Below are 72,089 nucleotides of genomic sequence, written 5' to 3' on the forward strand. Positions count from 1 at the left end.
ATTACTGCTCTCTGTTGTGTTAAATAGGTATTTTCTAGTGCACCGTTGTAATTCCCTTGTCATTTTTTTACTGTTTGTTTTTGAGTTATTTTCTTAGTGATTGTCTTGGGAATTACAACTAACATCTTCACATACAACAATCTAGTTTGGATTAGTACCAACTTAATTTTAATAGCATACAAAAACTTTGTTCTTATGTAGCTCCATTTCCTTCCATCCTTTGTGCTGTTATTTTCATACAAATTACATCATTATACATTGTTTACACATCAACACATATTTATAATTATTGTTTTAAGCAGTTGTCTTTTAAATAAGATAGGAGGAAAGTCATAGACAAAAAATACACTCATGCTATATTTTATACTTACTGATTGCAGTTACCTTTACCAGTGCTCTTTATTTCTTTGTGTGGATCTGAGTTATTGTCTACTGTCCTTTCATTTCAACCTGAAAGCATTTTAATAGGGAAGGTTTGCTAGCAGCTAATTCTCTCACTTTTTGTTTATCTGAAAATGTCTTAATTTTTCCTTCATTTTTGAAGAATAGTCTTGCCAGGTATAGAATTCTTGGGTGACAGTTTTGTTTTCCAAAACTTGGAATATGGCATCCCACTGCCTTCTAGCCTCCATGGCTTCTGATGAAAAATCAGCTGTTCATTTTGTTGAGGCTCCTTTGTGTGTCATTAGTCACTTTTCTTTCGCTGCTGTCAAGAGTCTCTCTTAGTCTTTGAATTTCAACAGTTTGATTATAATGTGTGCAGATGTGGGTCTCTTTGAGTTTATCCTACTTAGAGTCCATTGAGATTCTTAGATCTGTAGATTAACATTTTTCATCTAATTTGTGGAGTTTTTAGTTATCATTTCTTTGAATATTATTTCTGCCACTTTCTCTCCTTTCTTCTGAGACTCCCATTATATGTATGTTAGTGCACTTGATGGTCCCACAAGTCTCTGAGACTCTGCTAATTTTTTCTTTATTCTTTTTTGTTGTTGTTGTTCCTCAAACTAGATAATCCAAATTGACCTATCCTCAAGTTTGCAAATTCTTTCTTTTTCCCATTCAAACGTGCTGCTTAGCCCCTCTAGTGAATTTTTCATCTCAGCTATTTTATTTTTTAACTCCAAAATTTCTACTTGGTTCTCGTTGCGATTTCTAAGTATTCTATTTGGTGAGACATCATCCTCATATTTTCTTTTAGTTCTTTAAACATGGCTTCCTTTAGTTCTTTGAACATATTTAGAATGATGACTTAACATCTTTGTCTAATAAGTTTAATTTCTGTGCTTCTTAAATGACATTTTTTCATTTTTTTTTTTTCCTGTGAATGGGCCATGCTTTCTTACTTCTTTGCATGTCTTGTAAATTCTGTTGAAAACTGGACACTTAAAATATTATGTGCCAACACTGGAAATCAGATTCTCCCCCCTCCACAGGGTTGTTGCAGTTGCTATTTGTTGTTGTAGTTTGTTCAGAGGCTTTTCTGAAGCAAGAAAAGAACCTTTTCTAACTCCTTTCTCATGGACTACTTCTTTCTTTCTTATTAGTTCTCCCTTCCATGCACCTGCTAATCACTGACCCAGACTTTTTTTTTTAATTAATACTAAAATACTAAAAGGATTGCAGACACAGACCTTGGAGTAGAACACTTGGAACACTTGATTTTACCTCTAAATTCCTGTGTCTAAGGGAAAAGACAAATTGAATGCAGAAGGGCCATAAAAGGACAAATAAAATAATTAGGATCTTGGAGGCAGGACATAAAAAGATTACAAGGCTGTGAGCAAAAATGAAAGCTAACAGGTGTTAAGGAAGATCTATAATGAAAGCATTTTTAAATTATGAAAGATGTGGAGGGTCAAATTTATTCTCCAAATGTACTAGCTCTGAACCAATAAGGGAAAGATCTTCTTGAAAACTTCAGGAAGGTGAGTTTAGGGCAAGTAAAGGAAAACTACTTCATTTCCATATAGCCTCTTGTTACCCAAGGAAATACACGCATAAATAGATGGCACAAAGTTTAGATAAAAATAAGGGTAGCAGAGGCATGGAAGGTTCAAAGGGCAACCAGAGTAGTTTGTGCTTGCTTATAGCCTATATACAAAGTTAATTTTAGCAAGGACACCTCAGCCCTGCCCGCGGTGCCACTGCAGTTGTTCTCATCTCAATTATTCCTAGACTTCCAGCAAGAAGAACACAGTCACCCAGCTCTAAAATATTGAAGACTTTATTGGTCTCAGGGAATTCTCAAGAAGAGGTCAGGGAGGGGTTTTTCAAAGGGGATGGAAAGCCCAGCAAGGAAATTATCTCTACACTAGTGCTGCAAAAATGTCAATGTTTATTAATTACCATCTATGTGTCAGGAACTTTGCTGGGGCTGGCAGCTTTAAGGTCATAAAAGAGGACAGGACTTAAGGGTTCAGCAAGTAAGTCAGTCATTGGGGTGGAGAGCACAACAAGTGAGAAAGGAAGCTGAGATTGGAGTTTGTAGGGCACTGGAATTCAGATGTCTCTTAGGTCCTCTTCTTTTACATAAATATTGTCACCTGTATCAAGACAAACACCGTTACTGTCATCCGTGGGTTCAGAACTACAAATTCAGGCCTAATTTCATCAATCTTTTTATATCTGCTCCCTCTCTTGTCCCTGACTTGTCCCGGCCCCAGGCATTAGGCGGTCATTCCTGCACTTGCCATTGTCTTCCAGGTGAGCAGCAGTGAGAAGTCAAGGAGAACCTTAAAGTGATAGAATTTTGCCTCAATCTCAAGCTGACTTTGGGGGCACCCTAAATGCTTCAAGTCTCCAAAATATCCTGAGAAGGAAAGTGGCCACATTACTGAGGCCACAGGATAAGCCCAACGCTGAGATGATAGCAATGAAGGATAATTGGTCACACTGTGTGAAACTGCTCTTTGAACGGATTCCTAAGACAGTGTGTATTTTCTCAGGTGATCTCTGTTGACTATCTGATATGACTGAGTACTTTGTCGTTCCTGAAATTCTTTACTCCCTTGTCTTATATAATAACGTGTTCCCAATTCTTCAGCCTCTCTGCTTTCTCTCAGTTTTCTTTGAGTACTTCTCTTATTGTATTTTGTTAATAATGGATTCTTGAATTAATTTTGATTTTTAAGAATATTGTGTTAAAATATCATTTATCTTGATTACTGAGGTTTTGGTGCTTCCTTAAGTTTTGTATGCAAAGGCAAGTGGCTTACCAGTCACAGCCCTACTTTCTATAATTCCCCTTAAAGACCAGCATTCTCCAGGGCTCTCCTCATTCTCTTCTTCTCATTCTGAACAATCTCCCTGGGCAATCTCATACCTTCAACAGTGACCTAAATACATGTAGATCACTGACAAAGTTATTTATCTCCAGCTTTGGCCTCTCCATTTAACTTCATACACCCATTTTCAACTGTTTATAGGACTCCCTACTTAGTTGTCTAACAGGCATCCAACCCAACATGTCTAAACTAAGCTCTTCATTTTTTTCCCCTAAACTCACCTCTGGTCTTATGCTTACTATCTCAGTAAACGTCACTATGACTCAGTTTATCACCCAGGACAGAGTCAGTGTCCAGTCAGTGAACAAGCCTGTTGATCCCATCTCTGACATATCTCCTCAAATCTGTCTTCTCCTTTACATACATTCTGTTATTACTATAATTAATGTCTCATTATTTTTTACTTGAACTAGTCTTTATATTACCACCAGAGTCATCGTTTTATGTGTAAATTTGATCATATCTGATCAAAATATCCACAGTTGTACTGTTGATTGCCTGCTAAGCAGTCCCAACTTCACCAATTACTAGATCTGTGATTTTGTAGAAGTTTTTAAGTTTTAAAATCAATATCCTATTTGTGAACAAGGAATAACATTAGTGCCTATCTAAAAGGATTACCAAGAGAATCAAATGGCACTGTGTATATAAAATACTTGCAACTATTCCAGGTACATAGTAAGTGTTCCAAAAACTGTTACTAATTATTGTGTCATTGTCCTACTTAAAATCCTTCAGTGGTTCTACAGTCACTTACAGCATAATATTCAAAGCAGAGCACACATGGTACATAAGGTCTTATGAAAGGTTCCCTGCCTACCTTTTCAGCCTTTGGTGATGTCCCAGCATGCTTTCTATTTACAGCCATGATGAACTCCTTAAATGGATCTTGTTGTTTTACACCACTGTTTCTATCTTTTTCCTTCTGCCTGGAATGCCTTTCCTTTCTTTTCCTAGCTGTACTATACTTATTCTACGAGATGTATGCATTTACCCTTACTAGAGGACTTTTTCAACCTTGCCCAATGCCTGTTGATTGCACCTTCTCTGTGCTGCCAGGCTCCAGTTAACACTTTTATTACAACATTTGCCATACCGTATTCTAATACCCGTTTTCTTTTCTTGTACTCCCTGACCACAGGAAATGTTTATCAGTACATTATCTGCACTCAGAAAGAGCCTGGGACAAAGTAATTATTCAACAAATATATATTAGATGAATTAATAATATACTAAATAACTCAACAGACATCTGTTGAGGAACTACTATATAACAAAGGGCATGTGCTAAGCTGAACAGGCACAAAGATGATAAACAGGGTGTTTCTGATTCATGACAAGATGACCAACTAGCAAGAATTCCTGGTTTTCTCCTCCCTCATCACAATTCTCTCTGAGAAAATTATAAAAGAAATACTGGATCTAAGGAACCAACATGAAAACTATGAGGAACACCTGGAGAGGTCAAAGGTTATTGGGAACTAGTGTGCATGGGGCAAGAGGGTGGAACATGGGAGCAGGAAGCTGGTTTGGCTTCTGGCTAGATGCAGCAGTGGTAAAACTTATTAGTAGAGTTTTTAAGTTTTTCCTCTTTCCTCTCTCCAACATTGCCTTGGGAGAATCACTGTCTGCCTTAGTGTCTTTGTAAGACAGAAATCAGTAGCCAACCAAGCTCCATGGTGTTAGCAGGATAACATCAGGCTAACTATAAACCTGTGGTGGAATGAAAAGCTGATGAGAATGATTAGTGGGGTGGTCAAGGGTGGTTTTCTGATACCTAGGGCTCCTCCACTCTTGAGCTCATTATCTCACATCTCCTTAAATTCACTAACATTATGAATCTTATATCCTTAATAGTAACAAACACTATAAAAGCTTAGGAATTATCTGAATGAAGAATACACAAGACTCATATGGAAGATACTTTTAAATTCATTAAAAGACATAAGAAAATATCTGAATAACTTTAGATTACATGCTTAATATTTAATATTACAAATATGTGAAACTTTCCCCAAATTAATCTATAATTTCAATGCTATTGCAATAAAAATTCCAAACAGAATTCTTGAGAAACTTGATTAACAATTTAAAATTTGTACGAAATAATAAGTTAGACTGAAAAGCTAAATCAACAACAAAAAAGAAAAGAGAAGAAACTTGTCCTACTAGATACTAAGACATACTACAAAGTCACAGTACTCAAAACACTAGGATAGTGGCACATGAAGAGACAAATAGATCAATGGAATGAAGCAGAGACAGACCCATTATAATGGGAACTTTATATATATATAATGAAAGGGTCACCAGAAACCTATAGAGAAAGGATGAACCATTTAGTAGTTGTTGGGAAAAATGGTCCACTATACAGAGAAAAATAAAACTTGATCTCCACTTAACATCAAATACAAAGGTGTATCACAAAGGAATTGAAGAATGAAATGTGAAATTTAAAACTGCAAAAGATATTGTAAGAGAATATCTCTGAGACTTCATCGTGGAAAGAACAAAAGCATGAAATAAAAATATCGATGGATTTTATTACAAAATATTAAGGATTTCTGTTCCATAAAGGAGACCAAGAAGGAGCGTGCCAGAATTCAGATGAGGAGAAAGCATTTGCAATGCTTCAAATTGACAAGGGCCTCCTAGCAAGACTATACAGGAAACTCCTGAAAACCAGTAACAAAAAGATAAGATCTCACAGTAGAAAAATGGGCAAAAGATATGAACCAGCAATTTATAGAACAAGAATCCCAAGTAGCTAACAACACATAGTCCAACTATAAGTAATTAAAGTAACGCAAATTAAAGCAGTAATATATTCCTTTATGCATTCAAAATTGGCAAAAATTAGAAAACAGGATAATGTCCAACGTCAATGTGGACTTAGGAGTTGCAGAAAATTTCAGGTACTGCTGGAGGAAATACACATTAGTGTAGTCACTCTGGTGACCAGCTGGACAGTACTTAGTCAAATTAAGGAGTTGCATCCTCAGGGACCCTGCAACCCCTTTCTAGGGTATATACACTCCAGAGATTCAGGTCCATGTGGAAACGTGGCATTGTTTGCAATAGGGAAAAACTAGAGGTAATACAGATATCCCAGGGGGAATATAGATAAATGGAAGTCATGCACACTAGGATACTATGGGCTAGTTGGAAGCAACAGATCAAAATACAGAATTAGATCTGTAATATAATATGACTTTGGTTAATTAAAAACACGTGTACACTAAACAATTCTATATGCTATACAAGGAGATATGCAAGTAAAAGGACACTCATCAAATCCATTAAAATGTTTACCTACAGGGTTGGAGCAAGAGGTTCAATATGGCAGTAGGGACTGAGGATAAGGCAGTAGGACTGAGGATAGAAGGGGGCAAATAAATTAAGAAAGAGAACCTGCAGGTACCGATGATGATAGTGTGAGGAATATGACTGACTTAACCCTCTTCACCTGAGGTGCAGCATAAAAATTACTAACAACAATAATGAATAAAATGTGGTCATCATTACAGAAAGATCAAAAGATCACTAATGGGCAGAGAACTATAAAAACAGATAAATACATAAAATGCATTCTATACCATGATAAATAGGAAATATGGAACCCCAGAAAGAGCACTGTGTATTAGCTTTGCCATTCAGGGAGTGCAAGTGGTATTCAGTGGCAATAGCAAACAAACTCTCTACTAAGCACCTATCACACCGTGTGGCAATTATGTGTTGAAAGATGTATGTGGCTCCACTACCAGACTCTGGGCTCCTTGAGAGTTTGGACTTGCTCTTTTTCTTCATAAAATAGGAAGCATAGGTTAGTGCTTGGCTTCCTGGGTTTGAAAGCTAGCTCCACTATTTCCTGGCTGTGTGACCTTGGTCAAGTTGCTTAATATCTCTGTGCCTTATACCTCTCACATGTAAAATGGTGACAATAATAGCACCTACCTCATAGAGTATTTGTGAAGATAAAATTAGTTACTAAATGTAAAGCACTCAGAATAGTCCCTGACTCATATTAAATACTCAATAATTTATTACTATTGTTGTTGTTATGCAGCTCAATGCTTTTAACTCATTAAGAGATCAATGTACATCTATCAAATTGAATTCTTCCTCCCTTCCTTATACACTACAGATCCCAGGTTCCCTCTTTTCTTCTGACTGTATCCTCAGAACCCTACCCCAGAATAACTCACAGAGGCCCCCGGTCCCGAGGGTCACTACTGGAACGCAGAGCCTTTATGATGAGCACAGTGCCAGCAATGATGCTCACCAGGCCCACCACCAGGCCTAGAGCACAGACCACATTCTCCGTCGTCTCAGGCACCTGGATTGGCTCCTGGGCCTCTGGGGGAAGAATGAAGAGATAGGGTCAGAAGGTGCAACGAGGTGTCGAACTGGCCTAGGATGTGTATGGGCTTTGGAGGTTATAGACGACCTGATGGCATGTTAGGATAAAGAGAAGACTGAGACCTGGTGAGTGGTGAAACCAGGAGCAGAGGGGACCAAGTCCTGGGACTAAAGAGGGCACAAGGGAGATTATTGAGAGGGAAAGAGGCTCCATACCCCAGTGCTTGAGAAGAGGCTCCTCCAGGCCCCAGTGCTCCACCTTGCAGTCATAGACGTCCTCTGCCGAGGGCACGAAGGTCAGGTAGTGGAACTTGTGGAACTTGTAGAATTTATAATCTGTTCTGGGCAGGAAGAGGCTCTCACCAACACCCTCAGTGATTGTCTGCCCATTGCGTAGCCACGTGACATTAAGCACTGGAGGGAAGAACCTGTCGACATGGCAGATGAGGGTGTTGGGCTGGCCCAGCTCCACAGGCTCCTTAGGAAACACGGTCACCTCAGGGGCCTCTGAGGGGAGACAGGACATGGTGAGTGCCCTGTTCTGGGATGAATGAAAAAGCTCCACCTTTGGGGTATCATCTATCTCAGGATCGTGATTCAGAGCCAAGAGTCTCATTCCACTGATCAACCTCACTCAGCTCAACCTTTCTCTTGACAAGAAGGATGATCCAAGCCCTTGGCTATACTGGACTAAGCCCACTGTCACCCAGGGAAAGATGACCACTCAGTAGTGGGCATCTGGGTCTCCCATTCTGTGTGTGGCAGAGGAACACTCTCCTCCCTTCCCAGTAGAGCTAATGAGGAAGAAGCAGAGATAGACAGTACCACTGGTGGCTTGGGTGTGGTTGGAACGTTTAATCAGGATCTTCAAGTTGCTCTTCATTATAGCAATGTTGGCCAACCCGCCTTGAGCATCAAAGGAAAAAGCTCGGCCAAACTCTGGCAGATGCCAGACAGTCTCCTTCTTGTCCAGGTCCACGTAGAACTGCTCATCCTCATCAAACTCAAACATATACTCCCCCGATGGACTATGTGTCTGTACAAACTCTGCATAAGTTGACACGTGATCCGCTGCATAAAGAAAGAGAAAAAAAGATGACAAAATGTAAATATGAATATGTAAGTGGTGGAAATCAGAGAATGGATAAAGATTTATTAATATAAAAAAGGCAGGAGGGAAGTGGGCAAAGGAAGAACATAAAGGGGAAGGTGTGACACCAAAAAGGCGATAATGTAGAATAGACAGTAGCTGCTACAAAAAGAAATGAGAGAGGAACAAAATGAGAAAAGCGTATTATTGAGGAGTCAGGAGGCTTCCTTGGTCTTTGAAAAGTCTAGGCATCACGACCCTTCAGAAATATCAATAATAATAATGACAAGTAACATTTATTGAATACATACTATGTGCCAGGCACCATACTAAATGCTTTACATATATTTTTTCACTGAATGGTGACAGTAACCCTATGAAGCAAATACATTAATACCATTTAGCAGATTATAAAATGCAGTGAGTTTAAGTAACTTGCTCAAGCTCTCATAACTATTGGTGGAACTAGTAGAAAGATTTTTCTCTACCCATAAGATCTCAGAATTCTAGAGATTTACATCATAAGGTTTCAGACGTAAAAGTATTTTTAAAGTCATGGGGAGAGGGAATTTTACTTTTTCTATTTAATGAGAATAATAGATGGGAAAAATAGAAAACTGAGGGGGAGAAGAAAACATCCTTCAAATTTGAGTGCTTTTTATAATTTTTAAGTTTCTGTTTTGGTTTATGAACCTGAAACCGCAGGATGCATCCTTTGTTCAGAAAAGTTTTCATTTTAGGCATATCAAATTCAAACATGTAGTACCACTATTTTGGCAATAGTTCTAAGCTTTCTCTTTGGATTTATATTTTTCATATTTATTCTAAATGGAACTACAAGTTGTTGCTCAATTTGAAATACTTGTGGGGTTTAAGTTATTTTGCTTCTTAATCTTATCAGTTTTTAAGAAGTAGAAGACAGAAGAGAATAAAAAAGAAACTGACATCATTAAATAAAGCAATCAAAACAGAACAATTTTGGGGTTTAGAATAACAGATGTCTAAGACTGAAAAGGGAGCCTGGGGGTGCAGCAGTTAAGAGCTCAGCTGCTAAACCAAAGGTCACTAGCTCAAATCCATCAGCTGCTCATTAGAAGCCCTGTAGAGCAGTTCTACTAGGTCCTATAGGGTTGCTGAATCAGAACTGACTCAATGGCATGTCCTATTGCAAAGAGTGAAAAGAGACTTTAGGGATTATCTGGTTAAACCTCCTAACTCTTGGATTTTCCCTGTAGCAGCCTCAATATTTGGGTCCCCTCCTGTGTTTGTACACCTCCAGGGTGAGAAAGATCATTCCTTGACAAGGACATCTAGGTTCCTCCTCAGTTTTAAAAGTTTAGAGGAATTACCTTCTGAAAAGAGGGTAAAATAAAAATAGACAAAATCCTCTAAAAGCTGAGAACAAAGTTGTCTACATGTAGTTTGTAGATCTTTTGATGCTATATTTTTTAACATCTTCACAAATTCTGGGGTCTAAAGATCAGCCAGATTGAGACAAATAATTTTTTTCAACTTTTTTTTAATTCAGACAAAAAAAAATATTATAAGCCTACTGTATGTCAAGAATTGTTAGACACTAAATTTTAAAATGAAAATAAGATAAAGTTCTTGTCCTCAAGATGCTTGCAATCCAGAGACAGACAAATAAAAAGACAACTACAGGCACAGTTTGGTAAACACAGAAATATTGGTATGTACACGGTGCTATGAGGAATGAAGAGGATGTACACTGAAATCAAACAAGGCACTAGGGAAGCAACCTTAGGAAGAGGGTCTGATTGGGAGAAGACATTGAGTTCAGTTCAGGCATACTAACAACATCTAAAAGGCACCTAAGTAGAAATGATCATTTGGTGGTTGTATAAGACGTTCGGATCTTAGGAGAAAGGTCTGGGCTAGTGACAGGGAACTGGGAGTCATCAGTCGTAACTAAACTTCAGATGAGATTGTCCAGGAAGAGCCCATTGCCGAGATCTGAGGATATAACCTGGGGAACATGAAAACTAAGATGTAATTTCAAAAGAGAATAAGCTGAATAGTGCCTGTCTACCGTTACTGAACATTTTGATCAAGGACACAATACACGGATCCTGATCAAAAGAAGGAAAAATGTGGAACAGAGTTTAAAATGCTCACGAAAACCAGACCTACTGGATCCACTGAGACTGGGGAACCCCGAATCTATTGCCCTGAGATAAACATTAAACTTTGAACCAAAACTATCCCCTGAGGTCATCTCTAAACAACAATTTAGCCAAATTAGTAAAGAACCTTTGCATTAAAGATTGAGACCTTTTGAAGAATTATCTAATGAAATCAAATTGACAACAGTAACTCTAGAAAACATAGATGAAAAGTTTAGAGGGCAGTGAGTCTAAGTTAATGGTGGTGAAATAATACAGGTAGAGATGGAGAGAATGGTGACACAATATAAAGAATGTAACCAATGTCATGGAGCTGTACATGTGGAAATTGTTGATGGAGGTATGTTTTGTTGTACATATTTTTCACCAAGATTAAATAAAAATAAAACAATGAGAATGAGGAGGATCCAGAGAAACAAGGGAAAAATAAGGACAGAGTAGGTTCAAGGAGGATTAAAAAAAGTTCCAAAAAGAAATAAGAAAGAACTGATTACAGTGCCAATGCTTTTAAGGACACAAGTCAGATAGACACTGAAACATACCAACAATGTTTAGGCTTATACAGAGGTCAGTTAGGGCAGACTGAGAGTATGTACAGTGGTGTATATGAAACAAATGTCAGAATGCAATGGGTTCAGGACTGACTGAAATAAGAGCAAGTCAAAAGACATTATAAACTCTTCAAGAAGCTTAGCTATGAAGGTAAGGAAACATAGGGAAAATTTCTAGGGTAGGATGTAGAGGTAAGGCTAAGTTGGGTTTTATTTGTTGGCTCATATTTGTGTTTTTAAGGTAGAGAACATGCTTATATGTTGATAAAGAAGGAACCAGTAGGGAGGAAGGCACTAAACACAGAACTCAGTTAACTGGTAATATCTATCAATAGCCCTAAAAAACATTCACATCTATACAAAGTTATGTTCATTATGGTGTTTATTATAACACAACATTGGAAATAACCTAAGTGACCATCAACAGGACAATAGGTACTTCCGTTTCTCCCCAGTCTCATCTCTCTTTCACTTCTACCCACAACCAGCCCCCATGTCTTATGTAAAACTATAGAGGGGTCACACAGTGCATCTTCTGAGAATCTGCTTTTATATTAAGAACCTGAATCCTTCACAGCACTAGATTTTTGGGTGGCAATATGACTCACAGACTTGATGCTCCCTGATGTCAGGGCTGTGTAGACAAAGAGTATTCACCATGATTTATAGTCCCTGGATAAACCTTGGTGGTTGTCCGAAGTCTAGGCCTCTCAATGCAGCAATAATCCCCTGGTTCACTCAGGACACAAATCACAAGGTTAACAAAAACACAGCCACAGCTGTCATGGGAGAAGAAAGCCTTTGAACCACCCTCAGAGATCATGGGGAGGTTCTAGAATCCTGGGAGAGAGGGAGGAACACAGGATTACTCTTAGAGTTTTCCCATTAGGTCCCAACACACAGAGCACTTGGATGAGCGTCCCTCACAGACCACAAGAGGCAGAGGCTAGGGATTCAGGAGAGTTATAAGGGGCACGGTACCCCCGAAGGGTTCAGTAAGAAAGTCACTGGGTGCAGAAGTCTGGGGAATGCAAAGGGTATGATCATATGAATTGGGTCCGGGTTTAAACCCTAGCTCCTTGACTTGGTTTGTAACCTTGGAAAATGTATTTATCTTTTTGAGATTTAGTTTTTCATCTTTAAAATGGAGGTAATAATGTCTTCTTTGAAGGTTCTCGTGAGCAGTACATGAGGAAAGATACTAAATAGGTATCTAATAAATAGCGGCTGCTATTATTGTTATTTTATTATCATTAGAGCAAAAGGGAACAAAAGGAGAACACACTCAAGGGAATAAAGAAGAGAGAGAAGGGACAGGAAGGAAAACAGATCAATGGTTTCCTGAAATCTCTAATTTCTAAAGCAAAACGTGGTAACCTGTTCCCACCCTTGCTCCCCTGTTCTCTCATTCTCTGAGCACTCACCCTTGATAGCTCCAGCTCTTTGGAGACTCAGCAGGGAAGCCAGAGCAAGGGCTCTCAGGATCACATCTTTCATCTGGAACATTCTCTCTTCAGGATGCAGGTTGTGAGGTCTACAATGACCACTCTAAGCACAGGAATAGTAATGAGGAACTGGGGTTGAGTGGCAAGAGCTCTGAAATTCTAGACTTGTATTACTCTAAAATGGCCCAAAGCGGTGGAGAGGAAACAGCTTGGCTAGGCTCAACCAGTGAGAAAAATTATAGAGCTGACATTCTCTGTTGCTGGGTAAAGAGAACACTGAAAGGGGCTGACAGGAAATGGAATTTTTAAGGACCAACATGTTCCAGGCATCTCCAATTCAGTTTATTTTCAGGATTAGAGAAAGAGACTTGAAAAGTCATACATTCTTCTGACAGCAGTTGTTTTATATTATGTTCTGTTATATGATAGAATTAATCTTCCTTCATTCCACATTTCTATTGTTGATATTCAGATTATTTTTGAAGATTTTATCCATTATTTGTTATAAATTATTTTTTTAATTATGTCATCATATTTACAAAAATATTCTGTTGGCATTCAGGTACAAATACATTATCTAGCAAGGAATATAATCAATCTTTCTGTCTGCTGCCTGAAATATTTGTTTTTATTGAATTCTTTATGTAAAACTTTCATTTAGAGGTATTAATTTGAATGAAGTTAATCTTTGAGTATCTTCCTATTCCTGGTTATTTTTGTTAATGGAATTTCCAGATAATCCTTATTACTATTTACTCATAGTTATTACTTAAGTTTTTTCAAGTATGTAAACTGTCTGAAAATGTTAATTTTTCTCTTAAAATTACTATTTTATTTCATTGTCAGTAAGAATGCTCAATTCAGCATTAAATATGGTAACGATGGGCACTCTTATTTTGATCTTGTTTTTAAGTGGAATTTCTCTTCCTATTACATGTAATTTTCTTTCTTTGTTTTATATTCTCCTTACCACAATAAAAGAATTACTTTTATATTCTTATTTTAAAGATTTTTTACTTTGAAGTACTTCTTTGGTATTCATAGAGAAGGTCACAGAAAATGTAATGTTATAATGAAATATATTCTATCAATTTTTCTTGTTTTATGGCAGCCTTACTTTAATAATAAATAATAAGTATTAGCAAATTAGCGTGCGCCTGATGCTGTTTTTAGTACTTCACAAGTATTGTCTCATTTACTGCTCACATCAAACTTAAGAGGTAAGCATTATTAATGTCCATTTGAAAAAACACATTACTTGAGACACTGAGGGGCTAAGGACTTTGTCAGGTTATCTGGAGCAAGTCAGTGACATACAGAGGAGTCAAACTCAGCCAGTTTTCCTGCAGAACCTGAGCTCTTTCCCTGTTCAATGCTGTGCTGATTCCTCATCTTAACAGACACCCCGTGCTATGCAATCCTTTTTGTATATGCCACCATTTTATTTCCATCTTTATATCTCTATTAATAAACGATGCTGCTTTGACATTTTATGAGATTTTGTGGTCTCGTAGGATCACATTTCTAACTTTATAAAACAGAGAGTAATGCTCTTTGAAAGTTTGCAAAGTATTCACTGTAAACACATCAGAATCAGACGGTTTGGAGGAGGTAGGAGTCCCTGGGTGGTGCAAACAGTTAAGCGTTGGACTACTAACAGAAAGGCTGCTGGTTCAAACCAGCCGGAAGTGCCTCAGAACTGACTCAGTGACAACAAACAACAACAACAGGGTCTCTGATGATTTTTTTAATTCATTTTCTTCCTCATTTACTGGTATAGTGATATTATCTATGAACTTTACTTTTCCAAAGCATTTTCAGATCTGTTTAACTTATTTGACTTTCTGAACATTGCTGTAAGGCAGATTTTATCGTCCTTTTATGGAAGAAGAAATCAATGTCCAGAGAGGTAAGTAATTTCCTTGAAGTTGCATGCTTACTTGGTAGTACAGCTGGCGTGTCCTTCCTCCCATATGCAAGGTCGCTGGACTGGGCCACACAGATCCTGATGACAGTCCTATATAAGGACCCCGAATCCCGTGCACCTTTCAGCACTAAGAGACCTCTGGGAGAAAAAGAATATGCATGGGAGCTAATCCTAGAGAACCCCTTGAGCAGGGGAAGGTAGACAGGCTCCAGGACTCACGTTGAGTTCTGGGGTGGGCAGTCTAATCTCCATAAATTATGCCACAGAACGATCTTTTACAAACTGAGATTGTACTTGCTCCACCCCAGGCCACTTTCTGTGGGAAAGAGGGGTGACAGGGCTAGGGGGAATGATAATCTCCATAGATGGGCCACCAGAATATTTGAGATCTGCTTCAAAGCAAAGCAAACACATAATCTCCCAAACCCTCAGGACCTGTCCAATTGCTCAAGATGAGTATCACTGCCCTCTATCTATCATCTTAAGTGCATCATACACTTTAAGTTGTCAGACCTTTCATACTAAGCTTCTGCCCAGTGAGTGATGAGTCATAGCAAGCTTAGTGCTCACTGGCTTCTTTCTCAAAATCTGTCCAATCCCAGGGGACATAGGAAACTATTTTGATTCAAGGTCTCTGATATTTCACAAAGGGGCTCCATTTAGTGAGTCTTTCCCTGGCGGCAACACTCTCCACATCCCCACCCTTTTCCAGCTCCATGATGGTCCTGCTGCCTCCTGAAGCCCCCTGGATAGCGGCTCTGGCAGTGTTACTTATGGTGCTGAGCAATCCCGTGGTCCAGGGCAGAGTCACTCCAGGTAAGTGCAGAGCTGCAATTCCTGAAGAGCCTGACTCAACTCCCAGGGGCCTTTCCCTGTAAGGGCACAGACTCTGAGACAGGCTACGGGGGCGCCTGCCATAGCGCAGGGTCTTTGGTTCCTAGCAAGGGAATCAGGCTCACCCCTTGATACTCTCCCATGGGCCTATGAGAGGTCTCCCAGGAACACAGGCACAGTGAGCAGGGATGAGGAGATGCTGCCAAAGGGTCAGTATGGCTGTCTGTTGTGGGAAATAGAGACTAAAGTTCTGGGATTTGGAGGGACATGATTTCCAGAAGGAGGTCAGCCTCTCAGGCATCCTCTCTTCTGCATCACAACCTTGAGGGGACTCATACAGAGAGCCACTGGCTGAGATGCCCAGGCTGTCAGGCCGACCATGCCAATTCAGTGCTCAGGGAGCGGGCCTTCATTCTCTAGGGCAGAGCAGGAACCTGCACCCCTTGGACAGTGATGGTAAGAGGGGGAGGAAGGTGGAGAGACAGGCTGTGGTTCCAGCCCCTGGCCACATTCTAGTTGAAGATCATTCTCTCAAAGTTCCCAGGACTTGATCAGCATATTCTCAGGGCTGGTTGAGATTTGTAGGAAGAATGAAATGAGATTCTGTAGATATATGAAAGGGATTGAGGGTAGGCCACCAGAAGGCCAAGGAAGGAGTAGCAAGGGAGAGGCTTCTTCCTCCTGCTACCTCACTGTGGCTAGTTGAATATTACAACTGCCAGGACTCTGTATCTCTCAGGGTGCTTCTTAACTTTCTAAGTCCTCATTTACACCCAAGACTATGCGAAGTAGGGTTAGCAAGTGGATCATCTTGGTTTCTCACTAACTCCTACTTTTTCTTTCATGGATCCTCCTTTAGAACCCTCTGCACCCCTCCCTAAAACACGCTGTCTTCATTTGACTCTCCTGAATACAGCCTTCAAGCTCCAAGGCCGCTCTCTTTTGGGTTGGATGTATTTGCTGAAATGGGAGGGAACCTAGCAGATGTTAGTCACAGAGGGGTGCTGGGAACTAACCAACAGAACAGCTCAGCTGTGCAGCCTGTGCCTTCAGAATCCTGGAAATTAGAGAGGGATGAGGCTGGGAAAGGAGGAGCCTGAAGATGTGGTTACATGATAGAGAATAATGTTCAACAGGAGATGAAGGGATGCAGCGCCTGGATCTCATAGGAAGGGCTGGTCTGCAGAATAATGAGCAGTGGTGGGAGTCATGGTCATCCCATAGGTGGAATGAACAGAGAGCAGAGTGGTGCCTGTGATGGTGCGAGAGGGAAGTAGTGGAGAGGCAAAGGGTGGACTAAGATCTGTAGGAAGAATGAGACAAGAATGTGTAGGTATGTGAAAGGGACTGAGGGTAGGTATCAGAACAAATGCTCAGTAAAAACCTACAGGAGAAGCTGGAGTCACAGGGGAATGTAGATAGAGTAGGCAGGGAAGTTTCTACAATTCCCTTCACACTGTTCCAACTCCCAGCCTCAAACAGGCAGAAGAAGAAAGGCATGAGAGGACAGCCTTTAGCTTAAAGGGACCAGGAGAGAAAAGCTTGGTTGAGAGGACCCCTATTGAGTATGAAGTGATGATGTAGCAGATGGGGGCTCAAAAACCAAACTTAGGGAGGCAACATCTTTTTAGCTCTGGCAGACTTTAAAAATGAGCTGTTATGACTGAGGTCCCCTCATCACCAAACTCACTATCCCAGGGTCTTAGGGCCACAGTCCCAAGTCCTCCCTGTCACACCAGCTGGTCAGTTGAAGAAGCTCATCGTAGATTTGAATCTTTATATTCTTACTCTTTTTGTCATTTTTATCCCCCAAGTAAAATCACTGGGAAAAGGAGAGGTGGGAAGATCTAGTCAGCAGATAGTCAACAAAAGCTTTTCAACCACTAAGATCTGGTCCAAATGGCAACTCCGGGGGGCGATTTTCTAGCAGCCTGTGGGCTGAACTGGTCCCTTCATCCTAAGTGTGTCTTTAGAATTTTGCACGTATTAAAACAGATCATACATTGAAAAGGGGAAGGGATTAATGTATATGGAGCAGTGTCAGATACAATGCTACATGCTTTACGTGAGTTAACTTATCTAATTCGCAGAGCAGTAAACAGTAGTATTGCTATTTTACATTTCAGAAACGGAGACTTAGAGAGGTTGTCACTTGCTGTCTCTGATCACACAGTAGTAAGTGGTAGAGCTGGGACTTGAAACCATACCTGTGATGTGTTCTCTTTCTCACATCATACTGCCTCCATTATATTCTCCTATGATTATTTTTAAAAATATATCCTGTGAATGAGAGATGATTTTGCTTAGATCAGTCCTTTCAAACTCTGCTCTGGGCAACTCAAGAGTTGCTTCAAGGGTTCCACAAACAGTGTAAGTTTCTTACACCCCTCCAAAAAGAACCCACTGCAGTAGGATCGATTCCAACCCATTGCGACCCTATTGGACAGAGCAAAACTGCCCCATAGCGTTCCCAAGGCTGTAATCTTCGTGGAAGCAGACTGGCCACATCTTTCTCCTGTGGAGTGGCTGGTGGGTTCCAGCCACTGACCTTTTGGTTAGCAGCTCAGCATTTAACCACTGTGCCACCAGAGCTCTTTATACAAATGTAAAAAATGAAAACTTGAAATTGCCCAAAGAACGCACTCATCATTTATGTCTACTTTGCAGGTAAAATTGCATCTGAAAACAAAAATGAATGTTTCTTTTATAAAAAAAAGTTTCAAAGTTACTTTTCTAGACTGACAGTAATGTTTCCTGATTGATAAATGAGGAAGGAAAATAAGGAATAACCTATTAAAATTACAGGAAACACAGAGCTGGGACAGTTGGGTGGGAAGGAGCAGATTGGCAGGGACAGAAAGGCTCTTAGTCTGAGGGGGTTGGGGACCCAAGGGGCTAAGGTACAGGGCGCCAGGAGAGGAGGCAGGGCGGGCTGTCTGAGCCAAGAATTGGAATCTTGCCTTAGCACTGACCCTATAGACTACAGGCTTTTATGGTGGTCCCTGAGGCTAGTCACACCAGTTGTGCAGCTTCGGGTTGGGGCACATTTATTCCAGCCATCACTATGATGACAGTGGTAGCAGCCAGGTTACTCCACAACCACCTCTTCTTTCCCCTGGAAACTCCACGCCTAATAATATCCTCAGGAAGGCTCCCCAATACTTCAGGCTAAAGTTGGCTGCAGAGCTTCATCTGGGGGTTTGGGCTCCTCATGTTTGGCTTCAATCTTTCCCACTTTCCCTAATTTAGTACTCCCCTGATATGGTAAAAGCAGGTGAACATCCTGTTTAAAAACACATTTGCAGCCCCACCAGACATTAAATGTGGTCTCAGAAGTTGTATGATAAATTGGATCTGGTATTTAAATGTGTGATATTATTTAATGAAGTAACAGAGCTTTCTATTTAAAAACACATTTTAGAGTTTCCTCTCCTGTTCCAGGCACATAGTTCATTTTGTTTGTTCATTTATTCACTGATACACAAATACTTACTGAACACTGTAATAAATCCTAGATATAGAAAAATCGACAGTAGGTATTTGCCTTAAGAAGTTAACTTGAAGAAAATGAAACAGACAAGACTCACAGCACATTAATTTTCCTAATGTGTCCAAGAACAGACCAGGTCCAAAGAGACTAAGACAAAAGCAAACACAAATGCTGTTGATCATTGTTACTTCTGTGCAGACTTGCAGCTGCTGAAGCAATGCTGGCAAGACTCCTTAAGATGACCAGCATGTGGTAAAGGCTGCACATTTCTTTTTATTAAAAATGACATCGTCGATACCTCTAGGAACGATGATGTTACCCTCAAGGTCTCTGGGCATTGTGATGATTTTCACTGGTTAATGTGCATTCCACATTCTCCCTACAGCCACATTTGAAAAGTGAAAAGATACATTAACATTCAGGCTAGGAAGCCTTACGCCAAACTTCAAAAAATTTATTTCTGTATTTACAACACAAGGGGAAATTGAGGTGTATACGAGATGTAACAGCAGTACATAAGAAAGAGCACCTAACTGTGGAACAGAGAGAGAAATGAGGGAAGGCTTCGCGGAGGAGGTGACATTTGAACCAAGACTGCCACCAGGATGACAATGGCAGGGAAGGAGCTGAGGGAAAGAGACCTCACCAGTCTCCGTTTTCCCCAGCTCCTCCTGCCCTGCCCATCCTCTGCCTGAGAACCTCTCCCACTGCTCCCTCTGGTGAGATTCTGCTGTGACCCCAGATGAACTGAAGCCCTCATCTTCCTCTCCTCCTCCAGCTGCTAGCAGAATTGACTGCTTTCTCCTCAGTATGTCCACACCTCTCTAAACGTCACCTGGTCAATCAGCTCTCATCATGCACTCACCTTATGTTCATTAAATTCTCTCATTTTATGGGTGAGAAGACAGAGGCCAGAAAGGATCTCACCTGTCTAACATCACATAACTCACTATTAGGGGGAAAAAAAGATTTTAAAATCCAACCATGAGGCAGGGAGATTCGGGGAGGACAGTCAGCACCTTGGACTTGTACAGTACATAAAGGTAAGAGAGAGAGAGGAGGGGAACACCACGGCTGCAAACACGGCTACTGGGCCCGGAGGCACCCGGACGGGAAGACCGTGGCGAGCAGGGTCAGCGCTCTCAGGCCGCCGGCCCAGGACGGCTTCGGGTCTGAGGCCGGCGGGAGGGCGGCGCGAGGCGCGCGGGGCGGTGCGGCGGGAAGACTCCGCCCGGGGGCGGCCGCTCTCTTCAGGCCGAGGGCCTCGGGCCCGGGGGCGGGCTTGGAGCGCCGCCGCCTCAGCGCCGCCCTCTCCCCGCAGAGAATTACGTGGCCCAGGCACGGCAAGACTGCTACGCGTTTAACGGGACGCAGCGCTTCATGGAGAGATACATCTACAACCTGGAGGAGTATGTGCGCTTCGACAGCGACGTGGGGGAGTTCGTGGCGCTGACCCCGCTGGGGCGGCGGAGTGCCGAGTACTGGAACAGCCAGAAGGACATCCTGGAGGAGAAGCGGGCCACGGTGGACAGGGTGTGCAGACACAACTACGAGCTGGACGAGGGCTTCACCCTGAAGCGCCGAGGTGAGTGAGGCTGCGGCCGCGGAAGGGCGGCGGTGGGAGGGTCTCCGTCCGCGGGCCTGGCTCACGGGGGCCGCGGGGTCAGCGGAGAGACGGCGGGCCGAGCGGGACAAGCTTGGCGTCCTAGGTGAAGCAGGAAGGAGGATTTGGGGCTGGGGATGATGAGGGAGGAGAACCAGCCCGGAGGCGTAGTACTTGTCCAGCGGAGAGAGGGCAGGACCAGCTGGCTGGAGGCTGGGGTGGGGAGACAGGGCTGTGGTCCAGGTTTGCGATGTGGGAGATGGTGCGGGTACTGCCAAGCAGAACAGGCCATGTAGAAACACTTGTGGGGGAAGACAGTGCATTCCCTTTGGGGTCTGCGGGGTTTGAGATGCTTGAGGGACACCCAGGTGGACTGTGTAACGGAGTTATAGTAAAGGGTCTGGAACTGGTGAAAAGGGTCTGGGTGAGAGAAGATTTTCAGATAAGATTATGTAGGAAGAGGAGATTCAGTGAGAAGAAAAGGGAACAAAGGACTGAATCCCAGGAACGTTGACATTTGTGATGTTGGCTAGGAGAGAAAGGCCTGTGAAGGAGAGCGAAAAGTAAAGAAGGAGTGTTAGAGTCCACACAGAGAGCAGCCACAGAAGCTGAGATAGAGAGTTAACCAAAAGGGCACAGTAGACAGTGGTAGAAAACTTAGAAAGATCATGTAAATACAACTTGGCAGTGTGGGTTTGGGAATCGGGGAGACCTTGGGGAGGGCAGGTTGACTGCAGCAGTGAGAGCAGGAGCTGGGCCACAGTGGGCTGAGAAGTGAGTGGGAGGTGAGAATTAGGGGAGATGAGGATGAGGGTGGAGCATAAGCTTCTCAGAGGCTGAGATAACATTTTATTCCTGTTTGATTCCCCAGCGCTGGTGCAGAGTAGCTTTTGAGCTAGATTGTACTGTTCTTTCAGGAAACTGGAGTGTGAAGGGAAGAAGAGAGATGAGGTGCCTGCAGGGTCCAGAGGACTTTTCAGGGACCGGACAGAAGATCATTAACTTCCTCCCATTAGCTTGTACAGGGGGAGTCTGGGTGCACCAACCTGAGAAAACCGAACAGAAACAAGCACCCTTCTCACAGAGAAAAGGGAAAAGATGAAGGGTGGGAGCAGGTAGGAACTGTGTGAGGTTACACCTTCTGACTACTTTTTTCTTGGAAAAGTGGAAGGCAAGGTCATCTGCTAAGACTGAGATGGGGGACAAATTGATTAGGAATTAGGAGAGTGACATGTGTTTAGGGAAGTTGCTGCGGTACTTAGGTGAGAGAAGCACCCAAAACAATAGGATTGGCAAAAACTGTTGAGGGCCTTACCAATAATTTGTAGGGACCCAAAAATTCTACCTGGCACCATTGTCTTCAATGATAACGAGCTGCCAGATTGCAGAGAGCCCTGGATGCCAGCCTACAGAGTTTGGATTTATCTTCTAGGCCAGTGGGTCCCCAGCCCAGCTCTCAGAGGCTCACCATAATCTCCTGGAGATCTTCTTTAAGCACAGATTCCTCAAACCTCCTGTCCGTAGATTCAGATTCAGGAGATGGTGAGGTCTGGAAACATGTAATTTGAATTATCTCATTAGTTATTCCCATGTAGCCATGTAAGTGTTGCCAGGCAGTGAAGATTTTTTTAATCTAGGAAAATGACAAGGTCAGGGCTGAGTTTTCAGAACAGTGGGAAATGAGTTGGGGAGAGGAAAGACAAGTTAGGGATATCAGGTCAGAAAGTGTTATTGTTGTAAATCGTCATAAGGGCATGAATTAGAACGAGGAGGAACATGGAGAGGTGGATGAGGAGAAGGGGATGGGATTTGTGGCAATTCTAATGTGGATGCCCAATTAAGTTCTGGAAGTAATTGAGCAGATGGTTTGTGGGTATTAGACAAGGGGGTCTTAGAGTAAATAGGCATCTTTTGCTTTTGTGGAAGGTATTTTGAGCTGGGTCAGAGTTGAGACCGTTTGGCTTCTAGATAGCTTCAGCGCTCCCAAGAGGTCGATTGTGTACTCATGGCTAAGTACGTATGGTGGAATGTTCTGGGACCTTAAAACAGACACCCAAGAATAGCCCCCAATTTGCATGAGGCCACGAGTCCCGTGGGAGCAAACTTAAACCTGATCCACAATTGGGATTCAGATAGCATTGAACTGTCTGATGGACTGTGAATTTATAAAGGCAGTTGAAGTAGGGTGAAACACACACACACACACAAAAACACAAAACCTATTGCCGACGATTCAATTCTGACTGATAGTGACCCTATGGGAGAGAGTAGAACTGCGCCATACAGTTGCTAAGGAGCACCTGGTGGATTCGAACTGCCGACCTTTTGGTTGGCAGCTGTAGCTCTTAACCACTACACCACTAGGGTGGAAAAGAAAATAACTTTGAGTAAAGAAGGCTGGCAGTTTTGACAAATCTGGGTACAGGGCAAAATATCAGTGGAAGCAATGGGTGTGTGACTAGTTCAAGTCTATGCTGTTACCTGACCCACCCCTACCTCAGGATATTTGTGTTCTCTGGGAGATAGAAAGCAAAAACACTAACTTATTAAGGACAGAGAAGCTCTAATGGGGAAAATCTCTGTGACTGGGGTTTCTCTAGGGACAGATGGAACTTTCCTGTCCCTAGAGATGGCAGAGGCCCCAAACGAGTAACTGCATTGGGTGTTAGGAGATCATAGGAAGCAGACGTCAGTATGGACATTGGTCTAAGAACAGCCGAGCTGTATAAGGAGAAGAGAGGACATCAAGGAGAGAGAGTTATAGGTACAAGTATACTTGACTACTTGTGAGAACCCTTGAGGATCTGAAGAAGACATAACTGCAGAGAAGGAACTTGGTGAAGCGCTGGAATTCCTCCTAATCAGAGATCCAGGGGCTCAGAACATTGGGTTAGGGGATATTACTATACATATAGAGAATTTGTGGGTTTTTTTTTTTTTTTTGGCGGGGGTATGGAAATAGAAAATATATAGATTGTTTAAAGAATAAGTCATGTCAGACTTACTTCATTTCCTTTTTATTTCCCTTTAAAATAAATTTATTAGATTGACAAACCAAAAGAATATCATTGTCCAAACATAACTTCAACAAATTATTTTCATCTTCTTCATCAAGATAGAGAGAGCATTGAAAAGACAGGTAGTTTCACAGGTGGTTAAACATTCTTTGTCCAAAACTATTAGTTATTGGCTTATGGTTAAAATTGCTGCTGAATCTGCCACAGAGTGCTGACTTTATCTCTCTCCTGTTCTTCTCAGAGAAACCCTGGTGGTGTAGTGGTTAAGTGCTATGGCTGCTTACCAAGAGGTCAACAGTTCAGATCTGCCAGGTGCTCCTTGGGAACTCTATGGGGCAGTTCTACTCTGTCCTATAGGGTCACTATGGGTTGGAATCAACTTGAGGACAGTGGGTTTGGTTTTGGGTTTGGTTCTTCTCAGTCTTTGTTATGTAATTCAAAGTCATGCATATTCTATTTGAAGGGCTACCTCTATCTTTTCAGTACTACCCTTATTCACTAGGCTAATTACGGAAACCCTGATGGTATAGCTGTGTGCTTTGTGTTTTGGTGGTATAGTGGTTAAGAGTTTAACTACTAACAAAAAGGTTGGCAGTTCAAATCCAACAGGCACTGCTTGGGAACCCTATGGGAGCAATTCTGCTCTTTCCTGTAGGGTCGCTATGAGGCAGAATCGACTTGACACCGAAGGATTTTTTTGGAATTATATCAATTATATTGTAAATATCTAGAATTAAATTCCATAATGAAAATGTCTAAGAAATAATAGCCTCAAGTGCCATTGCCTTTTTGTTTGTTTGTTTTTGTTCCGTGATTATAGTCCAACCTAAAGTGAACATCTCCCCCTCCAAGAAGGGGCCCCTGCAGCACCACAACCTGCTTGTCTGCCACGTGACAGATTTCTATCCAGGCAGCATTGAAATCCGGTGGTTCCGGAATGGACAGGAGGAAACAGCTGGGATTGTGTCCACCGACCTGATCCGTAATGGAGACTGGACTTTCCAGATCCTGGTAATGCTGGAAATGACCCCCCAGCAGGGCGACGTCTACACCTGCCACGTGGAGCACCCCAGCCTGGACAGTCCTGTCACCGTGGAGTGGAGTGAGTGACTCCCTGATGGCTCTGCTGGGCCCCACGTTCTACAGAGCAGGGGATGCTCTGGCTTTGGGGTCCCCTCATGCTGTCTCATGTCTCTGTATACTGAGTCACGCCTACCCCATCTTTCTCCTGTACAAACCCTGACCGTGGTTCCGAGCTGGAGGAAGTGGAGACTTGCATGTCCCTGACCTGGGGGATCCTGAGGATTCACAGTTCTCCCCTCTTGTCAGAAAATATAGGCACCTCAGACCCCTTCCTGCATGACCCTCACACATGAGAGTGGTCCTCTTCCCTCAGCCTTTTAGCCTATCCTGAGTTATTTTGAGAGGCAGCTACCAGAAATCAGTGTTTGTCTCCCTTAATGAAGTCACCAGCCTAAGCTCTAGAGCTTAGGGATCTTTTAGTGGTCCAAACTTAGTCCTTCTCCAAAGTGTAGCCCTCTCACTGTCCTCACGACAGCATTCTACATCAGACTCGAATATCTCAGACAGGACCTGAGTGGGTACTCAGATGGAGCTGAGACTGACCAGGGGTCTGTTCTTCCCAGAGGCGCAGTCTCATTCTGCCAAAAACAAAATGCTGACTGGAGTCGGGGGCTTTGTGCTGGGATTCATCATCCTTGGAGTGGGTGTCTTCATGCATAAGAGAAGCAAGAAAGGTAAGGGACCGTCAGGAGATGACTGAGACTTAACTGCCTCTGTCTCACTCATCCGTCCATCTTCCATGCTAAGGGACTGAGCCACAAAAGCAACTCCAGAGAATTCTGGAGACCACAGAAATCAGATGGTTGAGGAACTAAGCTGGTGTTTAGGGAGAGGAGAATCCCCAGGCTGGGATCTTGTCTCAGCCAGAAGCAGGAGGTCTCCAATACTCAGGCTTTTGCAAGGGGGTCATTTAGGATCAGGGCGATGGGGGACGGGATGGGAAAGCTTATCTAATTATCTAAGGTGTTTTTAATGACTGAAAACATCCTCTTTCTTTCTTTCTTTCATTCTAGTTCAACAAGGACTTCGATAAAACAGGTAGTATTTCTGCTTCGTTTTTCTTCAGGGGGTGGGTTGCAAACAGATATTAACTCCTTTCATTGCATTGCAACACTGACTGGATACACTGTATTTAGGACATTTTGGGGAGAAATCTCAGGGCCTGAACTTCTCTTTCATACTCAGCCCTTCTTGGGTGAGGGTAGGAAGCAAGAAACACTTTGCTCCATTGGTGAAGGAAGCCCAGAAAAATTGTTTGTTTTCCAATCAGGCTGACTCAGACTCTCACCGTAATTTTTCTTTCCTGGGACATAAACAAAGAGGGGTCAGCAAACTGGAATAACTTTCTCTTTTACCCCCACAGGGTTCGTGATCTGACCTGAAAGACTATGTGTGCCTCAGAACAAGTATCTGTCTGTTTCTTTAGCCCCAGAAGGCTGATTCTGGGACAGACCCTCAGCTTCCCAAGAGAATGTTAATGAAATGTAATTTATCTCAACCAGTTTCTGTAGCCCTGCTCTCTGATTCTATGCACAGCCTCTTTCATGGGGCCTCCAGCCATGTTCACCGGTCCTTAACGCCATAAATAATCAAAATCCAATGTTATTCTCTGTTTTCTTGTAAGAGTATGTACCCTGTCGATTTTGCCATTGTTTTTGCTTGAGGGTTTCGATAAAGAGTAGGTGTTAACGAAGAAGTTACTGTTGTTTACACTTAAAGAAAATTATGAAAATGAGGATGTCTTAATTATTTGAGACAGCGGCCAGTTGAAAGTGGACCTTCTCTGAATTTGTTGTATTTCATTGTGCTTCCCCACATTCGCATGGTGTACTTCCCTTCTAGTAGGTCTGAGAACGTCATCCTTAGTTATTCAAGGATGAGCAGACTCTGAATTCCGGGGTTATAGAACCCATATTCACATAGCACTGATTCAACATATAATTCTTTATGAGTATGTTATACCGTTTTACTAGTAATAAATTAATAATCAGAATTTAAGAATATAATGTAATAAACGTTAATCCCTCTCTTTGAAGACCACAATAAATAGTCCTTGACCAAACGTGGCTTAGCATTTTTAGTGCATCAAGTTACAGAGGATACAGACTTCTGCTCTAAGTCTGTATCCATCAGAGGACCCCAGACCTACTGCCCTAGTAATTCATGCAGTGGGAAATGCATCCTCAATGTTAAAAAAGACCCAAAGCAATACATGTAGCACTTTTTCCAAACAGAAGCCTACATTTAAAATCAAATTATTATGGATTTTGTGTTTCATCTTAAATTGCCTTTAAATTCAAGATAGAGAACATATTTACTTTCTAATGCATGTACTGAGTGCTCAGCAGCTCTCTGACACACCAAGTTGGTGGTTTCTTACAAGCTGCTCCTGCATCTTGTTTGCCTCTCAGCACCTGCCCCTGTTCAGTTCCCATGAGCTGGTTTGTTCCTCTCATACAGCTTCCCCCCATCCCCTAAGTCATGCCTGGCGTGTGCGCATCATCTTCACCCATTTCAAAAAGAGGTCAAGTCCAAAGATACAGAGGTGGGTTTCATTGACACAGAAGTAAGGAAACTGGGGTCTCCAGAAAGGATGGGATTGAAGGAGTTATAGAGGGAGTCCAGGAAGAGAAGCCAAGGACATGGAGAATCAACCATGTCTGATGTAATCACCTAAGTGCTTAACGCACTATGCCTCGTTTAACCCTTATAACCCAGGGAAGAGGGTACAGTTTTATTTTCTTTTCAAAGACATGGAAATGGGGCCTTGCTGACGTGACACGGCTATCACATGGCACAGCCACAAATAAAATTTAGATCTGACTCCAAAACCCATGCTCCTTGTATGACTCAACCTGAGAGAATTTATAGAGAAACACGGCCCTTGCTCAGTTAAGACACCATTATCCCTCGGTAGCGTCATTTTCTCTAAGTCTGGAAATGAAAACCCTGTTGCTTCCTTTTGTGTAGTAATTTCAGCTGTCCCATAGTGAGGTGACCAGGGTAGTTTAAAGTAAATAAATATGGACCGTTTATCTCTCCCATTACCCTTTCAGGCTTCAGAGCCACCACTTGAGAAACCTATTCAGTGGGAAATTAATACGATTGGAAATGAGCCATTCAAAAAGGAGAGAGGTCAAGGGTTTACAGGAAGTTCTCAAAATCTAGATCGATATTAACTCCCCAGACCCAGAGCAGACAAATCCCTCACCCAGAGCCTCCAAGCACTGGGTGTTCCAAACCACATCCAACCGCAGCCTTCCCCAGCCGTTCTTATTCTCTCTTCCTTCCCTGTGCTATCAACCAGAGAGTACCCAGGGCACAGTGGACATTCTCTAGGCCCTAGCTCCTAGCAGTTTCAGAAATTCCCACATTACAGGTCCAAAATAAATACTCTTAGGGAATTGATGGCATAAGGAGAGCTGGAATAGGCCCTAGAATAGCAGAAAGAAGGCATCAGACACATCTAACCCTAACATACACAGGCGTTTATTGGTCTCCGGGATTCCTCAGGAAGGATACAGTACAGGGAGCGTTCCTAGAAGAGACCAGGACGTGGAGACTAGCAAGTGCAGTGTTGTCTCAAAACCATTCTTCAAAATTTCAACGTTTATCAAGTACTTTCTATCTGCCTGGCCCCCTTACTAGGTGCTAGGTTTGGTAAGATCATAAAGAGAGGCAAAAATTGGAGCAGTTTTTCAGTACATTAGTCATTGAGAAGCACAGAGATTCAAAGGAAACTTAGGACTGAAGCTTTAAAGAAGACCTGAAGTTAGGTTCTCCCCTGTGTCCTTTTCCGTGACAGAAAGATTGTCACCTGCAGTAGGACGAATGTAGTAGGTTTAGGACTCCACTGTAGTATTGTGTCCTGGTTATCTAGTGCTACCGTAACAGAAATACCACAAGTGGATGGCTTTAACAAAGAGAAATTTATTTTCTCACAGTCTAGTGGATTACAAGTCCAAATTCAGGGCGTTGGCTCCACGAGAAGGCTTTCTCTCTCTGTTCGCTCTGGAGGAAGGTCCTTGTCCTCAAGGATGCCGTTGAGTCTGTTCAACTCAGGGTGACCCCACATGTGTCAGAGTAGAGCTGGGCTGTATAGAGTTTTCAATAGCTGATTTCTCAAAAGTAGATCACCAGGCCTTTCTTCTGAGACACCTTTGGGTGGACTTGAACCACCAGCCTTTTGGTTAACAGTGAGCTTTGTTAACCACTTGCACCACACAAAAAAAAAAAATAGCCTCCCCAAAAGGTCTCTGTCCTGATAATATTACAGGTGAGTGAGTCCTAGCACGTTTCCAAGGAATAGATTATTCCTATCTTTATACATATTGATCTAGAAAACAGAAAGGAACAAAAGCTTTTTAGATCATTTTATGAGGCTAGTGCCTCCTTATTTCCAGATGCAGCTAAGGATAAAGTACAAGAGAAACAGGGGCTCATCTCATCCATGATGAGATTCACTTTGCTCAAATAAATTTTAGCCTAGGGATGGAATGATGGTTCTAAATTAGAAAAATCCATAATGTGATTAATATGTCAGTACACTAAAGAAGGAAAATTCAATAATTTCAACTTGATCCACCTCAACAAATGCATAAAATAATAAATTTCACCACATGACAAAGATAATAAGCTAAAAAATCTATGGCAATGATATTTATGGAGAAATTAGATGTATTAGCTTTCAGATTAGGACAAACATAGGATGTGCTTCTTTGTTGCAATTGCTTAAGACAGTAGTGAAGGTTCTGGACATCACTATGAGACAGAAGAAAATCAAGGCTCTAAAGAGTGTACACGTTACAATAGATACGAAATTTTAAAGAATCTACAAATTATTAGGAAAGTTCAACACGTCCAATTCAGACCAGAAACACAAAGATCAATAGTGCAGCAATCATTAACTATAAAATATAGTTAAATTAAATAATGAAATAGCATTTGCTGCTGTTGTTGTCAGGTGCCATCGAGTCAGCTCTGACTCATAGCGACCCTATGCACAACAGAACGAAACACTGCCCAGTCCTGCGCCATCCTTACAATCGTTGTTACGCTTGACCTCATTGTTGCAGCCACTGTGTCAATCCACCTCATTGAGGGTCTTGCTCTTTTCCGCTGACCTTGTACTCTGCCAAGCATGATATCCTTCTCCAGGGACTGATCCCTCCTGACAACATGTCCAAAGTATGTAAGATGTAGTCTCGCCATACTTGCCTCTAAGGAGCATTCCGATTGCATTTCTTCCAAGACAGATCTGTTCGTTCTTTTGGCAGTCCATGGTATGTTCAATATTCTTCGCCAACACCACAATTCAAAGGCGTCAACTCTTCTTCAGTCTTCCTTATTCATTGCCCAGCTTTCACATGCATGTGACGCGATCGAAAAAAACCATGGCTTGGTTCAGGCGCACCTTAGTCTTCAGGGTGACTTTTTTGCTCTTCAACACTTTGAAGAGGTCCTTTGCAGCAGATTTACCCAATGCAATGCGTCTTTTGATTTCTTGACTGCTGCTTCCATGGCTGTTGATTGTGGATCCAAGTAAAATGAAATCCTTGACAACTTCAATCTTTTCTCCGTTTATCATGATGTTGCTTATTGGTCCAGTTGTGAGGATTTTTGTTTTCTTTACGTTGAGGTGCAATCCATACTGAAGGCTGTGGTCTTTGATCTTCATTAGTAAGTGCTTCAAGTCCTCTTCACTTTCAGCAAGCAAGGTTGTGTCATCTGCATAACGCAGGTTGTTAATGAGTCTTCCTCCAATCCTGATGCCCCATTCTTCTTCATATAGTCCAGCTTCTCAGATTATTTGCTCAGCATACAGATTAAATAGGTATGGTGAAAGAATACAACCCTGACGCACACCTTTCCTGACTTTAAACCAGCCAGTATCCCCTTGTTCTGTCCAAACAACTGCCTCTTGATCTATGTAAAGGTTCCTCATGAGCACAGTTAACTGTCCTGGAATTCCCGTTCTTTGCAATGTTATCCATAATTTGTTATGACCTACACAGTCGAATGCCTTTGCATAGTCAATCAAACACAGGTAAACATCCCTCTGGTATTCTCTGCTTTCAGCCAGGATCCATCTGACATCAGCAATGATATCCCTGGTTCCACATCCTCTTCTGAAACCAGCCTGAATTTCTGGCAGTTCCCTGTCGATTTACTGCTGCAGCCATTTTTGAATGATCTTCAGCAAAATTTTGCTTGCGTGTGATATTAATGATATTGTTCTATGATTTCCACAATCAGTTAGATCACCTTTCTTGGGAATAGGCATGAATATGGATCTCTTCCAGTCAGTTGGCCAGGAAGCTGTCCTCCATATTTCTTGGCATAGATGAGTGAGCACCTCCAGAGCCGCATCTGTTTGTTGAAACATCTCAATTGATATTCCATCAATTCCTGGAGCCTTGTTTTTTTGCCAATGCCTTTTTTTTTTTCAGAGCAGCCTGGACTTCTTTCTTCAGTACCATCGGTTCCTGATCATATGCCACCTTTTGAAATGGTTGAGCATCCACTAATCCTTTTTGGCATAATGACTCTGTGTATTCCTTCCATCTTCTTTTGATGCTTCCTGGGTCGTTTAATATTTTCCCCATGGAATCCTTCACTATTGCAACTCGAGGCTTGAATTTTTTCTTCAGTTCTTTCAGCTTGAGAGACGTCAAGCGTGTTCTTCCTTTTTGGTTTTCCATCTCCAGCTCTTTGCACATGTCATTATAATACCTTACTTTGTCATCTCAAGATACCCTTTGAAATCTTCTGTTCAGTTCTTTTACTTCATCAATTCTTCCTTTTGCGTTAGCTGCTCGACGCTCAAGAGCAAGTTTCAGAGTCTCCTCTGACATCCATCTTGGTCTTTTCTTTCTTTCCTATGTTTTCGGTGACCTCTTGCTTTCTTCATGGATGATGTCCTTGATGTCATTCCACAAGTCATCTGGTCTTCGGTCACTAGTGTTCCATGCATCAAATCTATTCTTCAGATGGTCTCTAAATTCAGGTGGGATATACTCAAGGTCATATTTTGGCTCTTGTGGACTTGCTCTGATTTTCTTCAGTTTCAGCTTGAGCTTGCATATGAGCAATTGGTGGTCTGTTCCACAGTCGGCCCCTGGCCTTGTTCTGACTGATGATATTGAGCTTTTCCATCATCTCTTTCCACAGATGTAGTCAATTTGATTTCTCTGTGTTCCATCTGGCAAGGTCCATGTGTACAGTTGCCGTTTACGTTGGTGAAAGAAGGTATTTGCAATGAAGAAGTCATTGGTCTTGCAAAATTCTGTCATTCAATATCCGGCATTGTTTCTGTCACCAAGGCCGTACTTTCCAACTACTGATCCTTCTTCTTTGTTTCCAACTTTCGCATTCCAATCACCAATAATTATCAATGCATCTTGATTGCATGTTCGATCAATTTCAGACTGCAGCAGCTGATAAAAATCTTCTGTTTCTTCATCTTTGGCCCTAGTGGTTGGTGCATAAAGTTGAGATAGCATTTACATAGCATAAAAACTATAAGAATTAGGATTTTGTTTTCCATAGTTTCTTTTTTGTGTGTGTGCTTCAGGTGAAAATTTACAGCCCAAGGTAATTTATCATTCAAAAACTTATACACATATTGTTTTGTGACATTGGTTGCAATCCCCATAATGTGACAGCAAGCTCACCTATCCACCCCAGGTTGCCTGTGCCCATTTGTCCTGTTACTGTCCCTTCCTGCTTTTGGACAGGAGTTGCTCATTCGGTCTGCTATATCTGATTGAACTAAGATGCATGTTCCTCAGGTGTGTTATTTTATGTTGTATAGGCCTGTCTAATCTTTGTCTGAAAAGTGGGCTTCAGAAATGGTTCAGTCCTGAGTTAGCAGAGTGTCCAGGGGCCATAGTTTCGGGGGCTCTTCCAGTCTCTGTTAGACAGTAAGTGTCTTAGTCATCTAGTGCTGCTAGAACAGCAATACCACAAGTGGATGGCTTTAACAAAGAGACATTTATTTCCTCACAGTAAAGTAGCCCAAAAGTCCAAATTGAGGGCGTCAGCTCCAGGGGAAGGCTTTCTCTCTCTTGGCTCTGAAGGTAGGTCCTTGTCCTCAGTCTTCCCCTGATTGAGGAGTTTCTCAGGCAGAGAGACCCGGGGTCCAGAGGACATGCTCTGCTCCTGGTGCTGCTTTCTTGGTGGTATGAGGTCCCCAACTCTCTCCTTGCTTCCTTTTCCTTTTATCTCTTGAGAGATGAAAGGTGGTGCAGGACACACCCGGGAAAACTCCCTTTACATTGGATCAGGGAGGTGACCTGAGTAAGGGTGGTGTTATAATCCCACCCTAATCCTTTCAACATGAAATTAAAAAAAAAAAAAAAAAACCAAACCCGTTGCTGTTGAGTCAATTCCGACTCATAGCAACCGTATTGGTCAAAGTAGAACTGTCCCACAGAGTTTCCAAGGAGCGCCTGGTGAATTGAAACTGCTGACCTTTTGGTTAGCAGCCGTAGCACTTAACCACTATACCACCAGGGTTTCCAACATAAAATTACAATCACAAAATGGAGGAAACCACAGAATACTGGGAATCATGGCCCAACCAAGTTAATAAACACATTTTGTGGGGGACGTAATTCAATCCATGAATTCAGGGTGCCGGCTTCAGGTAAAAGCTTTCTCTCTCTGTGGGCTCTGGAGGAAGGTCCTTGTCATCAGTCCTCCTTTGGTCTGGGAGCATCTCAGTGCAGGAACCTCAGTTCAAAGGCTGCTCTCTGCTCCTGGTATTGCTTTCTTGGTGGTATGAAGTCCACCTGTCTCTCTGCTCACTTCTCTTTTGTATGTCAAAAGAGATTGGCTTAAGACACTATCTAATCTTGTAGATCTCATCAATATAACTGCTGATAATCCATTTTATTACAGCATAGTGATAGAATTTACAACACATAGGAAAATCACATCAGAGGATAAAATGGCAGACAATTATACAATCATACAAGGGAATCATGACCTAGCCAAGTTCACAGATATTTTTAGGGGACACAATTCAATCACGACAGTAAGTATGGTCTTTTTTCATGAATTTGAATTCTATTCTAGATTTTTCTCCTGCTTTGTCAGGACTGTCTGTTGCAACCCCTGTCAGAGTGGTTGTTGGTGATAGCTGGGCACCATCTAGTTCTTCTGGTCTCAGACTGCTGGAGTCTCTGGTTCATGTGGTCCTTTCATCCTTTGGACTAATATTTTTCTTGTGTCCTATTCTCATTCTTATCCTTATCCTTCTTTATTGTCCTTTGCTCTGGATGGGATGGTACCAACAGATGTATCTTAGGTGTCCACTCAAAAGCTTTTTTATAAAACCCCCAGATGCTTGCTACTCACCAAAGTGGGATGTAGAACATTTTCTTTTTTATGCCAATTGACCTCGATGTCCCCCAAGACTGTGATCCCCAGACCCCAGCCCTGCCTACTCAGTCCCTCAAAGTGTTTGGATGTGTCTAGCAAACTTTTATGCCTATACTTTGGTCTGGTTGTGCTGACTTCCCCTATATTGTGTCTTGTCCTTCCCTTCACCAAAGTTGACATTTGTCTATGATTTAGTTAGTGGTTTCTCCTCCCCCTCCCTAAACTACCCTCATAACCATCAAGGAATTCTTTTCACTGTGTATAAACCTTTCCTAGAGTTCGGATAGTGGTCTCATACAATATTTGTCCTTTTGTGATTGGCTTATTTCACTTAGCATAGTGCCCTCCAGATTCATCCATGTTGTGAGATGCTTCTCGGATTCATCGTTGTTCTTTATCGTTGCATAGTATTCCATTGTTGAAATCAACCTGCTGCAAAAGACCTCTTAAAAGTGTTAAAAAGCAAAGATATCACTTTAAGGACTAAGGTATCCTTGATCCAAGGCATGCTGTTTTCAATTGCTTCATATACATGTGAAACCTGGACAATGAATAAGGAAGTCTGAAGAATTGATGCCTTTGAATTATGGTATTGGGTAACAATGTTGAATATACCATGGACTGCCAGAGGAACAAATAAACAGTTCTGTTTTGGAAGAAGTACCACCAGAATGCTCCTTAGAAGCAAGGATAGCGAGACTTTTTCTTAGGTACTTTGGACATGTTATCAGGAGGGACCAGTCCCTGCAGAGGTACATCATGCTTGGTAAAGTAGAAGGTCCTTGAAAAAGAGGAAGACCCTTCATGAGATGGATTGAAACAGTGGCTGCAACAATGGGATTAAACATAAAAACAATTGAAGGAATGGCACAGGACCGGGCAGTGTTTCATTCTGTTGTACATTGGGATGCTGTGAGTCAGAACCAACGCCCCCAACACCTAACGACAACAACAACAGTGGCTAATGATCCACATGTGTCTTTAGCTGCCAGGGTGTCTTCTTTGGTGAAGAGTTTGTTCATGTCATTTGCCCATTTTTTAATTGGATTATTTGTTTTTTTGTTATTGAGGTGTTGTCGTATCTTGTAGATTTTAGAGATTAGACCCTTGTCAGATATGTTTTAGCCAAAATTTTTTTCACAGTCTGTAGGTTCTTTTTACTCTTTTGGTGAAGTCTTTGATGAGCTCGTGTTTAATTTTTAGGAGGTCCCAGTTATCTAGTTTATCTTCTGGTATTTGTGCATTGCTAGTTACGGTTCGTATCCTTTTTATGCCTTATATTAGAGCCCCTAGTGTGCTCTCTATTTTTTCTCCTATGATCTTTATCTTTTTAGATTTTATATTTAAGTCTTTCATCCATTTTGAGTTAGTTTTTATGTATGGCATGAGGCATGGATCTTGTTTCGTTTTTTTACAGATGGACATCCAATTATGCCTGCACCATTTCTAAAAGGACTCTTTTTCTCACTTAATGGATTTCAACCCTTTGTCAAATATCAACTGCTCGTAGATGGATGGACTTAAATCTGGGTTCTCAATTTTGTTCCACTGGTCTAGGTGTCTGTTGTACCAGTACCACCAAGCTACTTTGACTACTGTGGCTGTGTGATAGGTTCTAAAATCAGGTAGTGTGAGGCCTCCCACTTTGTTCTTCTTCTTCATGAATGCTTTACGTGTTTGGGGCCTCTTCCCTTTCCATACAAAGTTAGTGATTTTTTTCTCCATCTCCTTAAAGAATTCTGTTGGGAAGAGAAACTGGACAATGGGGAGCTCCTAAAAATCAAACACCTATGCTCATCTGAAGACTTCACCAAAAGAGTAAAAAGATTGCTTACTGACTGGGAAAAAGTTTTTAGCTATCACATTTCTGATCAGCGTCTCATCTCTAAAATCTACATGTTACTGCAAATCTCAACTACAAAAAGACAAATAACCCAATTCAAAAATGGGCAAAGGATAGGAACAGGCACTTCACTAAAGAAGACATTCAGGTAGCTAACAGATACATGAGGAAATGCTCACCATCATTAGCCATTAGAGAAATGTAAATCAAAACTACAAAAATATTCCATCTAACTCCAACAAGGCTGGCATTAACCCAAAAACCACAAAATAATCAATGTTGGAGAGGTTGTGGAGAGACTGGAACACTCACACACAGCTGGTGGGAACGTAACGTAGTACAACCACTTTGGAAATCAGTTTTGCACTTCCTTAAAAAACTGGAAATAGAACTACTCTACGATCCTGCAACCTCACTCCTTGGACTATATCCTAGAGAAATAAGAGCCTTTACACAAACAGATATATGCACACCCATGTTTGTTGCAGCAGTGTTTACAATAGCAAAAAGATGGAAGCAACCAAGATACCCATCAATGGGTGAATGGATAAATAAATTATGGTGTATTCATACAGTGGAATATTATGTATCAGTAAAGACCAATGATGAATCCGTGAAACATTTCATAACGTGGAGGAATCTGGAAGGCATTATGCTAAGTGAAATTAGTCAGTTGCAAAAGGACAAATATTGTATGTGACCACTCTTATAAGAACTCAAGATAGTTTAAATAGAGAAGAAAATATTCTTTGATGGTTACGAGAGTGGGGAGGGAGGGAAGGAGAGAGAAGGGTTTTCACCAATTAGATACTAGATAAGAACTGTTTTGGTGAAGGGCAAGACAACACACAATACAGGAGAGGACAGCACAACTGGACTAAACCAAAAGCAAAGAAGTTTCCTGAATAAACTGAATGCTTCGAAGGCCAGCGTAGCAAGGGCGGGGGTTTGGGGACCATGGGTTCAGGGGACATCATAAGGCAATTGGCATAATAAAATTAAAACAATCTGCATCCCACTGTGGAGAGTGGCGTCTGGAGTCTTAAACACTAGCAAGCAGCCATCTAAGATGCATCAAATGATCTCAACCCACCTGGAGCAAAGGGGAATGAAGAACACCAAAGACACAAGGTAATTATGAGCCCAAGAGACAGAAAGGGCCACGTAAACCAGAGACTACATCAGCCTGAGACCAGAAGAACTAGATGGTGCTTGGCTACAACCGATAACTGTCCTGACAGGAAACACAACAGAGAACCCCTGAGGGAGCAGGAGAGCAGTGGGATGCAGACCACAAATTCTCTTAAAAAGACCAGACTTAGTGGTCTGAGTGAGACTAGAAGGACCCCGGAGGTCATGGCCCCCAGACCTTCTGTTAGCCCAAGGCAGGAACCATTCCCAAAGCCAACTCTTCAGACAGGGGATGGACTGGACTATGGGATAGAAAATGATAGTGGTGAAGAGTAAGTTTTTTGGATCAAGTAGACACATGAGACTATGTGGGCAGCTCCTGTCTGAAGGGGAGATGAGAAGGCAGAGGGGGTCAGAATCTGGGCAAATGGACACAAAAATAGAGTGGAGAGAAGCAGTGTGCTGTCTCATTAGGGGGAGAGCAACTAGGAGTAGATAGCAAGGTGTATATAAATTTTTGTATGAGAGACTGACTTGATTTGTAAACTTTCACTCAAAGCACAATAAAAACTAAAAAAAAAAAAAAATGCTGTTGGAATTTGGATCCGGATTGCATTGTATCTACAGATCACTTTGGGTAGTATTGACATTCTCACAAGGCCTCTTTGACTTCTTGCAATAGTATTTTGTTTTCTTTGTATAGGTCTTTTACATCCCTGGTTAGATTTATTCCTAAGTACTTTATCTTCTTGGGGGCTATTGTAAATGGTATTGATTTGGTGATTTCCTTTTCAAGGTTCTTTTTTTTTTTTTAACGTAGAGGAATCCAACTGGTTTTTGTATGTTAATCTTGTATCCTGCTAATTTGTTGAAATCTTCTATTAGTTTCAGTAGCTTTCTTGTGTTATCTTTGGGGTTTTCAATGTATAAGATCATTCCGTCTGTGAATAGGGGTAATCTTACCTGTTCCTTGCCAGTATGGATGCCCTTCGCTTTTTTTTTTCTTGTCTTATTGCTTCAGCTAGTACTTCTGTTACAATGTTGAATTAGAGTGGTGATAAAAGGCATCCTTGTGTGGTTCCCATTCTCAAGGGAAATGCTTTCAGTTTCTCTTCATTCAGAATGATATTGGCTGCTGGCTTTGTATAAATGCCCTTTATTATGGTGAGGAATTTCCCATCTATTCCTATTTTACTGAGAGTTTTTATCAGGAGTAGGTGTCGGATTTTATAAAATAGCTTTTTCTGCATCAATTGATAAGATCATATGGTTCTTTTGTTATATTTATGCAGTGGATTACGTTGATTGATTTTTCTAATGTTGAACAATCCCTGCATACCTGATATGAATTCTACTTGTTCGTGATGTATTATTTTTTTTTGATGTGCTATTGAAATCTATTGGCTAGAATTTTGTTGAGAATTACTGCACCTGTATTCATGGGGGTTATTGGTCTGTAGTTTTTATTTTTTGTGGTGTCTTTGCTTGGCTTTGGTATCAGAATTATGCTGGCTTTATAGAATGAGCTCAGGAGTTCCTTCCTTTTCTATGCTCTGAAATAGCTTGAGTAGTATTGGTGTTAAAAAATTAGCTCTTCTCTAAGAGTTTGGTAGAATTCTCCAGTGAAGCCATCTGGGCCACGTCTTTTTTTGTTGTTATGGGGAGGTTTTTTGTTTGTTTGTTTTACCTCTTTAGTCTCTTGTTATGGGTCTATTTAGTTTTTCTAACTCAGTTTGTGTTAATTTAGGTAGGGAGTGTGTTTCTAGAAATTTGTCCATTTGCTGTAGTTTTCAAATTTGATGAAGTACAATTTTTCATGGTGTTCTGTTGTGACCCTTTTATTTCACTTGGATCTGTTGTGATATCACTCGTCTCTTTTCTCATTTTACAGAAGAAAGATGTGGCAGTCTACTTCTGTAGAGATTTACAGCCTTAGAAACCCTATGGAGTCGCTATGCCATCAACTCAATGGCAGTGGGTTTGTGTTTTGTTGTTGTTCATTTCTTATTTCAGTTACTTGCTTCCTTTCCTGGTTTTCTTTTGTCAGTTTGGCCAATGGTTTGTCCATTTGTTGACCTTTTCAAAGAACCAACTTTTGGCCTTGTTGATTCTTTCATTATTATTATTTTTTTTTTTAATTCTCTAATTTACTGCAGTGGGTTAATTTACTTCTGCTCTAGTCTGTATTATTTCTTTCTTCTGGTACCTGAGGGCTTTTTTGCCGGTCTCTTTCTATTTGTTCAAATTGTAGAGTTAATGTTTTGATTTGGGCCTTTTCTTCTTTTTTGATGTGTGCGTTTATTGCTATAAATTCACTTGTAAGTACAGCTTTTGCTGTGTCCCAAAGGTTTTGGTAAGATGCATTTTCATTCTCATTTGATTCTATGAATTTTTTTATTCCATCCTGGATTTTTTCTGTTACCCAGTAGTTTTTAAGCAAGGTGTTGTTCAGTTTCTATTATTTGATTTTTTTTTCCTTGTTTCTGTGATTGATTTCTACTTAATGGCATTATGATTATAGAAGATACTTCATATTATTTTGATGTTTTGAATTTTGTTAAGCCTTCCTTTGTGGCCTAATATGTGGTCTACTCTGGAGAATGTTCCATGTACATTGGAAAATAATGTATACTTTACTGCGCTTAGGTGAAGTGTTCTGTCTATGTCTATGAGGTCGAGTTGTTTGGCTGTGGCACTTGGATCTTCTGCATCTTTATCGAGTTTCTTTCTAGACGTTCTATCCTTCACCAAAAGTGGTGTGTCGAAGTCTCCTAGTATTATTGTAGAACTGTTCATTTCTCTTTTCAATGCTGTCAGAGGTCATTTTATGTATCTTGGAGCCCTGTTACTGGGTACATATATATTTATTGTAGTGATGTCCTTCTGGTGTATTGACCCTTTAATTATTACATAGTGCCCTTCCTTATCCTTTATGATGGATTTTGCTATTTTATCACCGATTAATATTGCCACTCCTCTTTTTTTCTTTTGGTTATTTTTGCTTGGTATATATTTTTTTCCATCCTTTACATTTTAGTTTGCTTATATCTTTGTATCTAAGGCATGCCTCTTTTACACAGCATATAGTGTTTTTTTAATCCATTCTGCCATTCTCTCCCTCTCTCGTGGTACATTAGGCCATTTACATTCAGTGTAATTACAGATAGATATGAGTTTACTGCTGTCATTTTGTGGTATTTGTGTGTGTGTATGTGTGGTATTGACAATTTCTTCATTCCACTTAATTTTATTTATGTATTTTCTTTTCATCTGTTTCATTATTTTTTATTTTGTATTTGCTGAGTCTTTATGTTTTTCTTCTTTTTTATTTTGATAGGTAGGTTTGTTAACTTCCTTTGTGGTTACCTTGAATTTACCTTTATTTTTCTACGTTTTAACTAGGTTTTTATTTCTGGACATCGTCTTGACTTCCTTTTCATGTAAAAGTTCTATGACTACACCATTTATTCCCTCATCTTTGTTTTGATGTTGTCATTGTTTACACATTGATGTCTCTGGTTCCCTATTTTCAGTACTTTAGCTTTGTTTTATTTTTGTGACTTCTTCATCTGGGTTGTTATCTGGTTGATCTGTCCTATGTGTCCTAGTCTTGGATTGTTGTCTGATGTTGTTGGTTCTTTAACTGGAGGACTCCCTTTACTATTTCTTGTAATTTTGGTCTGCATTTTACAAATTCCCTTAATTTCTGTTTATCTGGAAATGACCTAATTTCACCTTAATGTTTGAGAAGCAGCTTAGGAGAATATATAACCTTGGCTGGCAATTTTTTCCTTCAAGGCTTTATGTATGTCATTCTAATGCCTTCTTGCCTGCACAGTTTCTGCTGAGTAGTCTGAGCTTAGTCTTATTAGTTCTCCTTTGTAGTTGACTTTTTGTTTATCCCTAGCTACTCTCAGGATTTTCATTGTCTTTGGTTTTGATGAGTTTGATTATGGTATGTGTTGGTGCCTTTCTTTTTGGATCTATCTGGTTCATTAAACTTCTCGATATTTTCTCGTCTTTCATGATATTAGGAAAGTTTTCTGCCAGTGAGTCTTCAACAATTCTCTCTGTGTTTTTCATTATCCCCCCATTCTGATACTCCCGTCACTTGTAGATTTCTCCTGTTGATAGTATCCCACATTACTCTTAGGCTTTCTCCATTTCTCTTCATTCTTTTTCTGATTTTTCCTTACACAAATTGATGCCAAGGAATTTATCTTCCTTCTCACTAATTCTGAATTCCATTGTTTCAATTCTGCTCGTATGACCTTCCATAGAGTTGTCTAGTTCTGAAATTTTATTGTTAATCTTCTGGATTTTTAGTTGCTGCTTTTTTTTATGGTTTTTAGCAGCCTGTTTATTCTGTCTTTTTGTTCTATTGCTTTACTGAGTTCTTCTATTTCTTTGTGTGTTCCTTGGGTTGGTCTGTGTTTTCTCTGATCTCCTTGATGTCCTGGAGAGCTCTATATATTAGTCTTTTGAATTCTTTATCAGGTAGTTCCATTGCCTTATCTTCCTCCAGAAGGTTTTCTGATTCTTTATTTCGGTCGCTTGCTGGAACCATCTTTTCCTACTTCTTTATGTGATTTGATATTGACTGTGTTCTCTGAGACATCAAGAAGTTATTGTATTTATTTATTAATTATATGTCTGTTTACTGCATCCTGAATTTTTGTTTAGTTTAGTTTTGGTACATCCAAGTAGGCTGGGTTTGTGTGCTACCCTTGTCAGTGGCATCCTTTAGGGTCTCACCTGTTGTGATCAGAGCAGCTACTAGGTATGTGAGCCTGGGAATCTGTTCACTGTTCTTGTGGGTGTGCTGAAGATGTACAGAAAGTTTTCAGTGAAGTGATGAATCTGTCCTGTTGATCACCTTGCCGTGGGTGCAGGGGATGGTCTCCCTAGTTGTTGGGTTGGGCATTTTGTGTCTGCTTTGCTGCTTAACAGTTGATCAGTTCACAGGTGCCCGGATTGTCATTAAGTGTGTGGTGCAGAGACTCAGCTACAGTTCTGGGTGGGTAGGGCTGCCTGGAGGTGTTCAGAGCAGGCACAGATCTCTGGTGGTCGTGGGGGGCAATATGAGGGAAGGCGCATGGATTGTCCACTGCACTAGGGTGCACAGATAGGAGTGGCGCCCCTGTCTGTTAGAGTGCATAGTGGGAGCAGGTAGTAGAGCCAGTCTTTGTGTGCCCAGTGCATTGACTGGAGGGATTGTGGGTCCCCACTAATTCTCAGGCCCCTATTGTGGGCAGCTAGTTGCAATAGATGGTACTTGTGGCCTTCAGGCCTCTGGTGTGGGTGGATGAGGCCCCATCTGAGGGAGTGATGCAGTGTTGAATGTCACAAATCTGCAGCTCCCACTTGGCTGCCACAGGTAAAAATAGGCTCCAGGTGGACACCCTGCCCATTTTGTCCTAATGAGGGCATGTCTTGTGGGGTTGGCCCACAAGGCACCGGTGCAGGTGGTCAGTGAGGGTGAAGGGCACTGCAAGTCCGTGAACCCCCTATGTCAGTGGCTGGGCAACAGAGCAGGTGTCTCCCAAACAAGCCATGAATTTCTGACTTGAGAGCATGGCAGTGTTGAATGCTGCTGGATTGGTGTCAGAGCAGGGGGAGGGGGGTATGCATATGGAGAAGGGAGTGCTCCTTGGCCATGGAGTTCTGGTGGGGGAAGGGTTATGGTGCAGGTTCGGTTGTTTAGGAGCTTGCATTTAACTTTCGCAGGTCTGGTATCACTCCTGTTTTGTTCTGTAGGTGACTGGAGATTCGTTGCTACTTGGATGCATCATATGGAATGAATTTCAGCTTGGACGTTACAGCTTCCCTCAGGCTGTATACGCTGTGCACATTCAGCTAGCAGAACGCCAGCGATCCCGCAATCCATAATTCCCCATTTCCACTATTTTTGAATTGTCTCTCCTTCCACCTGTCGCTCAGTCTGATTCTTTAGCTTTGTCTTTGATGATTAAGGTTTCTAGATTATCGTATAAATTCTATTCATTTGCTTTTTCATGTCTTTTTGTCAGAGAAATGAAATAAAGTGTCTGGTTATTTTACCATCTTGGCCCCACCACCTCTATATTATTTCTTGAACTGTAAGTGAATGTGTGATCATTTAAAAATACAAAGGTTATTTTAAAAAGTATTTGCACTATAGCAATAAATTACGGCAAGCAAAATGATGGCACATACTTTCATGGGTAATTATTTAACCCTTGGAAGTAGTATTTATAAAAGTATAATAAAAACCTGGGTAATTACTTAAATTATATAGTGTTAAGCAACCTATGCAAGATTAAAAGGTTCCAATATGATAAATTTGTTTTATTTAAAAAAACAGATGTAAATGTTTTGGAAAAAAAAGACTAAAAAGAAATACACTGAAATGGTCATAATCATTTTTTTAAGATGGGGCAAGAAGAGATTACTTTGTCTTTTTACTAAATTTATAGACTTCTAATCTTCACTGAGCAGGTTTCACTGATATAATAAGAAAATATGTCTTAATTTTCATCATTTTTTTAAAATAATTAAGAATGTGATCCACTGCTTTTCTGCACTTGAATTTCAGAAATCCTCCAGCATCCAGTGGCCTAACTGAGAGGAAGCTGGATTCCTACAACAATGAGGCAGTGTTGCCATCAAAATACTCTGTTGTACATGATAGGTCACCTAAGAAGGTACTGTCCAATCCCTACTTACATTGTATGCCTGTGAAAGTTTCATTCTGGGCCAAGACTTAAGTCACAAAGAAGGCTCTATTACATAGCATCTGATATTTTCTTCCCAACACTGAAGATGGTAGACCACTTGGTCATTTCACTTCTCCCTTGACAGAAATCCCTATATTCTAGAGAGATCTGCAGTAACATTCAAATACTCTTACTAAGCGATCTGTGGTTTTTCATGTGGTATAATCCAGATTTCCAACCTCTAGTTCATATAGAATAGTAGGATTTCCAGTTTTTCACCCTTGCCTAAGAACTGGGGAGGCTAGAATACTATGACTTTCAGAGAAGTATTTACATGGAATTATCAAGAGGGTGACTAATAATTGACTTATACAGTCAATCAAGGAGTAAATTGGAATGTTGAGTACATAATGACGAAACCTAATGTCTTAGTCATCTAGTGCTGCTATAACAGAAATACCACAAGTGGATGGCTTTAACAAACAGAAGTTTATTCTCTCACAGTCCAGTAGTCTACAAGTCCGAATTCAGGGCACCGGCTACAGGGGAAGGCTTTCTGTCTCTGTCCGCTCTGGAGAAAGGTCCTTGTCATCAGTCTTCCCCTGGACTAGGAGCTTCTCTGAGCAGGAACCCCAGGCCCAAAGGACCCACTTTGCTCCTAGCACTGCTATCTTGGTGGTGTGATGTCCTCAACTCTCTGCTTGCTTCCCTTTCCTTTTATCTTATAAACGGTGGTACAGGCCAAATCCCAGGGAAACTCCCTTTACATTGAGTCAAGGATGTGACTTGAGCAAGGGTGTTATGTCCCACCCTAATCCTCTTTAACCACAAGCAGAGATTATGATGTGTAACACATAAAAAAAAAAAAAAAAAAAATGTTTTTTAACACATAGGAAAATCACAAAATGGAGGACAACCACACAATATTGGGATTCGTGGCCTAACCAAGTTGACACATATTTTGGGGGGACACAAATCAATCCATGGCACCTAAGCAATAAAGTTTCTTGTCTATTGGTGAGACTTGCATTTTACACCCTTAATTCTACATTAAGTGGCAAAAAGTACTAACAGTGTGCTGGCTAATTCCGAAATTCCAATGAGTGCAGTTACTCCAAGAATAATTTCAACAAATAATGTCCTTGTCTTGCCTCTAAGGAATGATTATATAAGAATCCAAAAAGGATTATTATTTTTATTAGGAAGAAATTTCCTCTGGTATGATTAAAAAAAAAAATGTATCTTTCTTTTTCTGTTGTTGCAGTTAGTTTTCAGATCATTCTCTTCCCATTTTTAAATTATTTCCAGCTACTGAAATATCCATGACATTGGAAGAAAAAGTAAATATTTCCTAGTATTTATCATGTTCCAGCAACTCAACTAGTTGATAATGTGAGTGATTATGTAATGTAGCCCTTCATTCTAGGGTTGAGGAAAGAGAAGCTCAAAAGAGTAAATCATTTGACCAAGCCATGGAGCAAGTGTCTCATGACTCTGAACACAATGCTCTTTCCTCTCTACCACATAACTATATCCATTAACTGAGATTCAGAGTACATATGATAAAGTGAAATATTGTTTTATATTGGGGGGTGTTGGAAGGGAAAACAGTAAATTCAAGCATGTGGAATTCATAGAACGAAGGTTCACTCAACTTTATTCTAGATATTCTGCTAATCTCAGATAAACTTATGTTTTTAATTCCTGGGCTTTGGATTTAGGCATAACTAGGATTTAATGCTAATACATATGCTAATAATTACTACCTTGGTCCACTTAAAAGCACTACTTATTAGTCTCCTATCTATTTATTAATTAATTTGACAAATTTTACTGAGTGCCTCTAACTGTTCTAGGTGCTAAAGATTTAGTAATTAAGAAAAATGCAAGTTCATTATGGTTAAATGAGACTCTAAATCTGGAAGTCTTGCCTGGTGAGAGAAAAAAAATCAGTACATGACGATATGATTTTCTCTCAAATTGTCTTGTGAGAATCAGGAGGTGAGATCATGAACTTTTTCACCATGTCCACCCTCCCACCACAGGTACTTGTGCATCGCTAGCAGGGAGAGTCTAGAGTTAAAGCCATTTCCTGCTCTTTGAAAACTGACCAGGGACCTCCCAAAGATGCATTAAAAATTTCGAGTACCTCCCCTCAAACGCTAAATACTTAGATCCTCACTCCCTAATCTGTTTCACAACTGCAAAATGTGGTCTTCTAGCACTCCACACAACCATATCTGTTTCCTTACATGAAAGGAGGTTGTCAGATGTTCATCTTACCACATGTTAATCATCCCATGGATCTACCACCTCCTCCCCAAGTCCTGGGGTCAGACCTTCTTAATAGATATGTCTGCTGGAGACAAGTGATGCTGCTTCATTCTCTATCCCCATTGGCTGATAAAAAGGTCTATTAAGGGATGTGGATTTCCACAGTGCTTCATTCTTCTTTCTTAAAATGCCTCAGTGTAAAAGCTGTAATGCCTTTCCAAAATGGAATTAAGTTTAACAGAGATGGATGAGAAAGATTTTGGGTTTGAGGACTGAACTTGTGGGAGTTGCCTTTAAAAAGACATAAGAGGAATTCCTTCCAAAAAGACTCATCATTTCTTTGTTGTCCAGTGACATTTCCTACAAGGCAAAGCCAACATGGTTCCCTAGACAGACACATCATGCCATCCCTCTGCAACTAAGACCCAAAAAATTAAGTATAGCAGATACAAACGACAATCCTGGAACCATAAGCATCAAATCAAGAAATAAAGAACAACATCAAACACTGAATGGATGAAGAAACTGACGGAAAACAGAGAATGAAGAGAGAAATGGAGTGGAGGTTCCCTGCCAACTAACATGGCACAGTATCACCATCTTGAAGCACAGCCAGCAACAGACAGGGAGTATAGGAAGATAACTTCTCGGCTCTCCCAACAGAAGTCAGAGCACCAGCCCCATATGCCACTCCCCCTTCCCACCAGCCTTCTTTGTGTCACCATCGCTAGACCATCTTTGGCTCAGTCTTATCACCACACTGGGCCTAAACTGCCCCTCCTCTCCACTTGACCAGTTACTGAACAGAGGGAAACAACCCCATGCCAGTCTCTATCCAACATCCCCACCTATCTGGTGACGGGCTGTGAAGGCTCCCACACCACTGGACCAACATCAGAAGCGAGACAGTGCCCACCTTGTCACCGTCAACCAATTTACCAAACTAGTGTACACCAAAGCAAGCTCACCCAACTTTCTGCTGCCCTGCCCACCTGGACAAGGTGGTGAGAGCTACCATACCCACAGATGAGCAAGCAGCAAAGCATACCTGGCCTACCCACCATAACATATCAAACAAAACAAAGAAGCAGGATGAAACATATGAACACACAGTCAATGAGTACAGAAAATAATATCTTAATGTCTCAGAGACAGCAGACAATATCAAAACATATAAAAAAAGCAGGACAAGGGCGGAGCCAAGATGGCGGACTAGGCAGACGCTACCTCGGATCCCTCTTACAACAAAGACACGGAAAAACAAGTGAATCGATCACATACATAACAATCTACGAACCCTGAACAACAAACACAGATTTAGAGACGGAGAATGAACTAATACGGGGAAGCAGCGATTGTTTCCAGAGCCTGGAGCCAGCGTACCAGTCAGGTACGGCACAAGCACAGAGAGCGGCTCCACCCCCCTGAACTAACCCCGGGAGGGGGACCAGCCGGTTCCATGGGCGGCGTGGGACGCAGCCGGTAGGAGAAGTTCCTGGGAGGCAGTGACTGGTATTGGAGCGGGGAGAACAGCGTCCCAGCCGGGACACTCGGTCACGGCACAAGCACGGGGACCTGCTCCACCCATCTGAACTAACCCTGGGAGGAGGCCCAACTGGTTCGGGGGCGGCACGGCCACACGGCTGGAGGGACGAGAAGTCCCCGAGAGGCAGCGACTGATTTTGGAGTCGAGAGTGCACCGTCCCAGTAGGGGAGCCTCGACGCTGGGCATGGGGCTGGAAGCAGAGGATCTGACCGTGACTCCAGCGGGCCAGACCCCCCGGGGGCAATCTCCACACAGCCAGCACACGTAGGCGACGCACCCCGCGGGAGTCTCAGATATAATAGTCATTCCAAGCAAGACAAGCAACTCTGGCTATATTCTGAGGTGCTACTCTCCTATCTCTCTGTTCCCTCCCCCACCCTCCCCAGGCGGCTTCATTAACATCTGAATAGCCTGAGCCAGAGGGAGAACTCTGATAGGGATCTGACTGCAGTTTTTTTTTAGCGGATTTTCTGGAAAAACTAGTTTCCCAGTGATGGCTCGGAGACAACAATCCATATCAAACCACTTAAAGAAGCAGACCATGACAGCTTCTCCAACCCCCCAAACAAAAGAATCAAAATCTTTCCCAAATGAAGATACAATCTTGGAATTATCAGATACAGAATATAAAAAACTAATTTACAGAATGCTTAATGATATCACAAATGAAATTAGGATAACTGCAGAAAAAGCCAAGGAACACACTGATAAAACTGTTGAAGAACTGATAAAACTGTTGAAGAACTCAAAAAGATTATTCAAGAACATACTGGAAAAATTAATAAGTTGCAAGAATCCATAGAGAGACAACATGTAGAAATCCAAAAGATTAACAATAAAATAACAGAATTAGACAACGCACTAGGAAGTCAGAGGAGCAGACTCGAGCAATTAGAATGCAGACTGGGACATCTGGAGGACCAGGGAATCAACACCAACATAGCTGAAAAAAAATCAGATAAAAGAATTAAAAAAAATGAAGAAACCCTAAGAATTATGTGGGACTCTATCAAGAAGGATAACCTGCGGGTGATTGGAGTCCCAGAACAGGGAGGGGGGAGAGAAAACACAGAGAGAATAGTTGAAGAACTCCTGACAGAAAACTTCCCTGACATCATGAAAGACGAAAGGATATCTATCCAAGATGCTCATCGAACCCCATTTAAGATTGATCCAGAAAGAAAAACACCAAGACATATTACCATCAAACTCACCAAAACCAAAGATAAACAGAAAATTTTAAAAGCAGCCAGGGAGAAAAGAAAGGTTTCCTTCAAGGGAGAATCAATAAGAATAAGTTCAGACTACTCAGCAGAAACCATGCAGGCAAGAAGGGAATGGGACGACATATACAGAACACTGAAGGAGAAAAACTGCCAGCCAAGGATCATATATCCAGCAAAACTCTCTCTGAAATATGAAGGCGAAATTAAGATATTTACAGACAAAGACAAGTTTAGAGAATTTGCAAAAACCAAACCAAAGCTACAAGAAATACTAAAGGATATTGTTTGGTCAGAGAACCAATAATATCAGATATCAGCACAACGCAAGGTCACAAAACAGAACGTCCTGATATCAACTCAAATAGGGAAATCACAAAAACAAATTAAGATTAATAAAAAAAAATACACATAACAGGGAATCATGGAAGTCAATAGGTAAAAGATCACAATAATCAAAAAGAGGGACTAAATACAGGAGGCATTCAACTGCCATATGGAGAGTGATACAAGGCGATATAGAACAATACAAGTTAGGTTTTTACTTAGAAAAATAGGGGTAAACAATAAAAAGGTAACCACAAAAAGGTATAACAACTGTATAACTCAAGATAAAAACCAAGAAAAACGTAACGACTCAACTAACATAAAGTCAAGCACTATGAAAATGAGGATCTCACAATTTACTAAGAAAAACGTCTCAGCACAAAAAAGTATGTGGAAAAATGAAATTGTCAACAACATACATAAAAAGGCATCAAAATGACAGCACTAAAAACTTATTTATCTATAATTACCCTGAATGTAAATGGACTAAATGCACCAATAAAGAGACAGAGAGTCACAGACTGGATAAAGAAACACGATCCATCTATATGCTGCCTACAAGAGACACACCTTAGACTTAGAGACACAAACAAACTACAACTCAAAGGATGGAAAAAAGTATATCAAGCAAACAATAAGCAAAAAAGAAGAGGAGTAGCAATATTAATTTCTGACAAAATAGACTTTAGACTTAAATCCACCACAAAGGATAAAGAAGGACACTATATAATGATAAAAGGGACAATTGATCAGGAAGACATAACCATATTAAATATTTATGCACCCAATGACAGGGCTGCAAGATACATAAATCAAATTTTAACAGAATTGAAAAGCGAGATAGATACCTCCACAATTATAGTAGGAGACTTCAACACACCACTTTCGGAGAAGGACAGGACATCCAGTAAGAAGCTCAACAGAGACACGGAAGATCTAATTACAACAATCAACCAACTTGACCTCATTGACTTATACAGAACTCTCCACCCAACTGCTGCAAAATATACTTTTTTTTCTAGCGCACATGGAACATTCTCTAGAATAGACCACATATTAGGTCATAAAACAAACTTTTGCAGAGTCCAAAACATCGAAATATTACAAAGCATCTTCTCAGACCACAAGGCAATAAAACTAGAGATCAATAACAGAAAAACTAGGGAAAAGAAATCAAATACTTGGAAAATGAACAACACCCTTCTGAAAAAAGACTGGGTTATAGAAGACATTAAGGAGGGAATAAGGAAATTCATAGAAAGCAATGAGAATGAAAATACTTCCTATCAAAACCTCTGGGACACAGCAAAAGCAGTGCTCAGAGGCCAATTTATATCAATAAATGCACACATACAAAAAGAAGAAAGAGCCAAAATCAGAGAACTGTCTCTACAACTTGAACAAATAGAAACTGAGCAACAAAAGAATCCATCAGGCACCAGAAGAAAACAAATAATAAAAATTAGAGCTGAACTAAATGAATTAGAGAACAGAAAAACAATTGAAAGAATTAACAAAGCCAAAAGCTGGTTCTTTGAAAAAATTAACAAAATTGATAAACCATTGGCTAGACTGACTAAAGAAATACAGGAAAAAAGCAGAACAAGACGGCTCCAGCAAGTGACAAAAATAAAGAATCAGATGGCCTTCTGGTAGAATAAAAGGCAGTGGAGCTACCTGATGTGGAATTCAAAAGACTAATGTTTAGGGCTTTCCAAGAGACTAGCAAAGAGGTCAAGGAAAACAGATAAAACCAAGAAAAAAATAGACAAAATCGTGGAAAACACAGCCAAAATCAAGAAACACACAGACAAAGCAACATTAGAATTCAGGAAAATAATACAAGAACAGATTGTCAGAATAAATAAACAATTAGAAATCATACAAAAACAGCAACTAAAAATCCAAAAGGTAAATGACAAAATTTCAGAAGTGGACAACTCTATTGAAACTTTTAGGAGCAAATCTGAAATAATGAAAGACAGAATCAGTGTGATTGAAGACAAATCCATGGATGCCACTTTGCAAAAAAATCAGAGAAAGGAATGAAGAAAACCTAAGAATTATGTGCATCACAATCAAGAGCAAAAATTTCTGCATGATTAGAGTTCCAGAACCAGGAGAGAAAATGGAAAACACAGAGAAGATGGTTGAAGATTTGCAGGCAGAAAACTTCCCAAATATTATGAAAGAAGAAAAGCTGACCATCCAAGAAGCTCAACCAACCCCATTTAGGGTAGACCCCAAAATGAAGGTACCAAGACATGTCGTAACCACACTTGCTAAAATCAAAGACAAACAAAGAAGCCTGAGAAAAACAAAGAGTCACTTATAAAGGGGGAACAATAAGACTAAGTTCTGATTACTCAGCAGAAACTATGCAGGCAAGAAGGCTATAGGATGACGTATATAAAACCTTCAAAGAAAAAAAACTCCCAACCAAGAATAATAGATCCTGCAAAATTCTGTCTCAGACACAATGGCAAACAAAGAAATTTACAGATAAACAGAAATGAAGGGAATTCATTTTTTTTAATTACAGGAAATATTAAAGGGAATTCTTCAGTTAGAGAACCAACAACATAGGACAACAACTGGAATCTAAAACACAGAACAGCATCAGCCAGATACCAGCCAAGGTAAAGAACTCTAAATAATAAAAGACAGCTAAATTAATTAAAATAGGGGAAAAAAAGACATCCATCTGTAAATGATGACAACATCAAAACAGTACAAGTGGGAATAAATAGTGTAAGTATATTGCTTTCAATTGATGAGGACGTCAAGGTGATATCGAGTAATAAAAGACTGGTTCAAACTTAGGAAGATAACGGTGAATTTCAAGGTAACCCCAAAGAAAGCCAGCAAACCTACTCATTAGAATAAAAAAGAAGAAAAACAAAGTCTCAGTAAACACAAAATCTACAGTAATGAGAGAAAAGAAAGTCCACAAAAAAAAAAAAAAAAGGAGCTCAGCACAGGAAAGTAACAACAAATAAAAATGTTAGCACTACAAAAAAAAAAAAAATGAAAGAAAGCACAACAATAGGACAGCAATAGACTCACACGTTTATGTATCAATAATCACACTGAATGTAAATGGCTTAAATGCATCTGTAAAGAGACAAAGAATGGCAGAATGGATGAAAAAGCACAACCCATCAATAAGCTGTCTAAAAGAGGCACACCTTGGAAACAAACACATAGATATATTAAGAATCAAAGGATGGAAAATATAAGTCAAGCAAACAGCAAACAAAAAAGGGCAGAAGTGGCAATACTAGTCTCAGATAAAATAGACTTTAAGGCAAAATAAACCAAAAAAGACTAGAAAGGACATTATATAATGATTAAAGGGACAATCTAGCAAGAAGACATAACCTTTATAATTATCTACACACCCAATGACAGGGCTCCAAAATACATAAAACAAACTCTAACAGCACTAAAAAGAGAAATAGATAGTTCAAGATAATTACAGAAGACTTCAACACACCACTCTCAGTAAGGGACAGAACATTTAGAAAGAAAATAAATAAAGATACGGAAGATCTAAATTCCAAAATCAACCAACTTGACATCATGGGCATTGTTATGGGTTGAATTATGTCCCTCAAATATGTGTGTCAGCTTGGCTAGGCCACGATTCCCAGGATTGGGTGATTGTCCACCATTTTGTCATCTGACGTGATTTTCCTGTGTGTTGTTAATCCCACCTCTGTGATGTTAATGAGGCTGGATTAAAGGCAGTTATTTTAATGAGGCAGGACTCAATCTACATATTTGTATCTTGAGTCAATTTCTTTTGAGATTTGAGAGAAGGAGTAGAGAAACAGGAAACTCATACCAATAAGAAAGCACCACCGGGAGCAGAGCGTGTCCTTTGGACTCAGGGTTCCTGTGCTGAAAAGCTCCTAGACCAGGGGAAGATGCATGACAGGGATCCTTCCCCAGAACTGATAGGGAGCGAAAACCTTCCCCTGGATCCCCTCTGAATTCAGACTTCTAAACTCCTAGACTGTGAGAGAATAAATTTCTGTTTATTCTTCACTTGTGCTATTTCTGTTATAGCAGCACTAGATAACTAAGACAGGCATATATAGAACCCTCCACCCAACAGCAGCAAAATATACATTCTTTTCCAATTCACATGGAACATCCTCTACAATAGACCCCATTTTAGGCCACAAAGCAACCCTCAGTAATAGAAGAAATCAAAAAGTAAATAAAAAATTCCTCGAATTAAATGAGAATGAAAACACAACATACCAAAACCTTTGGGACGCAGCAAAAGCAGCGTTAAGAGGTCAATTTATGGTAATAAATGCATACATAAAAAAAAAAGAGCCATAATCAAAATGTTAGCCCTGCAACTCAAACAGAAACAGTAAAAGAAACCCACCACCACCAGAAGAAAGGAAATATTAAAGATCAGAGCAGAAATAAATGAAATAGAGAAGAGAAAAACAATAGAATCAACAAGACCTAAAGTTGGTTCTTTGAAAAGATCAAGAAAATTGACAAACCACTGGCCAAACTCACAAAAGAAAAACAGGAAAGGAAGCAAATATCCTGAATAAGAAATGAGATAGGCAGTATCAAAACAGACCCAAATGAAATAAAAAGGATCGTAACAGAATACTATGAAAAAAATTAGAAAATACCATAGGAAATGGACTGTTTCTAGAAACACACTACTTAAACTAACACAAATTGAGATAGAAAATCTGAACAGGTCCATAACAAGAGAAGAGATTGAAGAGGCAATTAAAAAAAAAAAGGAAAGAAACAGAAAAACAGCCATGGCCCAGATGGCTTCACTAGAGAATTCCACCAAACATTCAGAGAAGAGTTCACCCTAGTACTACTCAAACTATTTCAGAGGATAGAAAAGGAAGGGATACTCCCAGATTTATTCTATGAAGCCAGCATAACCCTGATACCAAAGCCAGGAAAAGATTCCTCAAAAAGAGAAAATTACAGACCATTATCTCTTGTGAATATAGATGCAAAACTTCTCAACAAAATTCTGCCCAATAGAATTAAACATCATATTAAAAACATAATAATAATACACCATGATCAAGTGGGGTTCATACCAGGTGAGCAAGGATGATTCAATATTAGAAAAATCGGTCAATGTAATCCGCCACATAATAGAACAGAAGAAAAGAATCACATGATCATCTCGATCAACACAGAAAGGCCATTTGATAAAGTCTGACACCACTCCTGATAAAAATTTTCAATAAAATAAGAATAGAAAGGAGATTCCTCAACATGATAAAGGGCATCTATATAAAACCAACAGTTATCATCATACTTAATGAATGAAAGCATTCCCCCTGACAACAGGAATAAGACAAGGATGTCTTTTAACACCATTCCTATTTAACATTTTGCTGGAAGTCCTACCTAGAGCAATAAGACAAGAAAAAGAAATAAAGGGCATCAAAATTGGAAAGGAAGAAGCAAAACTCTTCTTATTTGCAGATAATATGATCCTATACATGGAGAACTCCAAGATTCCACCAGAAAACTATTGGAAATAATAGGAAAACTTAGCAGAGTAGCAGGATATAAGATTAACCTAAAAAATCAGTTGAATTCCTATGCCCCAATGAAGAGAACTTCAAAAAGAAAATCAAGAAAATACTATTCATAATAGCCCCCAAAAAGATAAAATACTTATGAAAAATCTAACCAGGGACATAAAAGACTTACACAAAGAAAACTACAAAACACTATTGCAAGAAACCAAAAGAGACCTACATAAGTGGAAAAACATACAACGCACACGGATAGGAAGTCTCAACGCTGTGAAATGTCAATCCTACCCAAAGCAATCAACAGATACAATGCAATCCCAATCCAAATATCAACAGCATTCTTTACCAAGATGGAGAAACTAATCACCAACTTTATGTTGAAAAGAAAGAGGCCCTGGATAAGTAAAGCATTATTGAAGAAAAAGGACAAAGTAGGAGGCCTCACACTACCTGACCTCGAAACCTACTACACAGCCACGGTAGTCAAAATAGCCTGGTACTGGTACAACAAGAGACACCTAGACCAGTGGAACAGAATTGAGAACCCAGATGTAAATCCATCCACCTATAGTCAGCTAACCTTTAAGAAAGGACCAAAGCCCATTAAACGGGGAAATGACAGTCTTTTTAAAAAATGGTACTGGCAAAGCTGGATGTCCATATGTAAAAAAAAATTAAACAGGACCCATACCCCACACTATACACAAAAACTAACTCAAAATGGATCAAAGATTTAAATATAAAACTTAAATGATAAATATTGTTGAAGAAAAGATAGGGACAATGCAGAGGCCCTCATACATGGCATAAATTCAGTACAAACATAACTAACAAGGCACAAACACCAGAAGATAAACTAGGTAACTAGGAACTCCTAAAAATTCAACACTAAAGTTCATCAAAAGACTTCACCAAAAGTGTAAAGAGAAAACCTACATACGGGAGAACTTTTTGGCCATGACATATCTGACAAGTGTCTAATCTCTAAAATCTATAAAGTAACACCTCAATAACAAAAAACCAAATAATCCAATTAAAAATAGGCAAAGGATATGAACAGACAATTCACCAAAGAAGACCTTCAGGTGGGTAACAGACACATGAGGAAATGCTCACGGTCAGGAGTCATTAGAGAAATGTAAATCCAAACTACAATGAGATACCATCTCACCCCACTGCACAAATAAATTAAAAAAAAAAAAACAGAACATAACAAATGTTAGAGAGATTGCGGGGAGACTGGAACTCTTATGTACTGCTGGTGGGAATGTAAATGGGTTCAACCTCTGTGGTTAAAGATATGTCGCCTCCTTAAAAAGCTAGAAATAGAAATATCATGTTGTTGTTCTTGGGTGCTGTGGAGTCGATTTCAACTCATAGCAACCACATGTGCAAAAGACCAAAAATACTGCCCGGTTCTGCACCATCCGCACAATCGTTTTTATGCTTGAGACCCTTGTTGCAGCCACTATGTCAATCCAACTCCTTAAGGGTCTTCCTCTCTTTCCCTGATCCTCTACTTCACTAAGCATGATCTTCTTCTCCGTATAATCCAGTAATCCCACTCCAAGAATACATCCTACAGAAATAAGAGCCATCACATGAACAGACATATGCACACCCATATTCATCGCAGCATTATTCACAACAGCAAAACGATAGAAATAACCTAAATGCACATCAAAAAATGAATGGATAAAGAAATAATGATACATACATACAATGGAATACTACGCAACAATAAAGAACAATGATGAATCTGAGAAACATCTCAAAACATGGATGAATCTATGCTGAGTGAAATAAGTCAGTCACAAAAGGACAAATATTGTATGAGACCACCATTATAAGAACTCAAGAAAAGGTGTACGCAAAGAAAGAAATAATCTTTGATGGTTACGAGGGACGGGAAGGTGGGGGAGGGGAAATCACTAACTAGATAGTAGACAAGTGTTAACTTTGGTGAAAGGAAAGACAACACGCAATATAGGGGAAATTAGCACCATTTGACCAAGGCAAAGCCATAGAAGCTTCCTAAATATATCCAAACACCTTAAGGGGCCAAGTTACTGGGGTTGATGGTCTCAAGAGACATCTAGATCAACAGGCATAAGACAGTTGATAAAGAAAGCTTTCTACATCATACTTTGTTGAGTGGTATCTGGGATCTTAAAATCTCGGGAGCAGCCATCTAAAATGCGTCTATTGGTCCCATCCCATTGGAGCAAAGGACAATGAAGAAAACCAAACATAAAGGAAAATCTCAGTTCAAAGGACCAATGAACCACAGTGTCCACCAGCCTGAGCCCAGAAGAACTACATGGTGCCCAGCTACCATTACCAACCACTCTGATAACAATAGAGGGCCCCAAGCAGAGTAGGAGGAAAATGTAAAATGAAATTCGAATTTACAAAAAAAAGATCAGACTTACTTGTCTGACAGAGACTGGAGAAACCCCTAAGACTATGGCCCCCAGACACCCTGCTAACTCAGAACTGAAGCTACTCCCCAAGTCCAGCTTTCAGCCAAAGATTAGACAGGCCTAGAAAACTAACAAAACACATGAGGAACCTGCTTTCTTAGCTGAATCAAGTATAGGAACCCAAATGGGCAACACCTGCCCAAAAGGAAAGAGGAGAAGGCAGGAAGGGACAGGAAACTAGGACGAATAGACAAGGGTGTAAAGGGAAAGGGGGAGAGTGCTGACACATTTTGGGGATTGCAATGTCACAAAACAATTGGTGTGTAAATTTTTGAATGAGAAATTGATTTGTGCTGTAACTTTCACCTAAAACACAATTTAAAAAATGACATCTCTGAGTTCAATGATGGGAATAATGAAAGTGCTCCATAAATCCAAACTCTCCATTCTGTCACTTCCTAGCTTGTAACTATATTTGTGTTACCAAAAAAACAGTTTCCTGGCTGAGTTCCCTTTCTACATGCAACTATACAATTCTTTTCCCTTTGCTAATATGGTTTCACTCTGCATATCCCTCCCATTTCTTAAGAAGGACTTCCGCTCACATCAGACAGGACTTCTCTCTAATCACCACTTTCTGCCCTCATCATCTATTGTCCCTGCCTGTAATTTCATTATTGTTTATTTGCCCCTTCTTTTGCCCTAATCAATCTGAAACATACTCTTTTTCTCCTTTTGGGAAATCTTATGTTCTCACCACACTGAGAACTCTAATCTTTAATTTTTAATGTACTCATAGGTTGGTACAACATCTTAAAAATTTGTCTTCTTTTGAAAACTACAGTCCCCACCAATTTGTGTTTCCATTGTACTTCATAAACAAATCTATTGTAGCTCCTGTTGCACTGTGTAACAGCAATTTTATGTAGGCTCTGAACTCCTAGGACACAAGATCTGGAAATCCCATTAATTTGTGTAATGCCAGCACCTTGAAGAATGCTTTTGTACAATAGAAGCACTAATACATTTTAATCAATTTTTATTCCCCAAAAAGAATAAATACTTTTTCTTTGTGAACTTAGGATGTATTTCCCTTATTCCCACTATCACCTCCGAAAGTGGTGTAAAATGTTATTTGCAGAGTTCTTATGAAGATTAAAGGAGATAATTGGAAAATGCCTAAGCAAGACCTATAACTACTGATTTCATTTCCCAACATTGTCCCTGCACTTTCCTGTGATAACCAGCAGGTGGGTAGATGACCCTCAACCAATCTCTGTCTCCCTGTCTCTTTCTTCAATCTCCCCCATCTGCATCAAAGAGATTAATTTTCAGCCAGCAATGAAAAAAAACAGATACTAGCAATTTCGTTTCCATTTAATTCTGGTCAGAAGCTTCCCAACGACACCTGAAAAGAAACAAGTATTCTTATTCCAGCATTCATCAACCATCCAAGCAATGCTTCAAAACTGGAAAGGGGAGAGTTCTTGACAACCCACATAGCCACATCCTGTTTCTTTCCACAACTCCAGGTATTTGACCATCTCCACGTGACTCATAATCTGCCGCTTCCCCACCTTCTCTCAGGGGCTTGGAACTAGACTAATGTCAGTGCTAATGCTATAGAATTATTTGCTGGAGACAAATGATGTTACTTTACTCCTTGGTTGTGTACAAAGGCAGCTGATTTCCATAAAGGCCTTTGTCCAGCAAGTTGACCTGCTTCAGCCTAAAAGACAGAGCCTAGGGCTCAGGATAGAAAGGCAACATGGTGTTCAAGGACAGAGTCTTTGGATGCTACTTCTGCAAGAAGAAAAGAGACAGCTGTAAAAAGCTCCACATTTTCTTTCACTACTCATCCAATAGTACCTTGCATAATTTTTGGAAGGTACAAGACACTCAGTAATATTAGCCCTCTAGTCTTACTGTCACCTCCCTAATCTCGAAGCTGTTCCTATAACCATGGGACACCTGGGTTACCAACAGTTCGTATTGCTGCTTTGCTTTAGCATATGTCAATTTAGTAAAGAAGTAACTGCTCCACCCAGCACCCAAGGCCCTTACTACAAGTAGGTTGTCTCTGTTCTTTAATGTGGGTGTTCACTCCAGTCAGCAGGTCTTCTCCCTAATCCACCTCCTCTTCCGACTCCACCCAGTACTGCTCTTACTCATGTGGCTCATGACTGTTCTTTTCCCCTGCTGTCCCTCTGAATCATATCTTCCTTCTAGGCTGGTTCAGGTCTCACTTCTGCAAATGAACTATATTTTCCAGTTTCCTGTAAATACTCCAACCTACGTGCACAGCCCTCTTCTCTGCTATTTGTTACTTTTAAATTAATACCCATTTGTGCTTTCATTGTAATTTAGACACATCTAGATTTATTCTCAGTATATTGTTTATTAAATCAACAGCTATTAACGATTACTCTGAACTAGGTATTATTCTAGGAACTGAGAGAAGTGTGCACCAAGGATATAAAGTCTCTGACTCATGGAGTTCGTGCTCTATGCATGTTTCTTTCTGTCCTAGTGGATATTGATCTTCACGAGATCTTCATCCTGGTGTTCTCAGCCCCTAGCGCATTCTTTGGAACCTAGCAAGTGTTCAATAACTGTTCCCCTTTCAATTTCACTCCATGGTTCTGTGGTCCACATAGCACTTATAATCTTGGACATTTCTAGATGATCAATTAAAATGTGCTGTTTAATTGATATCTTGCATGAAGAGGAAAGTGAGATGACCCTTAAGGGACATTTTCCTTTTCTGACTTTGAAAGTGATGATTAGGAAGGTAATCTCTGCCATGTCACTCTCACCCCACCCCTTTGATTTTGCACATTTGTTTAGCAACTTCCTAAAGAAGCCTCCTACCAACTGATTCCAAAATCAAAAACAGTGAAATCTTTAATTTACAGAAAAGAATACTTTACTGACCAAAAATTTTGACAAGTATTAGACCTGTATATTAGAAAATACTGAACTTATAATCATCAATCAAAGAAATATTCCTTGGGCCCTTTGAGTATCCTTTATTCACTCCTCTTCTTCAATTTTAATATAATCAAAAAAGCATTCATCAACACCTGTGCTGCTGTCTCTCAGATTTACCTGCCCCTTTCCCTTCTGCGATTTCCAAAATATCTCAGGGATGTTTCTCTGTCGTCATTTTTTCTCTTTTTCCTAGCCACAAATATTGGAGCCCAGGCAGGTGAGAGGCTCTTAGTATCAGCATTACACACTCCTTTTAGGTTCTCCTCAGGAGCTCTGAGTACATGCCATGGCACTCATCGGTCTTTCCTGGTCATTTCTCAGTGTCCCTAATTAAATCCTTTATGCTTGTAACTACTGGATAATCATTAATCATTTTCTTTATGATTATTTTTGAATCCTATTTTAAGACTCTTTTTCTACTTCAAGGTCATGAAGATATTCTGTAATCTTTTAGAAGTTTTATTCTAATTTTTTATGTAGAGATATACATGGAATTATTTTTTGTGTATCATGTCAGACAGTTGTCAAAATTCCTTTTTTTCCCGTAAAGATATCCCAATGATCCAGCAACATTTATTGACAAGACCATCCTTTCCTGGCTGCTCAACTGAAAACAATGAGATCACAAAAGAGAGCATACTGTATGATTCAATTCATATAATGTTGCTAGTCATATGAAGGGATGACTATTAGGTTGTAAAGGTACACAGAAGAGCAAGGAAGTAATTGCTATACAAGTCTGGATGGTGGGGTATCTCGGGGTGGGCGGGGGAGGCAGAGGAGTGTGGATAGGAAGGAGCATGGGAAGGGCTCCTGGGGTGTTGTCCCGGTGCTCTGTTTCTTGATCTGGATGGTGCTTCCATGGATGGTAGCATGATAATGATCTGTGAAGTAGTACATTTATGGTTTACAATTTTTCTACATGTGTGTTCTATTTCACAACAAAGTGTTAAAAATATGTTTAATTTCCTGACCAGTCCCTAGTTATCAGTATTTATTGACTACTACAAAGCTATCAGCATATTTCAAGTCTCTGGGGATGTAGCAGTTAACTGAAAACATAGTAATACAATACGACCATTGCAAGGCTATGGTGAGAATTCAGTGAAAGAAAGTATCTGGAAGGGCATAACTCAATGCCTGGCAGAGAATAAGCAATAATACATTATTTGATTTCCCTTAGTTTTTCCCATGACAATCAGAGTTGGGATTATACATCTCTTTGATGACAGGAATAACGTAGAAATAGCAGCATCTTAACTTTTTATTTTTACTTTTAGTCGTAGCCAGGGACTTCCCATAGAAGCATGCTAAGTCAGACATCATGTCTCTGATCAGCCTACATGCCTAGCTCTTCCATTCTGCCCTCCACATTTTACCTCACTCTGCAAAGTGCAGTTGCCAAGCTAACCACCTAACCAAGTCTAAATTCAATGCACTAGAGGAAGCTTTCATCCTTTTTTTCTTCATCTAACTTAGTCATCATGCCCTCCCCTACCTTCTCCCCAAGACTTTAGGTAAGACCTTCTGAGTAAATGTATCTGCTAGAGACAAGTGATGTTACCTCACTCTTTATCCTCATTGGTTATAGGAAAAAGAAAAAGTTATCTGAAAAGGGATGGAATTTCCAGTAAAGCTCTCTTTTGCCTCCAAAGTGGCTCACCTAGAAAGAAAGAAAAACTACAAGGCTGGTATGAGGACTGGGCCTCTGGTTGCTACCTTTAAAAGGAAAGCAAACACATTTCTTCTAAATACCTCATGTTCTTCCCTTATTCATCAAATACCAGTTTCAAATGTACATCTCGGAACCCAAAAGGTGCACAGTAAATATCCACCTTCCATTCCTATTGTTACCACTCTAATCTGTATGCCCAACCCCTTATAACTACCCTTGGATTGCTTGAAGTTTCCATAGTTAATGTTGTTTTCAGTTGTCATTCCCATCTTTCTAGATGTATCATTTTTGCCAATTTTTCAATGCCTTTACGAGCATAGTTCAACTCTGTATACCCATTCTGATCCCCCACCACTATTTAAGAAGAAATTCCAGTTCCAGTCAAACAGGACTCCTTTCTACCACCTCCAGACCGCACCCTATAGGCCCTCATGTGTTTTTCATTACTGTTCTTTTTCCGGCTGGTCTCTTACCAGCCTGAAACATAACCCCTTCCTCTAAATTCTCAGTCTCACTTCCTCTGGGAACTCACATCTATACGTATAAATGTTTCCTTTTGTTGTAAATATAGGTTTGTAACTAAGCTTAACCATTTTGTTCCGTCTTTAAAATTAATGGCATCAATATGTGTTTTAATTTTTTTTAGATGCATCTATCGTAGTTCTTGCCACGTTGTTTTACGTTAATTTTCTACATCTGTCTTTAATGAGGGCTCTGGTTTCCTAAAAAGCAGGAACTAAAATCATATGGACCGTTGTATTCTTGCATTAGAAGACTCCTTTGCACGTAGGAAGCACTTAAACTTTTTGTGAATTGAATATCCCCAACTAGATTGTATTATGTAGATATATAAATTGTGGCTTCTCAGTCAAAACAGTAAATGGCAAATGACTAAAATCGTTGCATTAAAATTATGAGAAATAGACATCAAGAATATTTTTCTGTGTGAGGGTATTAGATTCAGAAATACTCAAGGAAGATACAATTCCTTCCACAAAACTCTTTTCACCAAATTACTGTTCACTGCTGCCGTCCTGTGTGGCTCCAACAACAACTTCTGCTCTGTGGAAATGAATAATCATTTCTTCCTTGAAACAAAGAATGGACTGACTGGTGGCCAGGGATTAACCAGCCTCAGAATCACTTCCCAAATGATACACAATACTCATTTCATCATTCAAGTATCAGTCACAAAAAATCCTCTGGATGCTGGTTGCTTGGATCTTTGAAAAATACCCAATTGCTGTCGAGTCGACCCACATGTGTCAGACTAGACCTGTGCTCCAAAAGGGATTTCAGTGGCTGATTTCAGAAGTCGATCCCCAGGACTTTTTTCCAAGGTTCTTCTGGGTAGACTTGAACCTCCAGCCTTTTGTTAATAGCCAAGCAGGTTAACCATTTTCACCACCCAAGTTATTTCCACTCTCCACTATTCCCCTGTATATCCACAGTCTTGCCAAAACTGGATCCTGATATTTCATAGAACTACATGGTTCAAACTTTCTCGAGATTCATCTCTCATTTCTCCATAGCACAGGTCAGTGAAGTTTTCCTCAAAGTGGATGGAAGCCCAGTAAGGGAACTATCTCCACAGTAGTGCTACAAAAATGTCAACATTTATTAATTACCATCTATGTGCCAGTGCCAGGAAACTTGCTCAGCCTGGGAGCTTTAAGGTCATAGAAGATGACAGGACTTAAAGGGTTCAGCAAATAAGTTGGGGTGGAGAGCACAAAAAGTGGGAAAGGAAGTTGAGACTGAGGTTGTAGGGCAGCTGGAGTTCAGATGTCTCTTAGGTCCTCTTCTTTTACATAAATCTTGTCACCTGCAGCAAGACAAACACCATTACTGTCATCCCTGGATTCAGGACTCCAAGCTCAGGCCCACCTTCCTCACTTCTGTTATACCTGTTCCCTCTCTTGTCACTGCCCCATCCAGGCCCCAGGCATTAGGTGGTCATTCTTGCACTTGCCATTGTCCTCCAGGTGAGCAGCAGTGAGGAGTCAGGGAGAGCCCTAAAGTGATAGAATTTGGCCCAATCCCAAGCTGGCTTTGGAGGCAGCCTAAATGCTTGAAGTCTCCAAAATATCCTGAGAAGGAAAGTGGCCACATTACTGAAGCCACAGAATAAGCTCAACTTTGGGATGATAGCAATAAAGGAAGGATAACTGATCACACTGTGTAAAATCGCTCTTTGAAGGGATTCCAAAAACACCATGTATTTTCTCAGCTGACCTCTGTTGATTATCTGATAAGATTCAGGAGTTTCCCCTTCCTGAAAGCTTTTATCGCCTTGGCTTTTATAATAACATATTTCCAGTTCCTCAACCTGTCTGCTTTCTCTCAGTTTTCTTTGAGTACTTCTCTTATTGTATTTTGTTAACAATGGATTTTTGCATTAATTTTGATTCTGAAGAATATTGTGTTAAAATAACATTAATCTTGGTTACTGATCTTTTTGGTGCTCTTTCGTACTGAAGGCAAATGCCTTACTAGTCCCAGCCCCGCTTTGTATAATCCCCCTTAAAATATGGGATTGTGTAGGATTCTGCTCATTCTGCTCTTCTCATTCTGAACAATCTCCTTGGGCAATCTCATATCTTCAGCAGTGCCCTACATACATACAGATCACTGACAAAGTTATTTATCTCTAGCTTTGGCCTCTCCATTTAGCTTCATACACCAATTTTCAACTGTTTACAGAACTCCCTACTGAGTTGTCTAATGGACCTCCAACCCAACATGTCTAAACTAAGCTCTTCATTTTTTCCCCTAAACCAGTTTCTGCTCTTATACTTACTATCTCAGTAAATGTCACCGTCACTCAATTTATCACCCAGGACAGGAGTCTGTGTCCAGTCAGTGAGCAAGCCTGTACATTCCATCTCTGACATATCTCCTCAAATCTGTCTTCTCCTTTACATACATTCTGTCATTACTATAATTAATATCTTATTATCACCGGAACTAGTCTATATTACCACCAGACTCATTATTTTATGTATAAATCTGAACATATATGATCAAAATATCCACAGTTGTACTGTTGATTGCCTGCCAGGCTGTCAAATTCTAACCCCAACTTCACCAATTACTAGACCCGTGATTTTGTAGAAGTTATTAAGTTTTAAAATCAATATCCTCTTTGTAAACAAGGAATAATACCAGTGCCTACCTAAAAGGATATCAAGAGAATCAAATGGCACTACGTATATAAAAGACTTGGAACTGTTCCAGGTACACAGTAAGTGCTCCAAAAATGTTACTAATTATTATGTCATTATCCCACCTAAAATTCTTTGGTGGTTACACAATTACTCTCAGCATAAAATTCAAAGCAGAGGATACATGGTACATAAGGTCTTTTGAAAGGTTCCCTGCCTACCTTATCAGCCTCCAGTCATGTCCCAGCATGCATTCTATTTATAACCATGATGAACTCCCTAAATGGATCATGTTATTTTAACCTGCTGTTTCTTTCTATGTTTTTCCTTCTGCCTGGAATGTCTTTCTTTCCGTGATGTACTGTACCTATTTCTCAAGATTTATGCATTCACCCTTACTAGAGGACTTTCATCAGCCTTGCCCAATGCGTGTTGATTGCACCTTCTCTGAGCTGCCAGGCTCCAGTTAGCACCATTATTACAACATTTGACATATTGTATTCTAATAATCATTTTCTTTTCTTGTACTTTCTGGCCACAGAAAATGTTTGTTTATTATTACGTGATCTGCACCCAGAAAAGAGCCTGTGACAAAGTAAGTATTCAACAAATACACCTTAGATGAATTAATAATATACTAAACAACTCAACAGACATCTGTTGAGGAGCTACTATATAACAAAGGACATGTGCTAAGCTGTACAGGTACAAAGATGATAAAGAGGGTGTTTCTGATTCATGACAAGATGACCAGCTAGCAAGAATTACTGGTTTTCTCCTCCCTCATCACAGTTCTCTATGGGAAATTTATGAAAGAACAAAGAAAGCCTGGGTCTGAGGAACCAGCATGAAAATTATGAGAAACATCTGGAGAGGTCAAAGGCCACCGTGAACTAGTGTGCATGGAGCAAGGGGTTGGAGAACATGGAGTCAGGAGCCTAGTTTGGCTTGTGGCTAGCTGCAGCAGTGATAAGACTTGTTGGTGGAGAGCTTTTAAATTTTCCTCTTTCCTCTCTACAACATTGCCTTGGGAGAATCACTGTCTGTCTTAGTGTCTTTGTAAGATAGAAATCAGTAGCAAACAAAGCCCCATGGTGTTAGCAGGGTAATATCAGCCTAACAAGAAAGCTGTGGTGGAATGAAAAGCTGATGAGAATGGTTATACGTCAAGAATGATTCTCTGATACCTAGGACTCCTCCATTCTGGGGCTCTTTCTCTCTTGTCTCCTTAAATTCACTAACATTATGAACCTGATATCACCAATAGTAACAAATACTATAAAGGCTTAGGAATTATCTGAATGAAGAATACACAAGACTCATATGGAAGATACTTTTAAATTATATTAAAAGACATAAGAAAATATCTGAATAAATTAAGAGATATTACATGCTTAACATCGAATATTACAAATATGTGAACCTTTCCTCAAATTAATCTATAATTTCAATGCTATCACAACAAAAATTCCAAGTAGAATTTTTGAGAAACTTGATAAACAATTAAAAATTTGTATGAAATAATAAATTAGCTTAAATAGCTAAATCAAAAACAAAAAAGGAAAGAGAAGAAATAGTTCTACTAGATACTAAGACATACTACAAAGTCACAGTACTCAAAACAGTAGGATACTGGCACAAGAAGAGACAAACAGATCAATGGAATGAAGCAGAGACAGACCCATTATAACGGGAACTTTATATATATAACGAAAGGGCCACCAGAAACCTATAAAGGGTGAACCATTTATTAGTTGTTGGGAAAACTGGTCCACTAAACGGAGAAAAATAAAACTTAACCTCCATTTAACATCAAATACAAAGGTGCATCACAGAGGAATTGAAGAATGAAACGTGAAATTTAAAACCACAAAAAATATTGTAAGAGAATATCTCTGAGACTTCATCGTGGGAAAGAACTTCTTATACAAACCCCCAATACAAAAGCATGAAATAAAAATATCAATGGATTTTATTACAAACTATTAAGGATTTCTGTTCAACAAAGGAGACGAAGAAGGAACGTGCCAGAATTCAGACTAGGAGAAAGCATTTGCAATGCTTAAAATTGACAAGGGCCTACTAGCAAGACTATACAGGAAACTCCTGAAAATCAGTAAGAAAAAGATAAGATCTCACAGTAGAAAAATGGGCAAAAGATATGAACCAGCAATTTATAGAACAAGAATCCCAAGTAGCTAACAACACATAGTCCAACTATAAGTAATTTAAAAATGCAAATTAAAACAGCAGTAATATATTCCTTTATGCATACAAAATTGGGAAAAATTAGAAAGCAGGATAATATCCAATGTTGATGTGGACTTATGAGTTGCAGAAAATTTCAGGTACTGCTGGAGGAAATACACATTAGTGTAGTCATTCTGGTGACCAGCTGGACAGTACTTAGTCAAATTAAGGAGCTGCATCCTCAATGACCCTGCGACCCCTTTCTACGGTATATACATTCCAGAGATTCAGGTCCATATGGAAACATAGCATTGTTTGCAATAGGAAAAAACTAGATGCAATACAGGTATCCCAGGGGGAATATAGATACATGGAAGTCGTGCACAGTAGGATACTATGCACTAGTTGGAAGCAACAGATTAGAATACAAAATTAGATCTATAATGTAATATGACTTTGGTTAATTAAAAAGACGTACACTAAACAACACTATATGCTATACAAAGAGATATGCAAGTAAAAGGACACTCATCAAATCCATCAGAATGTTTACCTACAGGGTTGGAGCAAGAGGTTAGATATGGCAGTGGGGACTGGGGATTGAAGGGAGCAGATAAGGCAAGAAAGAGAACTTGCAGGTACCAATGATGATAGTGTGAGGAGTATGACTGACCTAACCCTCTTCACCTGAGGTGCAGCATAAGAATTACCAACAACAATAATGAATAAAATGTGGTCGTCATCACAGAAAGATCAAAAGATCACTAATGGGAAAAGAACTACAAAAACATATAAATATATAAAATATATTCTGTACATGATAAATAGGAAATATGGAACCCCAGAAGAAGTTTTGCCATTCAGGGAGTGCAAGTGGTATTCAGTGGCAATAGCAAACAAACTCTCTACTAAGCACCTATCACACTGTGTGGCGACTATGTGTTGAAAGATGTATCTGGCTCCACTACCAGACTCTGGGCTCCTGGAGAGTTTGGACTTGCCCTTTTTCTTCATAAAATAGGGAGCATAGGATACTGGTTAAACAAACAGTCTTGGATCCAGACTTCATGGCTTTGAAAGCTAGCTCCACTATTTCCTGGCTGTGTGACCTTGGTCAAGTTGCTTAACATTTCTGTGCCTCATATCTCTCACATGTAAAATGGTGACAATAATACCATCTACCTCATAGAGTATTTATGAAGATAAAATTAGTTAATAAATGTAAAGCACTCAGAATAGTCCCTGACACATATTACTCAATAATTCATTAAAATTATTGTTGTTGTTATGTAGTTCAATGCTTTTAACTCATTAAGAGATCAATGTACACTTATCAAATTGAATTCTTCTTCCCTTCCTTATACACTACAGATCCCAAGAGACTTCCTCTTTTCTTCCAACTGTATCCTAATATCCCCACTGCAAAATAACTCACAGAGGTCCCCGGTCCCGAGGGTCACTACTGGAATGCAGAGCCTTTATGATGAGGACAGTGCCAGCAATGATGTTCACTAGGCCCACTGCCAGGCCTAGAGCACAGACCACAGTCTCCGTCGTCTCAGGCACCTGGATTGGCTCCTGGGCCTCTGGGGGAAGAATGAAGAGATGGGGTCAGGAGGTGCAATGAGGTGTGGGACTGGCCTGGGCTGTGTGTGGGCTTTGGAGGTTATAGACCATCTGATGGCATGTTAGCATGAAGAGAGGACTGAGACCTGGTGAGTGGTAAAACCAGGAGCTGAGGGCACTAGGCCCTGGGAGTGAAGAGGGCACAAGGGAGGTTATTCAGAGGAAAAGAGGCTCCATACCCCAGTGCTTGAGGAGAGGCTCCTCCAGGCCCCAGTGCTCCACCTTGCAATCATAGACGTCCTCTGCTGAGGGCAGGAAGGTCAGGTAGTGGAACTTGTAGAACTTGTAATCTGTTCTGGGCAGGAAGAGGCTCTCACCAACACCCTCAATGACCGTCTGCCCGTTGCGTAGCCACGTGACATTGAGTACCGGAGGGAAGAACTTGTCAATGTGGCAGATGAGGGTGTTGGGCTGGCCCAGCTCCACAGGCTCCTTAGGAAACACGGTCACCTCAGGGGCATCTGAGGGGAGACAGAACCTGGTGAGTCCCCTGTTCTGGGATGAATGCAAAGGCTCCATCTTTGGGATATCATCTATCTCAGGATCATGATTCAGAGTTAAGAGTCTTATTCCACCGATCAGCCTCACTCAGCTCAACCTTTCTCTTGAGTGAGAAGGACGATCCAAGCCCTTGGCTGTACTGGACTAAGCCCATGGTTACCCAGGTAAAGATGACCAATCAGTAGTGGGCATTTGGGCCTCCCATTCTGTGTGTAGCAGAGGAGCCCTCTCATCCCTTCCCAGCAAGGCTAAAGAGGAAGAAGCAGAGATACACAGTACCATTGGTGGCTTGGGTGTAGTTCAAATGTTGGATCCCATACTTCAAGTTGCTCTCCATTCTTGCCATGTAGCTTAGCCCAGCTTCAGCGTCAAAGTAAATGGCTTTGCCAAACTCTGGAAGATGCCAGACAGTCTCCTTCTTGTCCAGATTCACAGAGAACATCTCATCCTCATCAAACTCAAACATATACTCCCCTGATGGACCATGCGTTTGTGTAAACATAGCAAAAGTTGACACATGGTCTGCTGCATAAAGAAAGAGGTGATACAATGTAAGTATGAATACGTAAGTGGTGGAGACAGAGAAAGGATAAAGATTTATCAATATAAAAAGGCAGGAGGAAAATGGTCAAAGGAAGAACATAAGGGGGAACGCCAAAAAAGGAGATAATGTAGAGTGGACGATCCCCACCCAGTGCGGGATGATAGCAGCTATAAAAAGAAATAAGAAAGGAACAAAATGGGAAAAGAGTATCATTGAGGAGTCAAGATGCTTCCTTGGTCTTTGAAAGTCTAGGCATCATGACCCTCCAGGAATAGTGATAATAATAGTGACAGGTAACATTTATTGAATATGTACTATGTGCCAGGCACCATTCTAAGTACTTTACGTATATTTTCTCATTGAATGGTGACAATAACCTATGAAGCAAATACATTCATAATATTTCATAGATTATAAAATACAGTGACTTTAAGTAATTTACTCAAGGTCACACAGCTGTTGGTGGAACTAGTAGAGATATTTTCTCTACTCATAAGATCTCAGAACTCTAGAGATTTACAAATAATTTTTAAAGTCATCGGATGAAGGGAATTTTTTTTCTTTTTAAAGAGAAAACAAACAAAAATAGAAAATTGAGGGAGAGAAGAAATCATTCTTCAAATTTAAGTACTTTTTATAATCTTTAACTTTCCGTTTTAGTTTATGAACATGAAACTCCAGGGTGCATTCTTTTTTCGGAAGTTTCCACTTTAGGCATATTAAATTCAAATGTGTGGTACAGCTGTTTTGAAAACAGTTCTGAGCTTATTCTTTGAATTTGTATTTTTCATGTTTATTTTAAATGAAACTACAAGTCATTGCTGAGTTTGAAATACCTGTGGGATTTAAGTTATTTTGCTTCTTAATCTTATCAGTTTATAAGAAGTAGAAAAAAACTAGAGAATAAAAGAAACTGACATCATTAAATAAAGCAATGAAAATATGACAATTTCTGGGTTTAGAATAATAGATGAATAAGAGTGAAAAGGGACGTTAGGGGTTATCTGGTCCAACCTTCTAACTCTTGGATTTCCACTATAGCAGGAACAGCCACTGGGGAACCCATCCTGTGCTTGGACACGTCTATTGAGAGAAAGATCATCCCTTCACAAGCACACTTAGGTTCTTGCTCCATTTTAAAAGTTTAGAGGCATTACTTTCTGAAAAGAGGGTAAAATAAAAAGAGACAAAATCCTCTAAAAGTTGAGAGCAAATTTGCCAACATGATGTAGTTTGTACTTCTTTCGATACTTTATTTTTTTTTAACATTTTCACAAATCTGGGGTCTAAAGATTCACCAGATTGAGACAAATAATTTTTCTTCAAATATCTTTTTCATTCAGACAAAAAAAAAATTGTTATAAGCCTACCATATGCCAAGCATTGTTAGACACTAAAGATTCAGGTAAAAATAAGATAAAGTTCTTGTCCTCAAGATGCTTACAATCCACTGAAGGAAACAGACAAATAAACAGACAATTACAGGCACAGTTTGATAAACACAGAAATATTAGTATATACAAGGTGCTATGAGGAACAAAGAGGAAGTTCATTGAAATCAAACAAGGTATTAGGGAAGCAAATAATGTTGCTTGAGTTTAGACAGTCAGAAAACAGAAAAACATGTTAAAAAAAAAAAAAGCCATTTCTCAGTCAGTGAGAAGAATGTCAGACGTGTAGGCCAGCATGACATATGACATACTGGGATAACTGTAAACATTTCAGTATGATTGGAGCCAAGGTATATGCGGAAGAGCAGCAGGAGATGAGAAGAGAGAGACAGGCAGGGGTCAGATCATGATAAGCCTTGCATGCAAAGCTCAGGACTTTGAACACTATCCTTGAAGTCAGAAGGAATTATTGAGGGGCTTTAGAAAGGGAAATGGCGTAGCAGATCTGCAAGTTAGGAAGACCACTCTGGCAGCAGTATGCAGGATCAGTGGCAGAGGGCTAGTTAGAGGCAAGATCAGTAGCACTTGTAGCAATGAGAAGAGTGAAAATGGGTATAGAAGCAGATGGAAGACAGAAAAGTAATGAATTTGAATGACGTTAAAGGGATTCAGCTCTACAGGATTTGGTAAGCAATGTGGAAAGTAAGGGAGATGGCCCTAGGTGACCTTTGGATTCCTAGACTGGTCAATGCAATGAACTTGATTCCATTAAATAAAGAGGT

At 40.3% G+C, this 72,089-nt stretch overlaps 3 protein-coding genes across 7 annotated transcripts in view; 1 reads left to right on the top strand and 2 right to left on the bottom strand.

Moving 5' to 3' along the window:
* Window positions 1-2,211: 2,211 nt before the first annotated feature.
* Window positions 2,212-13,042, bottom strand: LOC126079044 (HLA class II histocompatibility antigen, DP alpha 1 chain). The gene is made up of 5 exons (XM_049889947.1): window positions 12,856-13,042; window positions 8,472-8,717; window positions 7,863-8,153; window positions 7,493-7,643; window positions 2,212-2,546 (listed from the first exon to the last, which is right to left on the bottom strand). Exons 1-5 carry the CDS (start codon window positions 12,935-12,937, stop codon window positions 2,543-2,545), a joined length of 774 nt encoding a protein of 257 aa, XP_049745904.1. The 5' UTR covers window positions 12,938-13,042; the 3' UTR covers window positions 2,212-2,542.
* A 2,400-nt stretch (window positions 13,043-15,442) lies between these two features.
* On the top strand, window positions 15,443-43,250 carry LOC126079034 (HLA class II histocompatibility antigen, DP beta 1 chain-like). Of its 2 annotated transcripts, none has more exons than XM_049889937.1 (6): window positions 15,443-15,619; window positions 20,449-20,712; window positions 24,568-24,849; window positions 25,394-25,504; window positions 25,844-25,868; window positions 42,946-43,250. In XM_049889937.1, the coding sequence occupies exons 1-5, from the start codon at window positions 15,520-15,522 to the stop codon at window positions 25,861-25,863; spliced, it is 777 nt and encodes a 258-aa protein (XP_049745894.1). In that variant the 5' UTR covers window positions 15,443-15,519; the 3' UTR covers window positions 25,864-25,868; window positions 42,946-43,250. The 2 variants fall into 2 exon arrangements, with proteins under 2 accessions (XP_049745894.1, XP_049745885.1); XM_049889928.1 differs by lacking the exon at window positions 42,946-43,250 and adding an exon at window positions 26,194-26,865.
* Window positions 43,251-62,979: 19,729 nt separating this feature from the next.
* The window catches only part of LOC126078973 (HLA class II histocompatibility antigen, DP alpha 1 chain-like), an 11,972-nt gene continuing 2,862 nt past the window's right edge, over window positions 62,980-72,089 (bottom strand). Inside the window, exons 2-6 of one of the 4 annotated variants that reach the window (XM_049889841.1) lie at window positions 69,652-69,897; window positions 69,051-69,332; window positions 68,681-68,831; window positions 63,799-63,906; window positions 62,980-63,716 (exon numbers count right to left, since the gene is read on the bottom strand). In XM_049889841.1, coding sequence (XP_049745798.1) covers window positions 63,840-63,906; window positions 68,681-68,831; window positions 69,051-69,332; window positions 69,652-69,897 — 746 coding nt within the window. In that variant the 3' untranslated portion in view covers window positions 62,980-63,716; window positions 63,799-63,839. Of the gene's footprint in view, window positions 63,717-63,798; window positions 63,982-68,676; window positions 68,832-69,050; window positions 69,333-69,651; window positions 69,898-72,089 lie in introns of those variants that run through there. The other 3 variants (XM_049889833.1, XM_049889850.1, XM_049889858.1) reach the window with 3 other exon arrangements.

Source organism: Elephas maximus, chromosome 1, assembly GCF_024166365.1.
Source record: "Elephas maximus indicus isolate mEleMax1 chromosome 1, mEleMax1 primary haplotype, whole genome shotgun sequence".
Classification (NCBI taxonomy): Eukaryota; Metazoa; Chordata; class Mammalia; order Proboscidea; family Elephantidae; genus Elephas; species Elephas maximus.

Coding starts and splice junctions, on each gene's coding strand:
- LOC126079044 (XM_049889947.1), bottom strand. CDS start 12,937: ATGTTCCAGATGAAAGATGTGATCCTGAGAGCCCTTGCTCTGGCTTCC. Junction 8,718..12,855: donor AAGAGCTGGAGCTATCAAGG/GTGAGTGCTCAG, acceptor TTCTTTATGCAG/CGGATCACGTGTCAACTTAT. Junction 7,644..7,862: donor GCCTCTTCTCAAGCACTGGG/GTATGGAGCCTC, acceptor TTCTTCCCCCAG/AGGCCCAGGAGCCAATCCAG.
- LOC126079034 (XM_049889937.1), top strand. CDS start 15,520: ATGATGGTCCTGCTGCCTCCTGAAGCCCCCTGGATAGCGGCTCTGGCA. Junction 15,620..20,448: donor CCAGGGCAGAGTCACTCCAG/GTAAGTGCAGAG, acceptor CTCTCCCCGCAG/AGAATTACGTGGCCCAGGCA. Junction 24,850..25,393: donor TCCTGTCACCGTGGAGTGGA/GTGAGTGACTCC, acceptor TGTTCTTCCCAG/AGGCGCAGTCTCATTCTGCC.